We start from the raw sequence: 72,089 nt of genomic DNA, 5'->3' as shown, positions 1-72,089 counted from the left end.
CAGTTCAAATAATTATACAGTACCCCCTTGGGCATGGCCACCACCAAATATGTAAAGATAACAGAAATAAAAGGGCAACATTATTCCTTAGCCATATTTAAAGTATTCCAAGTCAGATGTTATAAACCGGTTGTTGCTTTTCAGAAAATCACAACAAAGAGTTTATTGTATAGCCATACGGTCAGTTGGTTAGTGCAGGGGTTCCCAAACTTTTCAGCCCGCGACCCCCAAAGTAGCAGTGCCAGATACTGGCAACCCCCTGTCGACGACGGGGGGTTGTTGGGGGTGCTAGTGAATTAATTTCAGAAAAAGAAAAAAAAAAGTTGGAGAAACACTGCGCTAGTGGATTGTCAAAGAAAAAAATGTCTATGCAAACGTTATTATGAATAATAATTAAAAAAAATTATTTAAAAAATGTATTAATTTTTTTTTATAATTTTTTTTTTTTTAATTTTAATTTTGTAATCATCTCACTCGAGATCTCGCGACCCCCACTTTGGGAACCCCTGGGTTAGTGCACCACTTGGTATACAATATCTCAACAATTATTGGAATTTAGTACAGATATTCGTGGTGTTCAGAGGATAAGGCCTTCTGACTATGATGATGCCCTGACTTTTCCTCTAAGATAGTCAAAACATTGACATTAAGGTTTTTGGATGAAAGGCCTCTGACATGGCCTCTGAAGTTGTCTTTCACACATAGACTGTGGGCTGAAAATGGACATGATGTCTTCCGTTTAGAGACTCAACGCTGACCTAGAGGAAGTCAAGCATTCTCTGTGTTGTTGACCACTAACCACCCCCACTCACCACACAGAGGCGTGAAATATTAGAGATAGTTGTGGCAGACAGATTTCCACACGGACACTGAGCTCCTCTGCAGCCGGCATTGCGTGAGAGACCGAGATGTAAACAGGGGAGATAGAGACACCTGTGTTTCGTTTATTCGTCGCTGTGAGGTTGAAGTCTGATGAAGTTGAAACTTATTTGAATTGACGTGTGTTATGGTGTAATTTGGCTAAAGCTCAGTGGCTTATATACGGGGATAATGAAAGTCAGGAATAACTCAGTAACCCACTTTGGTTGCAGCTTTTATCTCCTCTGTCGGGAGAAAAAAAACGACAGGCTTGATTTTCATGAAACTTGGTGAAAGGGTAAAGCATGTGCCAAGGAAGAATCCATTAAATCTTAGAGTGGATCAAAATCACAGGGAGACTACAGACAACATTGAAAGAAAGGGAATTTGGCTTTGCTTTGCCAGACGTCTGCAGAAAAGAGTTCCCCTTTTAGTTCGTGCTATATTTCAACGCTTTATGTCCTTTTATCCGCCTCCAGCTTCATGTACAAAATTATTATTATACTTTTATTTAGTTTCAATACGTGATGCTGTTCGATAGCTTTCTTTTCACAGAGAATAAAACTTCTTTCCAAGTAGATTTATATCACTTTTTGATGTGCATAAAGTATAAATCTTTACCCATGCCTGAAAAGCTGTGTTTTCAACAGTTTCGGCTCAAGTTTTTTTCTCTCTGCTGCTTTGGAAGCTGAGCCAGAGACACCTCCAGTCTCGAGTTACTGTCGATCTTACGACAGATTTTGCACAAGTGACTAATGTTGGTTACAGTGCCACGCTAGACCCCAAGTTTACACTCAGATTGAAAATGTGTCTCCTGTTACCCTGTGCCAGACTGTGTGACAGTTGGAAGTTGGAAAAGTGTTTGAGGAAAGACTCCCACCAAATGAGGCCAAGTGACAAGTGGGTGCCAATCTGTCAGTGGGCATCACAGAGGAAGAAACCCAGACCTGAGACATGCTTTCCTGGAGCCATCAAGCCATGGACTATCTAGGCAATTCAGAGAAAGAACCATGTTGGAAATGTAAGAATTTATTCTCAACATGAGTTTATTTGACCGGGTTTACATTAACACAGGACATAATACAGTATTTACTTGTTCACTAGAAGTTAACTGCCTTGCTCAAGGGATATTTTTGGGAGGTTACTCTAAGAGAAGATGGCACACAGATAAAAAAAGGTTTAGGTGGAAATGTTATCCTATCTTTTAAAGAGACTTTCATTACTAATGAATGGCAGTAATGCGAGGTTGAATGTGTTTGAAGCAACGTGGCATATTGACTGTGTATGAAGTAGAAAAGAAAGTATAATCCTTTGAGGTACCTTTTGGTACATAAAAAGTGATATGAATCTGCATTTTAAACCAGAGAATATAATAATCCTGATTAACAAGGATATATTCTGCCACATTTTACGATGGAACTTCAATAACAAAACACTTTGAGTCATGCTCACACACAAACATGAATCCTTTTAGCTTCCGGCATGTGATCTTGGACAGGTACTGTATCCCTTTGATGGTGAAGGTCACATTTGGTACCACACATATCTAATGGCAAATCTGTGTTTACCGGCAACATTCCTTCACCAAAAAGCTCCACTTACGAGCCTCCTTAGCGATTGGCCTGTGTAGTATTCAGAGGAAGGCATTCTGCTCACATTACTGGGTCAGTGGCATTGCTTTACTGGGCAGACCACCTGGGACAGATTCCAGTCTAAGCGGGAAATTCCTATTTAAAGGTTACGGGAAAATGGTAGCTCTAATATCAGGTGGTTGATGGATATTAAAGTTGCAAAAAGGTATGAAAATCAAGATTTGTAATACGCATAATGATTTTGTTTTTTTGAAAATTGCACATGTTTTAGTGTTGATGAATATACAGTAGCTCCCCGTTTTCTTCATTCCTGTGACTGTATCTGCCACAGTGGATGATGAGAAACGTGAGGGCGCAGTGTTGGGTTCCATCTAGACCCATTTTGTGTCCTCGATCGGTGGCGCGAGACAAAAGCACCACGGAAACCAGAGCTGGAGGTAGTGCTGCACTTTTTGCCGTGAGTCAGGAGGGGCAGAAGAATGGAGGCCATTCTCTGTCCGGCCTGCCTGGCAGTACTGTACACCTCGGAGAAGCACTCAGCGATGAGGGGAGATGGGCCGCCTGATATCTCTCTCTCTCACACACACACACACACACACACACACACACACACACACACACACACACACACACACACACACACACACACACACACACACACACACACACACACACACACACACACACACACACACACACACACACACACACACACACACACACACACACACACACACACACACACACACACACACACACACACACACACACACACACACACACACACACACACACACACACACACACACACACACACACACACACACTTCAGGATCCCCTTAGCTTGCCAGAGCCCCACAGAGAGAGGAGAGGGAGGGTTTGAGGCATTTTGTGTTGGTGTGAATTCACCCGCTTGCTGAGTCAGTCACATTTGTTTAATGGCAGCACTGATTGTGAGAGTGAGAAAAAGCACAGTCCTTGTCTTTTCTGACACAAACGTCTTTTGTGGAAAAAATCTGTTCATCACTATTTTTTTAGTGAGTGTCTTGACACGAACACAGCGCTCCAAGAGTCTCCTTTCTGTCCTGCCTTGTCAAACACACTTTCAATGAGAGCGCTGAAATGCTTTGACAGAGAAACTGGCACATGTATTGTGTTCAAAATCCAAGAAGATAGTTCTCCAAAACATCGTGGTGATCCCATGGGGGCTACGCACACTAAACAATGGCTACTGCATCAAAGAAGCTTGTAGTACAAATCAGTCAAAACAAAGATGAGATATTGCATTGCAAGTCCTCAGCCAGGTGGGCAAAAGCCAAGTGTTCAGGCATAAAGAAAAGCTGAGAATCCCCTTGAGGAGTCGCCTGAGAGAAGTGACTGCTAGACAGTGACTCAGGTCCTCAGGAGACACCAGAAGGCGGTTGATGGACATATCTCACTGCTTTTTCATAGCAAGGCTGTTGTAAAACTTTACATTTCAATCAAAACCACCTGCCCACATTCCTGTTTCGTCTGATGGACGTTAAAGGATCGCCTGGATGAGGAGATCCATATGTGAAGGGAACTGCTTACATAATTGGGAATGTGAGGAATGCTCAAACATCAGGCTAGATTTACGTCTACCTGTTGAAAGACAACACAAGTAAAGAACAGTGGAGTTCTTATCTAAACATCCTATACTTCTTTTACTACACCTGAGGGCTGTCCCAATATTAAGCAGTTGATCAAAATACCAGTGAAACTTGCTGATTCTTGATAACCAGTTGGATAACAAAGTAAAATCAAATCACTGATAGCTTATGTAGTAAGTTTAAAAGGTTCCCCAAAATCTAATCTAGTTATATTCCCGTGTTATATTTCTGTTCAAAGAAAAGTTGGCAAGAATTTGAACCTTTGGCTATTTCTCCGTTTTTAGAAAAGCGAGAATGACGATGCAACTCTATAAAAAGTCTGTAACGTGAGATGTTTACTTCATTATTTTATACATTTCAGAAACAAATTATCAAAATCTGCTATTTCCGAAGCTGAGATATAGCTTTCTCTTTGGTGACCATGAGGGCATCATCAAAAGATATTAACTCGACATAATTTAAGATCAATACAATCAGCTATTTGGTAAACGAGGTGTATTTTCAGGATGCTAATCTAAATGCACACAGGAGGTGATAACTCTTGTTCTGTACATGAACAGCTACAGTTTTTTTAATGGGTCTTTGGTTTCTGTGTGTGTTACTGAATCCAGTATAACAGTATTATGGTGTTAGAAGAGTTGTGTTTTATTGAAATTCCATTCAGTCATCTTGAAGACAGTTTATTTTTCATCTCAATAACACTTTAAATGAAATTAGAGACACAATTATGTTTGGAATGCTTTAAATTCTAACAGTTCCAGGCTTAGTATAATACACATAACATTTTAAGCATTTGGTTTCAACTTTAAATTACAGGAAACCCACATTTTATTGAAGAACTCAAATCCATTTTCTGCAGGACTTAAGTTAATAAAATAGGATATTTAAAAAGGGTGTGCAACCAGACTTTTTGTAGCAAGTTTATGTTGAAACTAAATGCTTAACCTTTGATTCAGCTTTTCTAATAAAACAACTCTCAAGAGCGTACAATGCTGTTCCTGCTCTGTAACCTTTTGATATGTCCTGATATGGTGTAACGTCACACTCAAATCGGCCTATTAGAAATCCTGCAGACAGAAGACTTTCACACAGCGATGAAGTCGGTTTTCCTGCAGATTTCCTAAAGCTTGTGATTACTGAGCTAATTACTAACATTCCTCGGAGAACTTACAGGCTACTGGTCCGAACGTGGCAGCTTACGAGAACAGTGGGCTCCTTATACAGTACTGAAGCCAGACATATGCACACAGACAATATGCTGGTCTGTCATATAAGACCTCCCTTAATGAACCATGTATGGTTTATAAAAGAAAGAATGTAGCAGGCAGAAACTAACTTCAGGGGTATCGAAAGCACTATAAAGCTGCATAATGCAAGATCTTTTTACGGTAAAATACGCCCGTCTACTGTAGTCCTGTGGGTGGGTGCGTGTGTGTGTGTGGGTTATGGGGGTGGGGAAAAGGAGGAAGGGGCGGGCTGATATATCTTGTGTGATTACATTCTGTTATATTATTAAGCCCTACGGCTGTTATGTTATAAAACCAATAAAAATAAGGCGGAAAATGCACCTGTTGTCACCAAAATCATAGCGTTCGGTTTTGTGGGCTTTCTGTCCTTACGTTGACTTCCAGTGTTGTGGATTAAGGCACAATATTGATGGCTAAAAATAAATGACTGTCAGAAAAATAAGACCACTGTCAATAACTTCCCAATTCTCTACATTTAATATGAATATATGGGGACCATTAGATTTTCCCAATTGATGCTTCCCCATCCAGATCACTGGCTTCTTTCCATTCACAGTGACAGACATTGTGACCTCATTCACTAGAGTCGGGCTGGCAGACTCTGCAAATGACAGGGAGACATCAGTCCAGACTTAATGGTACAATCCTGACCAGCCTCTTTCATCTACTGCACACTTTGGTGTTTGTGTCCTCCAGCAGGTTAGTCGCAGAGAAAAACAAATCCAACCCTCAAACTGCAGTGATAATCTGCTTGAGTTGGATTCTTCCTGATCAGATGGACACTTTGAGAGTTTCTCATAAAAGGATGGAGACCAGTTGGTGAGTTGAGTGTAAAGAGTTTAGTCTGAAGGCTAGGCGAAGAAGTGATACACATAAAGTTTAATTTAACACAGACTTTGGATCAAATGTGCAAACATTGACCACCTGTGCTTAAATTATCAAAGATGTACATTAAGGACATAAAACATCAACCTTCAAACAAAAACACAGGGGAGCGGTTTAACAAAGTAAAGTGTCATAAAAGTTCCAAGTGTGGCTATTGTTTAAAGCAGGGGTGTCAAACTCGAGGCCCGGGGGCCAAATCCGGCCCGCGACTTCATTTTATGTGGCCCCACAAGCGCTCGCAAAGAATATAATATGTTTATTATATGGTTACATGCTACTTTACAGAAGCACGTTGTCAATGTCCCACAATGCATCTCAAATTTGACTTTTTCTCAGAATGACTTTTTTTTGTCAAAATATACATTTGTTTCTTAAAATTCTCCTTTTTCTCAAAAATAACTTTTTTTTCAAAATGTCACTTCTTTTTTTTAGTTTTTCCAGAATTTGGCTTTTCTTTTTAAATCATTTTGTGACATTCTCACTCAAGAGACTTGCAATTATTTGACCTAGACTTGTTACGGTAGAGTGAAGCAAGCAGGACCCAAATGCAGATTAAACTGAAAATACCTTTATTTCAAGGAAAACTCGGATAAACAGAGCACTCCCCTGTGAACACAGTCAGACAAACGAGGAACCAAAAAAAACAGACAGCAAAAACAGAACTTAAATACACACAAGACTAATAAACTAAACAAGAGACAGGTGAGGAGGGAGGAGAAAACACAGGGGCACCAGGTGAACACAATCAAGTAAACAGGTAGGAGGGAACACACACAGACAGGAAACCAAGGACAGATCTAAACAAGACAAAACACAACGCAGACAGATCGTGACAAGACTTCTGCTTTCAGACGTAGTTCATTATGAAGTTATTACCCTATCCGATAATAATCCAATGCAGAGGCAATAATGTAATATATAATACATTATTTTATATATATTCAATATTTATATATGTTTTTTTTTTATATATTCTTAAAGTTACAACCCGACCTTTGAGTGCAACCGTAATACTGATGTGGCCCGTGATTAAATTGAGTTTGACACCCCTGGTTTAAAAAGGTATAAATATTGTTACTAGTTTGATCACAGAATGAGATTTGTCAGGATTTGGGTGGATTATCCCAAAAAAGATGCACAAAAAAACTTCCCAATAATTTCTCTTAGATTTTTACCTTTCTGCTCCTTGAAAAATAATCTTGCATAAGTCTAGCATCTGTTGAAATTACTTTGTCAGTGATAGCGTAAAGCTTTCCCTGACTGATGGAGTGGTGCACGACAATCCACAATGGAGGAACAGAACGCTAAATGCATCCACAGATTGATTTATAAAGAATATGTAGGCAATATAAATACAAATGGCTCACTCTTAAAACTGTGCTTTAAAAGCATTTGCATTATTTCTGCCCTCATTCCAATGACTATACCAAAAATAAGCGCCTACTTGCTATTTTTATCCCTAAAGCTCCTGTAATTACATCTTTTAATATTTAAAGCGTTCCGCTCACTTAGCAAACATGTATTTATGGTGTTATCTACATGGCAATTTAGGATTTAAAGAGTTTTAGGATGCCAACCACTAAAAAAGGCAAAGGATTACTCTAATTTTTCCATCACCTCAAAGTATGCGTTGCTTTAAAACAATGACCAGAGAGCGAACAGTGGGCTTAAATGTGCTGGCTATTTAGCATGCCCACTAATGAAGCCATTTAAAGAGCACTGCCTGGTGAGGGTTAAGCCCGGTGTAACCATCATGTCTGCAAACTTGTTCAAAGATATTAGACTCAAATGTGTCTCCAGTCTTAAAGAGGCCATGGAATTGGATCTAATATACCGCAGGGATCTTGGTTTGTGATTATCAGCGTGGAAATGATCCATTTAACGTTGAGCTGGGTTGTTGGTGTGAAGGATCATCGAGGGCTGAGCCATGACAGGATGGGAGGGAACCACAAATGAGATTGGTTTTTCGCTCTCACAAACCCAACCAAACAGCTGTCTGTCAGAAGGGTGTGGTCCAAGCATCAAGACAATACTTCATTGGTCTGTATGGAAATTAAATTGCTGTTTTACTTAAAGGTCCCATGTCATGGCAATTTCTACTGATCATAATTCCATTGTTAAGGTCTACTAAAATACATTTATATTGTGCAATTTTCCAAACTCACATTGGTTTCTCATACAGCACCTCTGTATAGTATGTGTATTCACTCTGTCCTAAACGGCTTGTTGGAGCTCCTGCCCCCCCCCCCCCCCTCCCCTCGCTGTGAGCCCAGTGGCCGTCTGCGAGACAGCGAGACACAGCTAAACCCAGCCCGAAACACACACACACCCCCGCAGCCTGGCTGGGAGTTTGTGTGTGCCCAGGCTGAGTTCCGCGGTGTCTCGCCGACGCCACACCAGTGAGCCAGCTCAGTGTCCCGCTCCTCGCAGCAGCGGGCCTAGCAACGTCCCGCCGAGTGTGTGTGTGTGTGTGTGTGTGTGTGTGTGTGTGTGTGTGTGTGTGTGTGTGTGTGTGTGTGTGTGTGTGTGTGTGTAAGTCCGCGGATTGGTCCAAACGTAACGGCTCCGCGGACGTAACGCAACAAAACAGATAAAATAGTACAAGTAAATACAATCAAATATAATATAATAGAAACTGTGCAGAATAGTCTATATACAGTTATTGGAATATTGATATATATGGAGTTGCGTGTTGAGTGTTAAAACAGCAGGTCATCCTGATACATGAATCTTTGTGTAATACCAGCGGCATCGGTAGGCTACACCCTTTACACCCATGGGAAGAGTTAAAGAGATATTCTCTTGTTTGACAATTCTGTCTGCACACGACACCGCTGTGCGTCAGTCAACGTGCCCTCGGAGCAGGGTCACCACGCTACATCAGCTCCGACTTATCTCCACTTCCACTGACATGCTCCGTTGTCGCCTTTCTGCGGGCTTCACTGGACAGAGACAAGGCCCCTGCAGAGGAGGACTGAAGTCTATTTCTTTTATCTTAACACAGATTAGGAATTTATCAGATGCCAGGGCTGTCATTAAATGCCACAGACTGTTTATAGTGGAAACAAGATGTGAATTAGTGTGTTCAGGAAGAAAGTATGACGAAATAGAGAAAGAAGAGACGGACAGTGGAGAGTAGGGAGGGGAGAAAGGAAGGACAGATAACTTGATGATGGTATACAGCTGAAGGAGAGAGATGATGTTTGAATTAACTAGGAAACAGGAAGGCTGTAAAGGAAAGGCAATTTGAGGAACAAAGCATTCAAATTATGGGAAAGAGTGGTTCAAGATGGAAAAACCAGGGAAGGAATGCGCAAAAAGCAAACATAAGACACATAAAAGCCAATATTTAAAGATATTTAGGATAAAACATCAACAAAAACTGCATTTTTAACATTTAAACAGATACTTCTTACTCTACTACAAATGAGAGATTGCATGCATCAGCTCTTAGAATACAGTACTGTAATCCTTCACGTGTTTGCACATAAATAATCATAATAATAATAATTCATTACATTTTAACTTTTCAAGGCACTTTACAATTACACACATATTAAACGTGTAACAGTTACTGTGGACAATATCCATAGGAGCAAATTAGGGTGAAGTGTCTATAAGCATAAATAACAACTGCTCAGTTCAGCAGGTTCCCCAAATAAAAGTGATGTTTAATCTAAAATAAAATATAAGATCAGAAATTAAAGTCCGATGTTAGAGTCATGCAGAGGGAAGTATTTTTGTTTTACTGCGAGCCGTAAAATGCGTTGCAAAGGAGAGTGAATAGAACTGTATGCATGATTGTGTCCGTGCGTAATCTAGCCTGTGTGTGTGTGTGTGTGTGTGTGTGTGTGTGTGTGTGTGTGTGTGTGTGTGTGTGTGTGTGTGTGTGTGTGTGTGTGTGTGTGTGTGTGTGTGTGTGTGTGTTTTTCCCTCTGCTGCTCACATTAGACGCAAGTGCTGCTGCTGGACGAGGAAAGCCCTCTCTCTCCGGCGGCTACTGGACGTTCTGGTTGCAATTAAATTCCAATATGAGGGAGAGAGCCGGCATGTGCCCAGTGTAACCAGGCTGCGGCAGCCAGATGTGATCCAGCTCCAGGTCTGGAACAAACCACTTTGCTAATAATGGGGGGTGGATGCCACAGCTCCGGGGTGTTCCAGGTGGTAAATGGGTGCTAATAGAAGTCAAAGAGAAAACATGCTTCCTCTACGCAAAGGTTAACCAGGTTGGTTTTACACCGCCAGCCCCAAATACAAACATTTCTTACATAACGCTGAGACTAAACTTGGGACTAAACATATAGCTTGTGAACATGTAGACTTCTATGTTTAAAAGCTGTGTACATACCAGGGTTAGGGTTCAACCCAAACCTTGGAATTCAATCTGAAAACAATGTTGTTTTTAATATTGTGTACTATTTTGTAAATCAGATACTTATTACATTTAAATCATATTTTTAGACTGTATGTGGGCAAAGTTCTTGTAGGCCTTCATTTGTGAAGCAGAGCCCAAAACCTGATAAAAAATTCAGCCAGATTATATAGTATCACCTAAATGTTATCTTTATTTTTACATTCAATTTAAATAATTTAACTAAAAGATTTATTCACCAATATTTTCAGTTACATTTTTTACTTTTTGTTGATTATAATATCCTTATCATAGTTGTTATAAACGTAACTTATTGATTAATACTTGCAAAAGGATTAAAATATTTAAAGGTTACCACATTTAAAATAATGTGCTGTTTGGTGAAATACAATTTTCAGAGACATGTTTGCAACATTTTTAAGACATGCTATAGATTTTAAACACAGAAGCTTTGTGATCATTTAGGTTAATGTTGAACACCATTCCATCCAATAAGTGCTTTCCTAGTGTGAATCCAAACCCCGGATCCGCTTCAGGAAATGAGGCAGGTATTGTTCGTCTGAAAAGTAACCCTCTTTGTAGGCAGATTAAGGCCTTTGTTTCAGGCTCTCCTCGCACAGGGCCCTCATTTACAAAAGCAACAAGCAAACACCTAATTGCCACTTGCACATGTCATATCAAAGGATCAGATCAAGGCTAGACTTTACTAAAAGTGGTTTACAACGCTTCATTGCGCAGACACACAATTCCCTGAGGTGATTACAGTCTGCGCTGCTTTAGCAGGAAGTCCCAAAACACTCAGGTCTACCATTAAAAAGGTCCTGTAGAGATTACCCACGGATCAACACGATTAGCTACTGTGGTAACACCAGCCAATCAGATTGGGTCCCTGGAGCATGAAAACAGACTCATTATTCTAAACAAAGGGTCATTTCAAAAAGGGCAAGTTTTCATTCTGTAAACAAGGATCTTAAGTTTTATTTAGAAGGAACAGGAGTGCCTTTTGGGCAGATTTTCATAACTTTGTTGGCATCTTAGACCCGTTACATAAGGCGATAAGCTGCTATTTAGAGCTTGACATGCATTTCCTACATATATCATGCAACTTATTCAATGGAGAAGAAAAACGGCTTAGCAAAACAGTTACAGGAAAGATTGTGTTGTGTTCTTCAGAGTAACTTTTAATAACTAGCTTTCTTTCAATGTACATGTTTTGTTCAAACAATTACAATTATACCATAGTAGCCTTCAGTTCGGTCCTTACGTTTGGATAGGGTCTTTTTTCTTTGATTGTCAATTTATGGTCGGTTTCAGTTGGTTTTCCATGGTTCCAATTTTGACAATAATAATTGATAATGTAATTCCTTAATGTCAAGATTTTTAATTTATCGTAATGAAAAAGAAAGCGCTGTACTATAAAAACAATGACACATTAAAAGGGTCAAGATGACAATTAAAGCAAATTGCTTCACTTGTTTTTTTCAGCACCCCTGATAATTTTCCCTAAAGCTTTAAAAGGTCAACTGAGTTTAGCAGAGGCAATCTTTCTTTTATTCTCTATAGAGACCCTGCATTCGGAGGCGCAAAAACAATTCGTAAATTAACTTTATTGTCTTGGATTGACAGCAAAGTCGCTAAACATTGTCACATAGGATTTTCAAAGTCACTTAGCTGTGAACACCAGCCTATAGGGAAAGAGAGCACTGATGCTGGATATCATCCACTCTAGTTTGTTAGATTGAGACAAAAAAATTCACATGTGTCTGCGTTTCAACAACATCCTTTGTGTGTTGTGTCTGAAAGAGGACCTTCAGGACCCTTTGTGGTATCGGACCAGCCTCAATGCAGAGAATTCCCATGCAACACATGAAAACTCACAAATGTCAGCATATGGAGAAATCAGGCCACTAATCGTCCTTTGTCACCCGGCGACATTCCTGATGTTCACCCCTGGCAACCAGGACTTAGGGAAGCGCAGAGATTGTGTTTGACAGCCGTGTCACTGAGCTTAGTGCTTCTCAGGCGGGGCTGACCGCCTCTCATGCGGGACCCCCGGACTGTGTTTGGGTGATGAAGGGGAGGCGGGGTGAGCTCATATCACAACACAATGTAGGCAAGACAAGGACTCAAAATGGCCTTTTTTGCAGAACATCAAAACAAGGTAACACATTTGATTAGTGAACCAGCCTTTTTATAAACTTGGAGACGGTGTTGACAGCTGAGTGACATATTTACGGAGTAGTGCATTAAAACAAAAACGGTATTATTTTCTTTATCAATTCACTCTTTTAAAGTCTTTAGATTCAAGTTCATGAATCATGAGTGTAAAGCAGCGTTTCACTTTCAGTCAACAACCGGGGGTCAGTGAGGTCATATTTAGATTCATCAGTTTTTTGCACGATAAAAATCAATGAGATTTATTCCAAATATTCTTGATTTTTTGGTGTATTACAGAAGAAACTAAAACATGTTTCTTAGGTAATTTACTGACATTTGACATACATTTAATTTGAAGTCATACACATCAATATATATTTTCTAAAAGTATAAATCTCACATGCAAATATAACTAATGGGAACAAGCACAGGGACTTCTGATTGGTGGTTATCAATGATGCAAACACGTCTAAAAAGTTTAAGATGTACGCATATGTTTAGGTTATTGGAAAGCCAGTCCTAGCTTAAACAAGATGTGCTGTGGTGAATTTAAAAATAAAATGGTGCAAAGAAACATGTAACCTGAGCTTTAAATCAAATGCAGATAATTACAATAATTTAAATTCCGAGAAAACAACCTCTAAATGTGTTCAAATTGAAATGTCAACCTTTGCCACTTGACTAAATATGAATAATAACTTCTTGTAAGCATGTTTTTCTAAAAACCAGCTGTGCTGAAAATCCCACTATATCAACAAGTCAGCAAAAACGAAACAGCTGAGGTCTTTGAAGCCATTTTTATGAAGTTGGTGCTGTAATTGCCCATTTTCAGAATAAAGCCGTTTTGATCGTGTGATTAGAGAGGGGGCCAGTTCGAAACGTTCTAAAATGAGCAGAGGTTCCCGACCCAAAATAGGCGAGTCTATCTCTAGCTGCACTCTGACCAGCAGAGGGCTGTTTCATGTTAAACTGCCTCTGCTATTTCTGTCACTTCTCCACACGTTCAGATAAACACTTCCATTCCACGATCCCAAAGACATAGTTAAGAGACCGTGATTATAGCTTTGGGAGTGTCGTAAAGAGAGCTGGTGTCCTGAGCCACAGTTTCTCTTCCCCGTTTCTTTTTAGCATGTTTCTAACAACTTTCCTGTCTCCGGCGTGTTGACCTGTAAGGTGAACCGCTCCTGCACGTGCCGAGAGTTTCCCTCCGTCTAAAAACAGGTTTCCTCAGACTCCCTGTCTGGGACACATTTTAAAGAGCGAAGCAGCCACATTCATGCTTTTTACTGAATGTGACCCTTATGCACAAACTCTAGCATTGCCACTTATACTATTGCATGAGACTGTTAGGCAAATGTATAGTTTCTGTACACACAGCATCAAGTATCAATGTAAACAGTATCTTTAACTACAAAAACATGTCAATTTGATATCCAACCATCGTCTCCACAATGTATGACCCCAACTGCATTCCTACATTCAATCTTGTCACATTAAAACTCACCCTGAGAACAGCAAACTAACATAACATGGTATAACAGGGGACAAATTGTGAGAAGAAATATGAGCGAACCCCTGGCTGCAGTTGCTAGGTCCAAGTGTGCAGCAGCGGTTGCCAGGTTCTGCAGGGAAAACAATGGGAAGCGGCTGGGTAGTGAATGTGGTGTCCTTTAATGTGGCTCTTAGCTGTCTTATTGGCTGCCAGCTCCATGCTGATTTACACCACAGCCGCAATTCACAACCCAAACAAACCCCAGACAAATAATTATGTCAGGTTGACTCTGTCAGCTTATCATGGAAGCTAAACAGAAAGAAAATGTCGACCACAAAAGGCCGACGTCTCTCCAGACTATGTGATGAAGGAGCCGTGGTGCCGTCTCTGTGGCCTGGTCGTGGATCTACTGTACTACGGTTCATACGCCCGGAGGTCTGGAAGGAGAAGGAAGGCCTACAGAATAATTTGTAACCAAAATGTAAGAGGTATGTTGTATTTTAAATCAACACAAATGCATATGTGCGCACAAATAAGCAGGACTCAAAGAATAAACAATCACAAGCTCTCAAGGGAGTGAAGCCCCTTGAATGTGTCTCTAATAAGAAAAATGATAAAACACACACACACACACACACACCATGTATACATCACTTCAGGGGACATTACATTGACTTACATGCATTTCCTGGAGACTTATCCTAACCTCAGCCATCACATGCCTAACCCTAACCCTTAACAAGTCTTCACCCTAAAATTAATGATTCCCCTCATGGGGACCTCCAATATGTCCCCATAAAGGTGGCGAGTCCCCACACATGACTGTGTAAACAGATTTAGGTTCCCACAAGTATAGTAATGCTAGGCCACACACACACGTATTTTTACAGCCAATTATTACAATACAAGTTAGACTATTGTCGAGATGTATATCAAATAATTGTTTTTAAAATGATGAATCTCGTAAGGCTTTTGTTTGCAGTAATTGCTCTGCAGGAACAACTGTATATTTGCCTGAAAATACATGAGGTCTTGGGGTATGCATGACCCTATGTTTGATTAAATGCCTTTAAAAAAACTAAAGAAGAAATAGTTTTGATTTCCTTTTGTTTTGCGTTCAGAAAGAACCCCAATCATGGTGTAAAATATCCTGCAAAATAGGAACAATCAGGTAAAAACAACAAGTCACACCAAGAAGTGACAACCTATCATCACCAAAGTCTAGACATGTTGAAACTACATATTAGTGGTTACAAATGTACATTGTAAAACTTGCAATAATTCAGCCATTCATCACCAAAATGATGCACTGACTACAAAAAGGAATGCAGTCTGCGGATGGGCCTCGACATTCAGCATTCCTTACTTAACTCAAGCCACACAAGAACTGTTCATAATGTAGCATAAGTACTCTTCCTTTTATATTGAATATACATCAAAGAGAGCTGCAACCTTTATTATCAAGTAGGGTCTAATAGAGGAAACTTATTTTCGATATTGAACCGAGTAAAGTGAGGTGCTTTCTGCGGACTCACTTAACAAGTCAGGTTATTTTTTTTCTCTGAGAAACCCATTTTTCAGAAAGCATCCAATCTGCTATAGACTGCAGATGGATGCATAAAGCCTGCTGGCGCTTTGTCCTCGCTGCATCAGTTTGGCCCTCGTTCAATCCACCTCCAAATGTCATAAAGGATACTTTCCCTGCATCTCATAGTCTCTATGGCACCACTGCAGCATTTTGGGATGCTCTTAAAATGGTTCAAAATGAGAATAAGAAAAACGCATGAAGGAAGATTTTGACCAGATCTGAATATAGCTGTTTTTACTTCTTAGGAAAGCCCCCGCCTGTTTATCATTATATCTTCAAAATAGAAGAATACCTCATGCTGATCACCTCAACATGTTCCTATTCAAATAAAATCGGAAACGCAGATCGAGCACTGCAGCTTACAGATGCTCAACTACAAAGGGCACACAAGGGAGTTAATATGATGCAGATCTCCTCTGCCCATCTGAAAAGGATGGGAGCAGTCAGGCATGGCTCTGAAGGGAACTCTGGGTATTTCCTTTCATCTTCGCTCTCTTGGAGGCAGAAATAATAACATCTTCTCTCTTCAGTTTGTCCAACAACTAGAACAAAGATTGATGGTTTAAAGGTGGTCTTTTATTATCATATACAACAGACAGAAGAATTGCTCACCAGGATAGACTAATTATTTTATTTTTTTTAAGTTAAAGGGCAGCAAGGAGAGATGCTAAGACAGATGCACAATTACCCAACATTAAGGCTATTGACGGAGAGAACTAACCAGCCCAGGTTGTCAAGAAATTCATTCAAACAGTTGTTTTGTTTTTGAAAGAAATATTCTGATCACAAGCTTAAACATATGTGCAAACAATGCAGTATTTCTATCTGTGTGCAACATGTTGATTGTTCAAAAACTTTACAAATGTAATGATGCTTAACACCCATCTACATCTGGGGCGGTGGTGGAGAAGACCATAGGGACTTGGCTTGGCAACTGGAAGGTCACAAGTTCAAGTCCCGGAAAGACCAAGTGCTACCGAGGTGTCCCTGAGCAAGGCACCATTCCCTACACTGCTCCCCGGGCGCTGTACATAATAATGGCAGCCCACTGCTCCTAACACTAGGATGGGTCAAATGCAGAGAAACCGTTTCGTTACATAGTACCTGTACTACGTAATGACAATAAGTTGAATTTATTTTGTATAGGCCTATGGGGGTTCTACTGGAGCATATTTCAGCGTAAATCACAAAACAAAATATTCAAAGGTTTCCCCTTACTTTGTTCTCTAAAATATGAACTGGAAATGCATTTCTTGAATGTTTTCAGTGGAAGCCTGAACTTAAATTCAACATTTTCTTTGCTGAGAACAAACATCAGAGCGGTATCCTGACACAAAGAACTTTAAAGAAAGAGCTTTAATCTTGCACTGGGGCCAAAACAGAAGTTTTACCAAGACAGATTAATGTAAAGCTCTTAAACAAATGCGAACCAAAGGCGTGCCTGGGGGAATATATTTCCTCTGTGTTAGGACTCAGAAGCACAGACGATAAACATCACTTTCAGAAACTTGAGAACACGCCATGTTGGTTTCTTCAAGTCCTAAACAACTGACACAAACACTATCTCTCAAAGTCTTTTGTTTAGGCTACAGGCTCTGACATGTCTTCACAATCTAGCGGACATTAAAAAGAGATGTTTGCAATGTTTCAGTTTTTTTATGTTGATATCCATGCCTTTGCTTAAAACAAACGGAGGACTTGTGTTTGTGTGCTGGACAGTTTTTTTCATAGCAACCTCACTGTGATGAGACAAAAAGAAAACAGTGTGTGATGAGAATAACAATGAAAGTGAAACAGTCAAATAGAAATATTGCAAAAATAATGTTATGCAAAATGTGGCATGAAATTACACTTTTATAGATACTGTTTCTTTGTTTACAAGCAGGGAAATAACTCTTAAATGTTTGCAAATGTGTTAGTTCAGTGAAAATGTTTATGGCTGACCTGGCCAAATTTGCAAAACAGTTCCTCTCTTTAAATAACGTCATGATCATAAATTCCTGAAGCAACTAATTCAAGTTATTCATTCTCCGTATTTGGGTCTCACACTCTAAATATACCTGCTCTGTAAACATCTGACTGTCCTGTTAAAAGTCGATGGTAAGACTGTATATCTACATACAGTAAAAAGGTGGACACGTGTGTAAATCTGTGGCTCCCCTTTGCCTCTGAATGGGGCTCAGTGTTCCTGTAACACCTGCTCACCTTTCCCAGCCTGCAGCTCTGGGACACGGGTGAGCTGAGGCTGAGAGGCTAGGGGGGGGGGGGGGCAATGACCCTGCATACCCGAGGAGTCACGACGACGACTCTGTGCTGTGTGAAATGCTGCTTGTGGTTTTAGGTCATGTGCGAGGGCGTTGTCACATGCTTAGGAAAGATTCATGACCGGTGGATTTCAGAGCAGGGAACACACTTCCAACAGAACAAGCCACACATCATGCGCTGCGCAAAGGCTTGAATAAACACACGTATATTCTCAAGTGGCCTTGCAGGTCCCTAAATGAATACTGCCATGTGACGGGGATGTCACTTTCCAAGGCAGGGGGAACAAATGAGTGCCTTGTGTACTGACTCATTTTTCAAACCTCTAACATACTCCTTTACTGTGGAGCTATATGTAAACAGGATATGCTGTATTAGCCAAAGCACGTCTAACATCAGCAAGCAAGGATTTTACAGAAAATATAACAAGCAAAATATAGCTTTTAAAGTCTTTTTTAGGCACATCCAAGCATATCATTCTCTGTCATTTCTGCCCTGTCTATGTTCCAGTCCTATTGTGAACCCAGAAATGTTGAGTATCTCAAAGTTTTACGTTGTACAGCACGGGTACCCAGCACATAGAAACTGCAGGATGCTAACTTGCATATGTTGGGCAATTTGAATTTGTTACATGAATTAGCATAGCATAAACAGACAATAGTTAAAGAAATTGACAATTTGGAAAATGTTGTGGGTTATTTAATCAATGTTCAGACTTTTTCAGGATGAAAATTGAAGTTTTAGCCAGAAACTGGCCATATCTGTACTCCTGGTGAGCTGATTTTGATCAATTTTGGGTCGATTTGAGAGTTTTAGGGAATTTTTTATCCTAAAAATATATGAAATGTATGAAAATTATAATATTATATTGCCAATACTGAAAGAAGCAACATGATTGAATGTTCAAAAGCATGCTCAGACTGGGAGTGAATGTCAGAACGATTAGAAGTACAGATGATTGGCTTAACTAATGCTCAGCAGGCGCAGTGAGCGGTAGGCAGACTTCTGCTTTGCATTAGCACCAGCTTGCTATCTGGCAAGTGCAGCCTGTCAGTCCTTCCAGATGTTCCTGTCCTTGTATGATCCTCAGGTTTGCTCTGAGATCCCACCTCGGGGCTGGAAACCGAGACAAGGAAGCGCACACAGCGAGGGAGTGCTCTCCGCCAGCCAGCCTCACAAAGAGTCGTATGTATGCAGGAAGCTGCTCAGACTGAGGGAAGGTGCTCTGCAGAGGGTATGCCACGTTAACACCACATCTCTGCAGGCAGTGACTGGCAGCGCGGCTTCAAACAGGCCAGCCTTGTTTATTCACTTTGCATTCTAATACCACATGCTGTTGTTGTACTTTCAAGTGGTGGGAAAAGAATAGGAGAAGACACAGGAGGTGTTTTTCAGCTCTAAAAAACTTTGGTTTGAGGATTGTGAAACATTGATGACAAATCTGTATGCCATTTCAGACATATTCCAAACAATAATTAAACCGATTGAATATCTCATCAGCTGGAGGTTGGGTGGCCTGGATGTTAAAAAGATCTCCTCATAATGAACTCTGTCAGGACTTGATGTTCATCTCGGGGATCGAGGTGATTGATTCCAGTGTAATCCTCTGTTGCTCTGCAGCTCACCAAATCAAACACTGCACAACAATGCAAAAGCACAAGAGAAATTACATTCAGGCGTTTCACTCTCCTTACAACAGTGTTTGCAATTACAGGCTGACAACAATCTGCAAAAGTTGCGAAAGGACTGATCCCCAACACACAGACAGCAGCTGTTAGCAGAGCTGCTCTGAAGCCTAGTGACACACACGTAGGATATCAATTTTGAGCTTGAATTAAATCAACTTAAACAAAATACTTCAATAAATAACCAACATAAAACCAAGTTGACTTTTAGTACTACTCGTAAACTTATAACTAAATCAATATTTGTTATAAAACCTACTCAGCCATAAAACACGACATGCTCAAAGATAATTGGCATTTGGAAAATATCTTTACTCGTTGTGTTCTCTTGAAAAAAACGAATAACACATTTATCTGCCAGGGAAAGATGAACACTGACTCTTCATAACCAACGTTTTATGTTTGCCCAAATTGCATACACCCCGTATTAATGCCATACGTCCAGCTTCTCGCTAGGACAAACAGGAATTAGACTGTCCCAAACTGTCCCATATATCGGCCTGCACCGCTGAACCACTTTCCTCACGCTTCGTATCGAATATAAAGTGGGTCAGGACAAAGTGAAATGATATGTGGGCAGAGGAAGAGAGGAGAAATGTTGCTCTGCACATTAGGCCAATGAGAGGGCATTACGTGATGGGAACACTTCAACAGAAGCTATTAAAGCATGTGTTTATGTGAAAATATGAGACCAGTTCTGTGAGGAGATTATTAATAACACTATTTTGTGAAAACGATGAAAGAAAGACTTGTGTAATTTCAATGCGATGAGTGCAATGCATGAATGTGACGGATGGACAATTAAAGTGACGGATGGACAATTAAAGTAAGTGGTTCCAGATTCAGGCTGCCCTTTAAAAAGACGATGATTTGAGGCAAAGACCTTTAGTTGACTCGCATGTTGTCAGACGAATAACTGCACTGTTTTTAGCTGCGTCATTGTGTCTCAGAGAAATGGAGCAGGCTTTAAACTTTATATTCACAGTCCTGCCTCAAAATGACTTAACCACAAAAAACAGAGGAGAGAAGGGTAATGGAAATGGAGGGCGGTGTGACGCCTGGCAGCGCGAGGTATGGTGAACTTTCTCTGACTGTTTGCATACAGATGAACAGAGGCATGAAAACGTGAGGTTACAATTGGAGAATAATATAGTCTGATACAGGAGGTATGTGTTGCAGCTCTGCAGGTGCACATAACGGACAATTAATGCTCTGGAGTGAATAGGTTTCTCATATTTGTAGGTAAAAAAAAAAAGTCAAATCAAAGCATGAACCATTTTGAAAATGAAAATATTGAACTACGACTTCCATAGGCATTTTGGTAAGAAATATCCCTTCACAAAGCTTGAAATGTGATTGGTTGGTTTCAAGAGGTTAATTAACAACTGACACAATCTGTAGTTCTGGGTCAATCTAGGATAAATTAAGCAACAAGGAAAAATCTAAGCAATTTGAATATATTGATCTATGACTTTTCACAGCATCTTCCTAAGAAATATGCTTGAAAATGTGGTTTCAAGGGCCAGTAACAACTGGTGGAAGTGAAAGATTAGACATTTGAGTAACTGTTTTGTTCCCAACCGCACAGAACACATCTTTTAAATGTCTGACTGCTCTAATGTGTTTTGTGTGTCTCACTGGCTTCCATACCAACACTTGCAGATAGGGATGTCCCGATCACCTTTTTTTGCTCCCGATCCGATTCCGATCATTTGATTTTGACAATTTGCCGATACCGATTTTTCCCGATCCGATCTTTATGCAATGCTTTAAGAGAAAAAAAAGCATTCAAGTTGTCCCTTAAGGTTATTTTTTTATTTAAATTGGATATTCTATCGAACATGGATATAGCTTCTTTCTTTCACAGCAGCATTGGATCAGTTCAGTTGTGCAGCATTGGATCAAAACAAAATAAAGCTTTCAGTACTCGTTAGCTTACTGCTACAATTAGACACTGCGCCCTGCCCACTCTGTTGCCAGATTTGAGAGAAATAAGCAACCAGGTCTATGAAAACAAACCCCAAAGAAGCAACACATACATGATGTTCTGTAATTTGAAACCAAAACTAGGGCCTAAGGATGACTTTAAGACTTGAACAGTCATTTTTGTTTTGTAACATTGAATACATAATTTAAAAAAAAGTATTTAAAAAAAAAAAAAAAAATCCCGATCCCCGATTTTTTTTCTCCCGATTCCGATCTTTTGAAAATCACGTGATTGGCTCCGATCCCCGATAACGTGATCGGATCGGGACATCTCTACTTGCAGAGGTTCATGGGTATATTGTAGTATTTAGAGTCATATCATGTTGATGGAAGATCAACATTCCCTAGAAGGAAAGGATTTATTTATTGAAACCAGTGGCCTAAAAATCCTATTTGTTTGTGTTGAGGAGCATTACGGATATAATTAAAAAATAAAAAACAGACTAAAAAGAGATTCTTAGTTAAGAAAACACTTCATGAATCAGCCTGTTTCACAACTCTATTAGATGCAGATTTAGTTTCCTGTCAGCATGTAATATGTACATGTACATGTAATACTCAAAACCCAAATTGTTTTTGTTTGTCACCTGTCGTTGCTTTGTATTGTCTGGAGAATGCAAAAGGCAAAAAGGGTTTCTCTTTTTACACCAGTAAAAATAGACTTGAAAGAAACAAGTCAGTAGAAATGCAATGAACTTTTCTCAGCCCCTGAGGTATACATAATGCTTATAAAGCCTAGTGATTTTAAAGCCATCCACATAAAGGAGTATAATTTAGGCTGCTAGCTTGATCCTCACCCTAATTGTGGCTGCACATATACACCAATTGGAAAAAGTGAGGGAATATAAAAGGAACAGATTAGCATGTTAAGTTTCTCGTTTGACCTCAGTCCAGCTTTGGCACTTCATAAAGTGACGGTTTCCTTCCCCACAGAGATTCTGAGCTACACCAGACACAGATGTTGTTGTCATGCACATAGCCATTTCTATTTAGGACTACACAAACCAACCAGCCATTATAATACAATGTCTCCATGAAAATCATATGCTGCTCAGACTCCTGGTGTGATTCGGTGGGGTGATCCTACCATGTATTGCGCAGAGCATAACCACGTACATTACAATTTCAAAACCCGAATGTCTGAAAGTCTCTCGCTGATCCGTGATGGTGTCATGACTGCCAGCGACACAGACAAACTGTGTTCATGAAGAGACCACACAAACACAAACTGTAATGGATTCATTTAAATCTGAAGGGCGAAGCCAGAGTCATAGTGGAAGCAGATGCATACTGATATCATGTTGAAAACAGTTACAACAGCACCTCATAAATATAGCGAGGTCAAAAACATTGCATTGACTATAATACAAATTCAAAATCTGAGTTTGGGCTAATTTGCACACGTTTTCTATAATGCCTTTGTGTGCTGTTTGAATGCAAGCTGAATTATGAAATGAATACCACACACTGAAAAACTGTTCTATCTCTCTCGTTTAATTTATTGATTTAACAACGGTTTTCCTGTCCCTAAATAAGGATTGACCGAGCTGTTGACACAAGCGATTAATCAGAATGACAGCTAAACAAATGGAATAAATTGGGATAAACTGGAACAGATGCAGAAACACAAAGAGACAAGTTAGGACTTCAGTGCTTCAACATAGGTGTTTTTTCTACATAAAAAGCAACTATTTGGACACATGATGAAAGTAACTGAAAAAACACTAATCACTTGTGAATGTATGAACTCTTATTGGTTTCTACAAGAAGTAAATGTACCAAACAGTCGGGGAAATTCCAAGTTCCCTTCCTTTCTACCCTGCTTCTGGATCTAAAAATGCATCTTCAAATATTTGTTTTATTGCATCCAAGTTACATTGCATTATATTCACGCTACTGAAAGGAATAACTTGGTGTGTAGGTTGTGTGTATAATGGTAGCAACTAGCAAGTGTGGTTGAAAGAAATAGAAAAAGGGTGCGTCTTTACAAGAATGAAATCAGTTAAATAATAAAAGAATCATTATTTAACAAATGAACTGTCATATATGAGAGTATACTTGCAGATAAATTGGATGTTAGGACTGATGGTGGTATATGCAACGAAGCAAGAATGGGAATTACTCCCTTGGCAATTCCCTTACATTCTATAAACGAAAATTATTAAATGACTTATCACAAAAAAAAAATTCTAAATCAAGAGACCTGTTTATGCTACCAGCCAACAGAGGGTAATCTTTAGTTATATATAGGTTAAGTTCTTCAAAACCATATAGCATGGGTGTCCAAACTGCGGCCCGCGGACCATTTTGGCCCTCACTCAGCAAATTCAAAAAGTATAATGACTTAATTATAATAAACTTCTGCTTGTCTTACTTCTTAAATATATATGTTCAAATATATTACACAGTATTCATGTGTTAATAATAGGCCCAATTTTCAAATAAATAAAGTCAATTAAAGTTGGAAATATGTTCTAACAAATCTAAGTTGATAAGAAAAAAGCCCAATAACAAATGTACATAACAACGTTGAAATATACCCTGCATATTTCCCCTTATGATAAGCAATCTGAGGCTTCTGTTTAAGGGATGAGCTGCTAACACAATAAATGAAACCCTATGGAGAGCTGTAGGCTGTTTTTTTCTTTCTTAAAGCATTTTCAAGTATCAAGAATAATTTACCTACATTGGATTTACTTTTCCCAATTTAACTTATGAGGCAAAATACATCTAGTGAGTGGCCCAGCCCTTCGTATATTTTTCTCTGTGTGGCCCTCGGTGAAAAAAGTTTGGACACCCCGGCCATATAGGATGTGAATGTATCCAAAAATAAATATGGGCATATTTTTAATGATCACTTGGTTCCTTATACATTTAAGCCAAATGAGAGCTCTGCTGCTTCTGATTAAACATCACACCCGACACTTTGATGTTGAGTGGAATTACTCTGAGGGTGGCGAATAACAGGGCTTTCAGTCTGTGTGGGTCACTGTGGGGTTTGACAGAGGGAACGTGAGTGAATGAGTGGAAGCAGAGGGTGATGTCGTCCGTCAGCCAAACCACAGCTGGCCAGATTACAAGAGTCTGGATTAGAGGCCAGGGGTTGGGGTAGGGATGTGGATCCCATTGATGTAGGAACACACACACACACACGGAGAACACACAAAGCATCAATATCACCAGTAAGACACACACTGGCTCCAAACTGCAAAGGCATAGACATTGTTTTCAGCTACGAAGCAATCTGTTCACTTTAAGCAACACGTTATTTATTTGAGCTGGGTTTTTATGTGGCCAATTTGTTGGGAAATCATCATCCATTTATGGCTTTTCAAGCAGGTTTCCTCATTTCAACTGTCAGGTCAATATAACGTTTAATTTGTGCCAAGTCTACACATTTCATCTTCACATAATAGACCTCAGACACAGAGAAGGCAAGAAAATAACGGAATATAACCTTGGCCTAACATCAATATCATTGTTTCAAAACTGCATATTTAAATGCATTTGGCTCACCATTGTTTTCGAACAGATAAAATGTCACTCATAAAGCATTTCCAGTATGATTGGGAGAATGAAAACAATCTGCAGCGCACACTGAGGTCCGGCCACTGCTGGCAGGGCATGAAAGCTGCATTACACAAAACAAGATGAGCTTCACAATTGTATTTTGCATCTTGATTTTGTGAAATAACTTCATTAGGAAAACAGCTTATCCATTGTGCAGCCACATAACAAAACAGGACAAATGTGTTTTTCTTAGCATGTTTAACATCAAAAACAATATGGACATCCAAAGCACCAAGAGTTGGCATAAGTGGGAAACCCTTCAAAACAGCATTAACAAGAGACTCAGACATTAAGAAATTAATTCACAACCACAAAAAAACAAATAATGCACATGAGTGAATGTAAGCTACCAGAAATAAGCTAATAATGAATCATGCAGCTGTCAACCAACAAGCTAATCTAGACAGTGGCTAACAGCTTCATTAGCATGTGTGGCAGCAAAACCAAACACTTAAAAAACACATTTCTTGTACAAGCAGCAAAACACGTACCTTTTTTAAATGAAGCATTGGTCCCCGTGTCTTAGCAAGAAAAAGTTAAATCCCCTGTAAATAAGAAAGCTCAGACTTTTGAGTTGAAAGTTGCGCCAGGTGCGCAAACCGGAATTACGCAATTGACGTTATCTTAAGCCGCGCCCTCTTCAATCAAGACGTTACCATCACTGTTGCTAGGAGCTGTGGAACGTTCCATTCTAAAACGCATTTGAGGTACTTGAACTTTACCTGAGTATTTTTATACTACCTTGTACTTCTATTCTACTACATTTTGGAAGAAAATGTTGTACTTTTTACTCCACTAGATTTATTTTACAGATGTATTCAGTTAGTTACTTCATACATTCAGATTTTGACACACTACTTAGGAAACGCTTTTCAAATATGATTATTTTTGTATAGATTTAACCGTCCTACATTATATTAAAGTGACTGAAACCATGAGTTGGTTAGCAGAAAATGTATTGGAATTAAGATGTTTTTGGTTCAAAAATATTTCACAGTTACAGCTTCTTAAATGTGAAGATTTGCTGCTTTAAAATATTTAAACACTTTTAAAAAATGTTTTTAAATACTTTGAATCCATACATTATACTTTAAGTAAGTTTTGGTACTCACACTTAAATACTTTTACCATTCTTGATGCAGTACTTTTACTTGAAATTGATATGTTTACAGTGTGGTGTTAGTACTTTTACTCAAGTAAAGAATCTGACAACTTTGTACACCGCTGGCCTCAGTTTTATCTATGGTTTTTGATCTGTCCTTCGTTCTTACCAAGTCTCCTTTGTGTGACCTAAATAGAGGTTTTTTTGCACATCAGCAAAAGCCACCATCTCTTTTTTCCCACTGGGTTCATCCAGTACATTTAGTAGCAGGTTTCAGTTACAGCAAATGATTCTGAGCAGACGCTGCCTTCACATAGGCTCCTCCAAGAATCTGACACAGAAAATTAATTCAGTCCTTTCAACAGCTAATCAATTTGCAGTTGACCAGGAGTGCAGAGATATCACATTTTTTAAAATCCAGATTGACACAGTACTGACAAAGAAATTTTTTAATTTCAATAAAAAGAAATGCAGTGTGGAAAAATAACTGCCAACCCAAATACGGTTGCAAAGCCTGGTCAGTATGGGCCCTCTGATGGGGGGTGAAGGATGCCAATCAGACAGGAAAAAACACAGTTGAGCATCAATAACTTCTCTTCATCCTCCAGTCAAAAAAATCGACCAGATATTTTTCGCGTTCCAATACACAGACACTATTTGATACTTTGTGCTGACAAAACTCTTCACAGTGCAAAATGGACGGATTGTGAATACCAGTAAGTTAACCAAACTTAATAAATGTCAAGGTAATCCCACTGTCAATACATTTCTTGTTTGTTGTGTTTCCATGATTTCGGACCCATCATTATGGTCAGCTGGAGTCTGAACCGTTAATTCGATGCTGCCACGCCGCGGCCTTTCCACACAACCCATACAGTCAGAGTGGAGCTGTGACTTCATAACCACATGTATAAATGCATTCGGCTATAAAAAAAAAAACATCAACAAATCATCCCACATGAATGCCTAATTGTTTGTAGGGAGTTCCCAAAAGCCAGTGCTGGGTCATGATGCAGTTTATAAATTAAAAGGTAAACACATGGGACTCACATCAGCCACTTGTGTGTGTTTTTATGACACGTGACATTTTCACTCTTTAATACGCTGCCCGGGGTGACATAGAACTTTGAAGCTCTGCTAGTCATGGGGTTTATGTGAAAGTGCACCTATTATATGTGCTGAATTTATAACGTTTAATTGCAGTATACTGTAGAAGAGCATTATTTTGCAAACTCCACCACGAGTCTAACTCAATCAATCAATCAATGTTTATTTATATAGCCCAATATCACAAATGTTACATTTGTCTCAGTGGACTTCACAGTTTGTACAGAATATCAGTATGACAATACGTATGAATAACTGTATGAATAGTCATATTGTGGTTCTCAATGTAAAGGGAATTAGTGCAAAATGGTGCTCTACGTCAGCGTGTGAAACTGTAACTCCATTTAAGTAAGTATATAGCATTATATACATTTATGTGCCTTACTTGGGAGATTGATACCAGTATAAAAAAGAGAAAGTCAGCACTGACTTAATAAAAGTTAAAAACATCATCAAAGTTCTTTCATCCTGATCTTGGCTTTTAATGTACACCACATCAGCCTTACTCTTTATAGTGTCACTTTATTGTCCTGTATAGTTCTATTCGTGGCTGAAGCCACCATGATAACAACACAAACTCTATCGGTTACTTCTTCTTGCCTGGGAAGTTCCCATATGGGCACTTCCAAGCTTTCCAAAATAGAAGTGTAAAAGTAGTCGCGCACCACCCAAAACCAGCCGCCGTCTCCGTGTCCTTTCCCAGCGTTTACAGATTTTGTCCCCTGGCTTGATGTGGCCCCTGACAAGAGGTTGGAGGCCTTGCACACCTAGACCTTTCCTGACGCTGTGCATGTTTTTCAACCATTAGACAACAGCGCTTACTGTTGGTTAATGGGAGTAGGGCCTTCAATTGAATGAAAATACCTTACGATAATTGTCGCAAATCATATCAAATAAGATCTTCAAATATTTCTGACGCAGTGATGCGTTAAAAAAAGAGTCTCAGTTTTACTTTTTAGAACTGTGGAAATGCCTTCCTAAGGGAGCATTACCCGCCATCAATATCCAAAGACCTTGATTAAAGCAACATGATTTGATTATGAATATGATTATGGAGGAACACATGTGGTTTCACTGGGTTGCAGCATCGTAACTCTCATATACCCTCGGCCTCAGATACCTCTCTCTGTCTGGCTGCATACTGTACGACCATGAATCCCTCTCCATATATGTTCCAGCTCCCTCAAAGTAACGAGCGCATTGACAAAGACATATGAAAAATGTATCATGACATGAAGCTGATCCTCTGGATTTCTTCAAAACATCCTTATCTTATTATTTTATGTCATATAACTTTTTGTGATAGAGCTAGTACTACTACTACTATGGGCCAAGATATTTAAATATACAAACATAGGGAAAAGGTATGTTAGGACAAGTGAAAGATAATTCAATTATATTGAAGTGCTTTATTTGTCAAATGATTGAGAGAAAAGAAGGGGGTTTCAGATATATTCAGACATCTTCACATCTTTTAAAAACAAGAAAGAAAAACAATTAAGAAAATGTTTCTTAAAATTCTGATAAAAAAAACAATGAAATCGATAATTATAATAAATGTAGAAAATGTGATCAAATTGATGGGGCGAAAAAATATACTTCATGATAAAAAATAAATGTAATATAGATTTAAAAGCATTTTCATTAATACTGCTTCCATCATTGCACACTCCCTTCACGCAGCATCCCATTAGCTCTCCATCAGGTGTGATATAGGCTTTGACAAGGCTGTCGTTCTTCAGAGGTCAAAGGTCACTGATGAGTCTTTCAGGAGACGGCAGCTCATCATTACGCCTCACAGACAGCAGGGTGCATGTCGCTAATCAACAGCTGATGAATGCTAGCCTGGGGTCACTCTTCAGGCTGCCTAATAACGCCTGTCTGCTGCCGAGTTGCCCTCACAGATGAAAGGGCTGAGGTCAGTGTTCTCCTAAAAGTCTCCCTGATCCCCTGTGGATCTCGAGAGGAGACTGTCATCAGGGTAGAAAATGTGTTCTTTAATATAGTCTCGTGTCACATTTCATTAATTGATAGCACCGTCACAGATCTAAAAGTAGCTTTTGTCCATGTTCAAGATGTACTGTGGCTTATTTTAGTCCGTGGTGAGATTGTATCCACATTATTCTATTTACTTTGTGACAATAGTGCATGTACCTTTTTTCTATTCTACACATTTTGTCATTTTTATTTATTTTTGTAAGCTTTCCGTGCAAAACATGTTTGTGTTATCCTGTTCCAACTTCCTTTATAAACATTTAAGTAGTTGTATTGTACAGATAGCAATTATTAATACAACCTTCAAGGTAGATACATAATTACAATTAACTGGGTCAGTCAGAGAATGTAGATATGCAAGTGGACCGCCAAATAATTTGCAAAACATTATGATTTATGTGGAAACAATTCATTATTGAGATTTCTTTTTCTTTTTTTATCTCTTTGATCCTCCTTAGCAACGGTCATTACAGTCCTTGGCTGCCACTGCGTCAGGCCGTTGTGTCCTTGGGCAAGACACTTCACCCTAATTTGCTCCTGTGGGTATTGTCCACAGTAATGACTGTTACATGTCTAATATGTGTAATTGTAAAGCACTTGGAGCACCTGGAAAAGCGGTCTAATAAAAATGTAATGCATTATTATTACTATTATTGACAGCGGTCTGTACTACTGGATTACAAACTTGAACTTTATTGTTCTCACTGCATGTGATAATACATATTCGTATCTCAAATCTGTAAAAAATAGGTTACTACCATTCAATTCAATGTAGTAAGACTTTCTATAAAATCTGAGTTTTTACTCCTTAAATTGTCAGGTGCGTTCATGTTTGTGTGGTAGTTTTGAGTGAGCTTCCGATTATGGCGAGCACCACTTCCCTCCATAAACTCGTATTTGCAACCAGAGCAGAAATGGCAGCCGTTCACCTTGCTTGAACATCGCAGCAGATCCATGGTTAGAAGGTTCCAGCAGGTCTGAAAGCCCCCCGCCCCCCACCCACAGGCTCCTGCAGAGCGAGAGGGCACATGGCGCAGCGTGTTGTTACTGCAGACGGTTCCTGGACGTCCTGCACATGTTGTGGAAAAACACATCACTGTCCGCTTCCAACATGAAATCCATTGACCAATCTGCAAAGCCCTGTGAGTGACGCATAAGAATCACATATAACAGACAGACATACCTGAAAATGAATGGAAAAGCAATAAAATAGGGATAATCCGTATATGTTTTCTATTTTGAAGGTTAATCACATTATGAGCATTATGGAAAAAAATGAATTTGTGTTGTTCCTTTATTATTCTATTACCGTGATGTGTTTTGAATGTCCTTGGTCTGGTAAATGTTTGATAAATGAGTGTTTCCAAAGCCCAGGATCACATCCTCAAATGTCTATTCATCTAAAGCCATTATGCTTTTCAAGGCAACCAGACTCTTTTAACAAAAACAAAAATGTTACCGTGCAAAACAAAGCATTTGCCTGTCTACCAGTGATCGGCCGCAAGGTTTGTTTATTGTGTGATTTTGAATAGTTTGGATTTAACATTGTATATTCACTTCCCAAATTGAAAGGGCTTTCTCACAGCAAGGCAACATTTTCTGAATATAGTGAATTGTATTGATTTGCTGTGAGGTAAAGTTACTGTTTTGTCAATGGAGTCTGGAGGCTTTAAAGAGAGCAAAGTTATCAAGTTTAGAGAAAGAGGCTCGGTAAAGTGGTCAACCTATTTTAAATACAGCTTACTCTTAGCGTGATAACATTTGTCTCAAGTGGCTAAAATGGATTTTGCTGCCATGCTGGTACTCCCGTCTTACTGTAGATCAACACCGACTAAAGTTAAGAACCTCAAACAACCCCACTTCAGACAATCCAAACTATCACTTTAACATCTGTCAGCTTGGCTCAATCTATTGATTCAATGTAGAGCTGCCATTTAATAAAAAAACATTGGCCAAGCAACAGGTGAAGTTAGCCCAGCGTTGGCTCCTTGCAGGCACAACCTAATGTACCCCATCCCCTGTTTTTGAAGGCTGTCCCAAAAAAACGTTCTGACCTTGAAGATACATATTTAAACAGTTTCTGCACTGCGAGATATTTTCCTGAAACATGACCTCAGAGAGCCTGGTGCACTGTGAGGCACGAGGTATAAATGACCCTTTGTGTTGCTTTGTGGGCCTGACATCATCTCCAGACTGCAGGACCGACTGCTCTGAGACTTTTGTGGTACACCTGGCCTTAAACTGAACCCCTCAGATTGTTACCTTCCTCATAGAAGCTGCCTCACACCCTCTTATTGTTCCAAAGCAGGGTTGTTCAGGTTCTGACTGGCCTTTTGGCTGTACTCTCACCTCGAAGCTGCTCTGGATCAGGAGCTGCAGGGAGTGCTATCTGGCAGCTCAATGGCCTCAGTGTTGCTGCATAACAGTATGGCTGCTTCTGCATCTCACCCTGCCTACACTCAGCTTTTCCAGCCTGAATTAATTCCCGCTAACGAGGACAGGCTCCGCGAGGGAACCGCTTGCATATCGGAAGCCCTTCATTTTGTTTCCACCCCATAGACGAGAAAAATCCTTCAGCTCTTCCTTTAGGTCATCTTCACTTGGCAAAAAGAAATCCCTCATTGGAGCTCTGCTAAGCCAAATTCTAAAAACATAAACAATCCGTGGAAACACTTACAGTATGAGCGGCTCGTCCTCCATCCTATGCACATGATCTAGTTTGACACAGCAAAAATCCTATGTGAATTATTTTCCTAAACCACAGCAGCTTCAAAACAAGGTTCTATTGATTGAGAACCAAACGTGCTGCAACTCGCTGACATGCTGGCTGTGATATTAATGACTCAGCGCTTCCAAATGAGTTTGTTGTTACCGTATGGTAAAATGGCTGTGGTAAGAAGTGGTTCTGGGTAAGGGTTAGGCGTTCAGGTCATTTCTACTTGTGCTCGTGTGTAAAACAAGTCAAATGAGCGTCCATTACTGCATGATTTACTTTATCTTTTAGGAATACAATTAAAACACAGATAGTTTGGATGTTTTGAAGTGGTGTTGTATGATGTTCTTATCCATAGTCAGTGTTTCACCTACACAAGATGCCATATTTAGAATAGTTTCACCACTTTACCTTCCCATCAGAAAGCCATTTTCTATGTGTTCTTGGGAGCCTCCATACTCCATTGATAAACAGTTATTTTAACTTGCAAAAGACTGGAGTTGCTGGTGTACCGCTGCCTTGATCGGTGAGTTTGTTTGTGTTATTGTATGAGTTTTGTAAATGTGAACTGCTTTTAAAACTGTGACTATATGACATATATTTGCTTTGTATCTATATATGTGGGGAAAATGATCTTAGAAGGGTTTGGGAAAATATAATTTGATGCTAAAACACACAAAGGCCTTCTACGATCTCTTTATGTTCATATTTGGATACATAAGGAACAGGACTGGAGATCTACAGAGTGAAATAAAAATAATAATAATATTAATAATGGACCTTCCCTTTGAGATCACATAATAAACCGATCCATAGAGGTTTTATAGTATTTTTAAAGAAATATGTAAGGCATGAACATTTGCTTAACCTTTTTAGTATTTTATGCAAATGCATTAAATGCCTGCATGTGATCCTTCTGAGAATATCACTCATTCATCGATGTGCAGCTTTGATCGAATGTTTTATGTGACCACTGGGTAATGCCAGCAACAACAGGACTGTAACTCTGCAGGCTTCTCCTCTCTTTTCTTTTATAACACGCCACTGAGTGTGTGAGCTTTCCAGCTGATAAAACTGTAACTTGGTAGTAACAACACTCAGCCCCGGGAACGAGACTCTGAGAGCCTTTGTGCATGTTTTATATGAGACTCAGTAAAGTTGGTATGTGGCACAGAGTCAGGTGCCAGGATTGGTAAAAACAAAACCAACACCGAGCCTGAGCCTGAGCCACGGTGGGGAACCAGGAATGCTTGTGGAAAATCTCCCATTTAAAACACAAGAGGCCAAAAGAACAAGAGGTAAAGATGGGAGACAGGAACAGAAAGAGAAGGACTTGGTGCAACTGAAAGAGGTCATAAAAACTTGGAAATACCCTAAAAACATCCACACAACAGACGGCACAAGTATCAGTAGTGAATGCTTTTAATTACTGTTGGACATATAAATTGGTCTGCAGGCTCCACAAGGTTTGAATAGAGCTTACAGGGTTATACTCGTACCTGTCAAAATAGCACATCCTAAATGGTTGTGTAAAAAAAAGAAAAAAGAAGAAGGAATTTGAGATTTAAAGACCCTCAGAATACAAATGTCTGGGTTGCTCTTTCTACGAATAAACTAAACGCCTGTCAGAAGTCTTGTTTCGTGGGACTTCTTTCCTGAAAAAAAGACCTTTTGGCACCCAGGAGGTGTTTCTGGCACCAGGGTGAGACTCCGATCCACGCTAGCTGCAAGTGTCCTCTCCCCTCTGGGCCCCAGTATAACACATTTTCTAAAAACAGACTTCTCTCGAAAGCAAAGCAGTAGTAAATCTTTCAACAGTCTCATGCAACACACACGTAAATCATGCAGCATGCAGCTACTGAGCCAGGGCTGAAACAACATGACATTGTTTTATTTTCTTTACCCGCATTCACGTTTGTCCTTTTCTCCACACATATTCAGTTTCTTATCATCACATGTGGCCGCTGGACTCTGTCGTATTTGGCATGTGTCATCTGGCCACACAGTCGACATGTATTTGATAGTCCAGATACGAAAAAAAACTATCTATAGAAAGGGATTTACCCTCTTTTATCCAGCAGATGGGGTAAGAACTCCAACTAAATTGAAGGTCTTGATTAGGGATAATTATGACTTTTATTCTGTCTGGGTTTTGTATTTATTACAGACCTTTCAGAGCTTGGTAATTTGTGGATTCCTATGTCATGTAGTCAAATTAATATATGACTTTGACTCTGAAGAGGCTTGAAATATTGACATAAATGGCATGCAATACATAAAATCCTAATAAAAATATGAAGATACATTCCTTTATCAAACACAAAATGTATTCATTTTCCCTAAAAAGGTCTGGTTTTATTGGACTCAGATTGAATCAAGCCAGGCGCTTAAAGAAGAGATTAACCCTCCTGTTGTCTTCGTGTCAAATCTGACAGATTTTCTACTTTAATCAATCATAACCTTTTTATTTTACATTTGATTGCGTTAAGGCTTTATAATATCCTTCACAGTAGACATTTGAACATAACATGGCTGATCACCACTTTCATTGAATTTTGGATGATTTAGTCAACTTTGTAAAACCCATGGTGTTCCCGGTCAAAAATGACCGCCATGAAGAAAAGGAATTAGTAACCATCAGGATTAGATAAAACACACACACAAACACCCACCCACACACACACACACACACACACACACACACACACACACACACACACACACACACACACACACACACACACACACACACACACACACACACACACACACACACACACACACACACACACACACACACACACACACACACACACACACACACACACACACACACACACACACACACACACACTCTAAATGTGTTCCTCCCCTTATGTGCCCAATCCCCCCATGTGAATCACCCCTGGCACACACAAACAAACAAACAAACAAACAAACACACACACACACACACACACACACACACACACACACACACACACACAGAACAATTTGATACATTTCCTGCTCTTATGTGCCCATCCCCCCACATGGATCAAACCTGGCACACGCAATACATGTTCAGTGTCTATTCTATATTTACTGCAGTTTTTACCAGTAGTGTGATACAATATTTACAGTTTGAAAGGGTGTTAAATGAAATGTCGTGATGATGAATGTTTTTTGTGTTAATGTTAGCAGTTAAAACAAGACCGGTCAAATTTGACCGAGAACACCAAAGTAAGGGGGTAAACGAAGACTATAGAAGTTAAGTTGTGTGTTATGAGTTATGCTGTGCATGTTGGCGTATCGTTAATAATGTCCAATTCATGTTTGAACATTTCAATTTCTCAAAGTATTTCTATTGTAATTGTATTAAAAATGTATATTATGGATGAAAATATGGTTAACAAATTATCATGTTGTGTTTATGCATGGTTTATAATCTTTCAAATGCAGATTTTGTTGCTATTAATGTCACTTCGGCGTGTTATATCTTAACCTGCTACTTTGTTAATTTGATACATCTTGCAAAATGACATGTAAAAAGGTAGCCAGGACTAACACTCATATATTTACATTGAAATCTTGATTAATGTGCATATTGTCATGATAAAACATGTTTGATTTGCTTTTATTTGTATTGGATTTATAGAATAAATTGGGATTTGAAGAGTTTTAACTGGTCTATTCTGTACTTAAGTGCACATCGTTTATCACATATCTGAATTCACAGATTCATTCACCTATTCAAATGTAGCCAAGAGCTGAAACTCAAGCTGACACGCTTCTACATAAACTGATCCTCCAACCTGTTCAACATTGCAATTCGAACAGCTGATAAATATTCATAATGTGATATCATGAATATGCAATACTTGGTGTTGCACTCAACCATTAAATGACCAACAGAGCCGTCCATCAGCCGCCTGCTGGGTGCCTCTGATCATCTGACTGTGTACAGAGATGGATGTGCGTCTGTCAGCTGGACCGCCTCCTGCTACACACATTCCTTGTGTGAATCTGCTTTAAATCCTGCACAACACTGAGGCTTTGATGGTTCACATGAAAACGTGAAGAAGGTGGAAATGTGCCAGTCTGGTGAGTGAAAGCTGTTCAGTAATGTGTGTTTAATTGTCAGGAATGGAGAAAGTGCCCGGAGGATGGGACAGGCTCTTTTCCTCATGACTCATCACAGCCAGCGCCTGTCACTCCAAAACCATGACCTGGACAAAACATCTGACACAGTTCACATTCATCATCACCAAACTGTGATTTATTTCCAACAAACAGCACCAACTTATTTAGGAAATCTTAATTATCTGTCCTTTTATTTTCACTTTGATGCATATCTGATTATGGTGCAAAAACGATTTATTGTGGGGCAATACCGCCCCCTTATGGCATAGGCATTGCTTCAATTATTTTATTTTGCCTTCAACTGGTTGTGCAGCTTCCTTTTGGTAAGATTTCACTGACAAAAAAAACTATAATCTCATTTAAAATTCTTAAATGTAGGCTTTCATTTAAATAGTTTAGTTTAAGAACTGCAGCGAATGTTCTCACTAGACTATAATATAATATATTTTGTATTGTCTTTTTTTACTTCACTTTTGTTCAAATGTTACTCTGTGCTTTGTATGAGCTATTCAAATAAAGGTCAGGTCAATTAAATGTCTAAATTACAACTCTCAAACGTGTCACCTAATGGTTTCTACTCAAGTAGATACATTCAGAAAAATGAAATGTCATACTAGATAAAAGCGGCTAAATGACTGAGGAACAGGCTCGAAGCAGAATTATAATTACAGTCATGCTGGGGACAAAATGTCAGCAGTCTGGCTCAGTGCACGCTGAGAAAGAGAAATGTTAAGCCTTTTAAATCACTTTCAAATATGAAACATGTGAACTCTGAAACAAAGTGATGTCATTGAAAACCATTTCACAGGCTTGTTCTGAACTCTAAATGCTGTCATGCATTAACAGTCTCTGAATTAAGCAGCATGTGTAGCATGGATAACCACAGGGCCGTCCCTGGCCAGCTTGAGGCCCCATGCAAAGTTATATGCGACCCGGTATCACGGCAAGACGTGAACATGTGATGATTTACCATGCTGGGAGACGTGAAGATGTCACAATTTCGTCCCTTCAAACGTGACAGTTACACGGTATTGTTAACATGGCCCAACCAGTGGAGAAATACCCGGAAATGCCAAGCAAATGCTACCCCGACGGTCGGTTGTTATTGTCAATATTAATATAATAATGATTTATTTGGAAATAGTCACACTCGATTTCGCCGATTTTCTTTTGTCCCAGCTGGTCGACACCTCTTTTAGCAGAAACAAAGGCTACATTAATGTATTAAATCAATGTTAATCCATGCGTGTGGATGTGGAATTAACGGACGTGACGTTGTGCGATTGCGTTGCCGGGCAACAGCTTCGGTTCATGTTAATTTACAAACTCTTCAACGAGAACCGTAGTTATATTTAAAAACATTTTAGAAGGCCTCACGAAATACTTTAATGTAAATTAAAATGTAAATGTGAAGGAATGTGTGTATAACAAAAATAAATCCGCATAGGTGCGACGCATTTGCGGCTCAGTTGAGGCTCCATTCGCAAGATGAGGCCCCCTCCGCAAGGTGAGGCCCCACGCAGTCTGCATGATCTGGCTGTAGAGAGGGACAGCCCTGGATAACCAGCATGCTTTTTGTGAGAGCAGCACTTGTGATTTTTAGAAATAAACTGCAAGTGTTACTCTCAAAATGAAGGGGTTTGCAAAAATGTATTTGATGTCCATCCTATGGCATGACAGTAAGACTTTATCCAAGCCTTTACATTAGCTAATATGGAAAACAATAAAGCTGTTGTTTCCAGATTTAACTATTCTGGAAATCCATCCATCCATCCATCTTCTCCCGCTTATCCGTGGTCGGGTCGCGGAGGTAGCAGTTCCAGCAGAGAGCCCCAAACTTTCTTTTCCCTGGCCACATCAACCAGCTCTGACTGGGGGATCCCAAGGCGCTCCCAGGCCAGAGAAGAGATATAATCCCTCCATCTGGTTCTAGGTCTACCCCTTGGTCTCTTCCCAGCTGGACGTGCCTGGAACACCTCCCTAGGGAGGCGCCCAGGTGGCATCCTAACTAGGTGCCCGAACCACCTCAACTGGCTCCTTTCGACGCGAAGGAGGAGCGGTTCAACTCCGAGTCCCTCCCGGATGACCGAACTTCTCACCTTATCCCTAAGGGAGACACCAGCCACCCTGCGGAGAAAACCCATCTCGGCCGCTTGTACCCGTATTCTGTATTGTATTCTGGAAATGTCTTTTGAAAAGCTCATATAGTAGAGACAAAAACAAGTGTACGAACATATCTTTATGAACATGTCTTGAAAACCCTAATGTGGATGCATGTTGCTTTTGAACATTAACATTGTTGTTTGTGTGTGGGCGCTGAGTCACACTGAGGTTTTGAGGGGATAATGTCAAGCCGCTGCAGGCTGTGTAGTAGTGAAGTTTATCACACAGAGCGTTACATTGGCCACTTGGGAGCAGCAGAAACAAGCTGTGAACACAACGTTGACATATTTTGTGTCTTAGCAAACAGATTTACTGTTGACACATCCAGCATTGGGAGGTCTTTAGGTGTGGTTGTGTTGGCCACTTGATAAACACATCTCAATTGATATTCACTCTCCTTTCAGCTCTGTGAATGTGTTCACCAGCTCATCACTTACTTTGACCTTCTGCTGGTCATACGGGACAGAACCTGTACAGTGATGTGTTTAAGAAAACAGCTGACTACAGCAAAAGATTACAACATGAGGGCAGCGAGTGTGAAAAAACAATGAGCTAAAATGTACAACAATTTGCTATAATGCTGTTGAGAGTCCATTTTACACTTCCTTTAGATTAATCAAAGTCACCTATAATTAGTTGTGTATCCGTTATCCATGCAAATAAATTGATAAAAGCAGCTTTAAGAAATACTTCAGAAGGATATGTTGAGTTCACTTCTAATTATGTAGATTATTTTTGAAAGAATTTGAGATAAAGATTGCTCCTGATCAACAAGGGATCTTGAGGAACTGCAGTGCAGATACTATACATGTTGATCAAATATCAGCATCACCTGACATTATTCTACAGACACTTGTTCTAATGTATGAATTCATGACATGTCACAGTTAATTGTAGTGCAGTGAGACATCTAGACCTCCTATAGTGCAGTGAGACCTCCTGTAGTGCACTGAGACCCCCTGTAGTGCACTGAGACCCCCTGTAGTGCAGTGAGACCTCCAGTAGTGCACTGAGACCTCCAGACTTCCTGTAGTGAGGATGCTCTGTCTTCCCTCCTCCGGACAAACCCTGCAGAGCACTGGAGAGCAGGAGAGACTGAGCCTCGGCCAACGACCGGACCCCCACAGGGATGATGGTCTGACTCCTAAACACCGCTGACAGGTGAGGAAGAGTTCAGGTTAGGTGCTGCAAACGGTACCTGCTTTAACTGTGATCGCCTCAACGACAAGGTAACAGGGATCAGGATTCCCTTGCAAATCCTATTCACGAATGAATCAAATCAATAAACTTAAAAACCTGAGAGTCAAATGATAATCCCTTTTTAGATTGCTTTCATTTGATCCAAAGTGATTTCTTAATATGGAATTGTGTGCCTCTACTGTGACATGTTTGCATGCTTAAATGTTCATGCTGCAGCACCTCTTTTCACCCTCTGTCTGAAACCAGAGCCCAGTCTGCTCTGATTGGTTAGCTGGTCGGCTATGTTGTGATTGGTCAACTGCATAGAGATGTCCCGCCCCTTAGTCTATCACGTACAATGTGTCGGAGCTCTATCCAATAGAAATACAAGTGTTACATTGTGATGTCACTATGTTACGGAAGTAAATAAAGGAGTCCAATGGAGGTGTTTCAGGCAGGGGGAGGGAGAGTGGGAAAGAAACTCCCTCTGGGAACTTTGCAGACCATTTACATGCACACAATCCTAGAACACACTACAGGAAAGGGGAAACCCCAAAAAGCGTAATCGGGCCTCTGTAAATAAAACATTTCCCGAGACATGAGGGGGAAAAGATTCCAGGAAAAAGCGTATTTTCTTCCAATGCAATTCTTATTGTCCTGATTGTACAGATTATATAACGGTTATCCTGTCTGTTCCTGCTTTCAGTAACATCACCACTATTCTGAGAATTGGGGGGTGGGTTGGGGGGGGGTTGCCATGGGGATATCTGCCGGTTGCCATTCACCAGCACATGTAATTGTTCCTCTTCACTGTCTCTCTTTCCCTTTCTCCCCGTCTCCCCGTGCTCCTCATGCAGCACTTCACACACAGTCGAGGGCGTTATTGAAAAACAGACAATAAAGGGGACAGTGTGTTTATGTGTGTGTGGGTATATGCTTATGAATTATTGTGGGTTTTGTAAACCTCATACTGAAGTTGAGAGAGACACAAAGAAATGATGTATGTACAAATAAAACCCTATGAATGTGTCCTTTATTAAAAAGGTACTTATGACAGCTCGGATGTCAGAGTTTTCCTTTAATACATGAATGTTCCAGCAAGGAAGAATGTTCTCAAAGAAGCCCCTGCCTATATATCCACTAATAGAAATTACATAGTATAGCCTTGACAGAAAGTGATATATAATGGTGTGGCCATTCAAAGCACACGTAAAAACTCCGGATGTAGACTGTGTTCAATGGGAAATATATATATAGCACCATTATACTGAGCTGGGAGCTTTTCAATAACTCACACACACACAAACTCACGTACTTATTGAATATGTTTGGACGTGCATCTTTCACAAAGAAATGTCACAATGCTGTTATGCCAAAGATATTGAAGTGAATGTTATTTACATTGATTGTTGTGCTTTTATGTATGTCTTAATGTGTGCATATGTATAAATGTGTCAGTTGATTGTGTATATATAGGATATACATATGTTTATACATATTTTTATATATTTGTATTTTTGTATTCGGGATTGTGGGAAGTGGTATTTCGATCTCTCTGTCTGTACACACAAACTGAAAGATTGTCAATAAAGTTGACTTTGACTTTGATAGGTTTCAAAATGGTTACTGCTCACATTGTAGTCACATCAAAAATTGTCCAAATCATCTATTTCTTAACAACTATAAAGACCAATTGTATAGAATATTTGTAATAAGCAAGTAAGTAAGAGATTTGATTTTGATGTATCTACCAATGGGGGTTTTGCAGCCGTGTTGCAAGCACTCACCTCCGCAATTCTGTGTAGAGTTGATCTAAAGTCAACTGGAGCACGGTTGACTGAAAGGGTAACGTTTCCCATCACAGTGCAGAGACTCAGCTTGCCTTCAATAACCTCCCCTAATGAGGAACTAATTCAGCCAGGCTGGAAAACAGGGAGGAGACAAAAGGATGCATGTAGGCAGGCAGGGTTCACAATTATATAATCACAAGAGAAAGGGAAACTGTTATTTATGATAATTACTCCTATTCTTTTCATTTGAAAGGACGCAGTTACTTGCGTCATGTCATAAAAAGCTCTATGTATTTTCTTTTGTATTTTCGGTTTTTATTATTGTATAATTGTGAAGGTTTTGTCCCTTTCTATCCGACTGTATCCTGCATGTACAGTCATCAACGTAACAGGAGTTTGTCTCCATGGAAATGCATAAAGTAAATGGGGTGTGGCGGTTATACAGTAAGAAAAAGTGCTTGACTCACCCTATCTCAGATCTATAGTCTGCGATAGAGTGAGTCTGCAGGTCAACTGTGACTCACCACGCTTTCTCCTCCGAGCTGTCAGAAGCTCTGGCTCGAGTTCAGAAGAAAAGCCGTGTCTCTCTGCCCTCAGGCTCTCAAAACGCTTCTTTCCACCTGTCATGACTGTGCTCATTTATCAGGGCCACAACAAAATCTATTCAGACAGATTTCTTAAACCTTCAGCTTCATATACAAAGATAAAGGTGTCTGTTTTTGGACAAAGGGGTTTGAAATGGCATTTAAAGAGGTCCAACTTATTATAGTGTTTCACAAAGGACAAAAAGTAATTAACTGTACATTAAAAAAAAAAAAGTGATATGGTGGAGCAAGAGGAGATATTTATAGCTCAAAATGGGTTTTATCTAATATATTGTATTTATTATTTGTAGATTACTTATTTTTGGACTGGTTAGAAAAGAAGGAAAATCAAACTACACTTAGGGGTCATGATATTCCCGATTATATATTGTTGGCCTTTAAACATTTATTGATTTTCAGCATACCAGGGGGGGAAATGCTGTGAAGAATAAATACATTTAAGTAAGTTCTAGAGAACATATTAACTGAAATGACCTCTGAAAGTTCACATAACAATCAGGGAGAGATTGTTTCTCAGAAGCTGAACTGAGTCACAAGAGAACAGAGGAAATTAAAAACCTGAGAGGAGTGACATTTTGTTTGTGTAATTTTCCTTTTCTGTGGGGGGCTCTTGAACTACACCCAGAGGACTTCTCTTCCTCTGAGTCACGCCACATTGTCCTCCTGTCTCACGTCTTTCTCCTCACACCCTGTCTGAAGCCCTCGGAGAAACACTGAAGCTGCACTGGAGCATCTGGGTCTAACTGTTGCCTAGCAACCACGTCAAATAAATTCAGTCTTTGCTTCCAGTTATTATGCCTATTGTTGTTACAAGTAAAACAACATTTCAAGCAGTTACAATCTCTTCACTGCTGGATCTATTATCTAGTAAGTGGACTTTTTTGTTTTAGTTTTTGAAGATGTTGTTAAAGGGGCCCTCTAATGCTCATTTTCAGGAGCTTATTACTATGTAGTGTCTCTACTATGACGTTTCCATACTTTAATGTTCAAAAAGGTCATTATTTTTCTCATACTGCCTGTGATGCAGTACCTATTTTCTCCCTCTGTCTGAAACCAGAGCCCAGTCTGCTCTGATTGGTTGGCCAGCTCTGTTGTGATTTGTCAACATCTTAGAGATGTCCTGCCCTTTAGCCTAACACTTAGAATGTGTTGGATAACAAATAGTATAGAATGAAATGAAAAGCAAAACTTAAACACTTAGTCGATTGAAAGAAAAACTATTGGATTTTATTTATCATTCAGTCATTTCTCCTGCAAAAACATCTAATAGTGTCAGCTTCAAAATTCTGAGGATTTGCTTCCCTTCCTTTTTGTTGTTTTAAAGAAACAGCATTTGGTTTGGTGTCTTGGTGACAGATTAAACTGTGTTTCTGAGTAAGAACAACTGACTTCATTATGTTGATTTGAATTTCAATCCACATTAAACTGGACCCTAAGTGGCAGAGAGCATAAACAGCATCTGTTTTAATTCAACATACAGAATGAAGTCCTTTCAGTTAATGCAGACTGGATGGATTTGCATAAGGCGTTAACATAAAAAACCCAATTAGGAACAAAGCCACTGTGCTGCATTTCCACAAGTTATTCTGAAAGCATTAAACAAATGAAAATGTAATGTGTGCATAACTCTTTAATTTAGAAGCTCAGTGAAAAGAACGTGTTCATGAAATGTATTTTCAAAAAACCAATCCTATTATACAAGCCCTTTGTAGTGTTTTTGAGCTTCGTATTGGTATTTAAGTAGTAATAAAATCTGCCTTGTATATCCACCTCTTACCTACTTGTTTTCCATAACACTGCACCAGTTACACAAGACTATTTTCCACAGCAGACTTTCCATGAGATCTGCGAGGGGAGAAATCAACAATGACGACAATTCCTGCTTAGATTACAATAAACCAAAGCTGACAACAAACAGAGAGTTTGTTCTCCTGCTTCTGCTACACAAAAAGCTCCTTGTGCTCCTTCTTAAACAGACTGCAAAGAAGATTAAACTCTACTTCTACAGTCTGGATTGCAGCTGCTAGAAATTGTTTTAATTTAAAATGAAAAACCGTGATTTATAGTGAAATGAAGCTGAGTGTTGTTTGTTGACATGGTTCTGGATGTCCAAACCTCGGGGTTGTTCTGCTGAGAGAATACATTACAGATTTTGCTTAGTCAGTAAGCCTCTGATCTCTTATTAATGAGTCTAGACTCTAGACGTTCAATACCCCTTCAGTAAAAAAAACATGTGAAAGCACGATGAAAAACATTGCCTTTTATGAAGCCATTGGAGAAAAACAAAAAAGATGGTTAGCTTCACACAGTTTGTACAGTAAGCAAGTGTTTTACTAATGATGCATCGTGACACATTAGATGTGGCTGTAAATGTGGAGAGTATGCACAAAAAGGCAACGAAATGTACTAATTTCTTTCTTCAACTTTAAAGTAATACATTTGCATGAAAATATACAAGAAAAATACTTACTTTGAGAAACCACAAGGACAGATTAGTGGCAGTCCTGCCTGGAGCTTTCAGTCATGCTGCCTGGGCTTCATCAGCTCAGATAGAGTTTTCCCAGTTGTCATTGAACTGTAGATGTATACATTTACATTTCTTCTCGCACTTTGATGACTTCTCGTACAATACAAACCCGATGATGAGGAAGATCATGATTACAGCTGGTAATAATGAGAATACAAGTAAAGAATATGGAATCAATTGTTTGTTTCATCATCGGACACCAGCCTTCCTCACTGGAAAGACCACGTTGAATCTGTCTGTAAAACGATCAAATGAAATATTTACTTTCTCTGCACTCTCTGTTTTTTTTAGGATAAGTACATACATTCTTCTTCTTGTGTGACTAATTATAAGTTCAACTGTAATATTATATCCTCCTGGGACCCGAGGAAAAAAAGTGTCTTCCAATTTCCTTTTTCTTGTGATTTCCTACCTTTTTAGTGTGCAAAAGACATCTTGCCATTTAGACTTTTTTTAAATGTTACAGTATGTCCACTGTAGAGGACGCCGGGACCATATTAGTTTGAAAAGACAGCCAAAATGAACAGATAGACTATGTAACGTGTTATGGTTATAGAGTGATATTAATACAATAATACATTCACCTTTATTTAAAACATGAATAAGTAATTGATCTGAACATTGCTGTTTATTTGGTCAATAAAAAACTAGTTTGGTTTTTGGTGAATCTTTCCAGATCTTCAAAGACTTTGTAGTCAATGTAGTGGAAAAGTACCTCATTGACTCCAGTCGGCACGGGCTGTAGGGTCATCTTGACTAGTTGTATGGATGTGGTCCCCATTTGACCATGCTCATAGAAACAAAGCTTGCATTCCTGAGGCAATTCTCATTTTTCATGGCTCCACTTAAAATAAAAACATCAATAAGACATACGTGCTACTCTTGGCCCACAGAGGGCCATGTCTTTCCAGCTCGTCCCTATCTGTCTCTCTGTCTGTATCTGTGCGCTCATGGAGCCTCCTGCATCTTTCCCCCCCTTTCTTCTTGACCCTCTTCTATCCCAGGTGTGAAATCCTCATCTCTCTCATCATCTGAGAGCTCAAAATCTGAATCTCCCTGAACTATCTGGTGCAGAAAATGTCTGCTTCAGTTCCGTCCCCTGCAACAATATTGAGTCATTAAGTCCATGAAGATGTTCCTGACGTCCATAGAATGGACATTTATAAAAGGGCTGTTATTTGAAAACTTGAATTATTGAATTGCTTTCAGAACTAATTATATAGTTCCTCACATGTTAATAAACAAGAACATATATGATTTTCATGGTAAAAATTACAATTATTCAACAATATTTGACTTCTCTTCCTGCTTCTATAACATATAGTTTTGGTATGCCAGCCATTTTGGATGAAAAGAAAGAGGAACTTCCCAGCATGCAATTTTAACCAATGACATATCACTGGAAAGACCAGGATGTCCTCTGTACAGTACATCAGGGATTGATAGAGTAGCTCAAAAGAGTAAAAGGAGATGCATGTTAACAAAATGTCCTACAGTGGACATTTTCAATGGGCTGGGTCCCAGGAGGATATGGCACATTGTGTCTATGTAGGATGCAATCTGTCGTAAGAACCAGATGTGGAAAATGGGCTTTATATTCATTTGAAATGTCAAGCCTTTTGTGCAAATCAGGTTCCAAGACTCACCTCATGTTAAACCCTTTCTGTATAATATCACTGCTCTGAACCTCTGTCGTCAAGCTCATAATGGTCTCAGTAAAAGGTTGTTTGAATAAGACTGGAATTAAATCATGTGGAAAAAATGAGTGAAGGCCAGAGTATTCTTAAACACACCAAAGAAATCAATGGTTTTCCTGTTGCACTGTGACGCATTGAATTACGCGCAGCATTTAAGACTCAAAACTGTATCTCCACCATGGCAGCTACTGTTTTCTGCCATAACAGTCTCTAAAAAGTCAACAACAGAGCAGCACACGTGGAAGAATAATCACTATACATCCTGCTTTTAAGTAGTAGCAATGTATACTGTTTCCATTCAAGTGTGAGTGCACAATTCCACCTGATAACAGCACAGGTAGGATGCAGCATATGGATCCAGGTTTTTGTGGACACAGCAGGGGATTGTGGGTAGCCCAGAAGGGAGTTACAGCTTGACAAATATTTGAAGTGCAGCCCGGCTCTGTTTGCCTCGGCCAAAGCTTCAGGTTGAGGCTGCTACTATTGAATTATGCCTCACACGGAAGACACAGCCAACAGGGTGAGAGTCTGAGAAATTGAAAACCATTTCACAGCTTCTGATGATGTAAAAAGCCGCGCTTGTACTACGGCTTTTTTTTCCGCTTAATTTTTTTCACAGTCGTTCGATTGAGGAATTGATTTTCAGGAAAACCAGGGAGAAATCCATAAAATTGATTTTTCGTGGATACTTGGAGCTGGATTTTCTTTTCTGTGTATTTTTGTATTAAAACATACTGGTAACATTCTTCCATTTTTTCTGTTTATGTAATGTTCCAGAAAAAAAGTTTAAAAACACAGATAAACCCTGAACATTTCACATTTTTATAACAGGTATTTGCATACATTACATCTGCATTTTTTATCTTTATCAAATCCACTTACATTTGAAGTACAAATGACAACAACATCTAACACATTAGAGGATATGTAAATATTTCTCAAAAGCAACGTGAAAAAAAAAAAGGCCAGCGAGGGACGAGTTAATCCCAAAAAATGAAGTAAACATTGTTACAAAAAACATTCCCACAAAGGGTTAAGAGAAAGGACTGACACTGAGATGTGTTAATTTACAGAGTGCAATCACAGCATAACCATTTTACAAAATGTGTTGATAGTAGTTTCAATATCCTCACTTCATAATGTGCTATGGAAATATATTATTCTGTATCAGTGCATCTCTCGGGATAATTGGATTTGTACAGTGTGTCCTGTTCAACTACCGATGCCAGCTCTAATCAAAACAGATTCAAAAACAGAGATCTGTTGTCCCAATAATCATGCAGTTGTTATAGAAGTCCTTAATCAAGTAATTGGATCTGTCCGAGTCGCAAGGGAAGTTGGACACATTTCACCCAGCGTGGTAAATATTTGATATCAAACTGATTCTTGTCCAATAAGAAAACTGCAGTAGTCGAGCTGAAAAACCTTCTACAAAGTGTCGGAGAAAATCGAAAATATTTTTGAATTGACAAAGAGAAACCAAGCGGCGTCTCACCGAGCAGCTTTACACATCAATATCCTGCCGAAGCCCCCCCCCCCACCCCCTGTAATGAGTGGGGTCCAGAGCTGCGGATCAGAGGCAGTTCACAGGTCCACGGTGGCGATGGTGCTCACCTTGTTGTTCCGGCTGATCCGCCTCTCGGGCCGCGGCCGGGGCAGCTTGGTCTGGATCAGCTCCTCGGGGGTGTTCCCCAGCGGCGGCAGCAGCCTCTTCTTGCTGTTCCTCGTCTCTGGTAACCACTGGGGGGGCAGCTCGAAGGGTCCGAACCCAAACTGTGGGGAGTCCTCCGCCTCGGTAGCGGTCGCTGGGGCCACCTGAGATGAAGAGGCGTAAGCACACGTGTGGACCGGAGAAGTCCGCGGCGCTGTGACTAAAGGAGGGCCGTCCTTAGTGATGATCAGACCCCCCCCTGACCCCTGCAGAGGGTCCTTTGTGGTGATCACCTCCCCTCTAAAGCTCCCCAGTCTCGACCTGCCCTTGAGGTCGTCTTTAGGCCCAGAGCAGCCCCCTGATAGTTGAGGAGGGACCTCGTTCTCCACGTCCTCCTCCTCCTCAGAGGGCCTGTAGATCTGCTGCTGGCCGATGTTAAACATCTCCAGGAGCTGGCTCCCGGAGCGGCCGGCGGTCTCCAGCCCCACCGGCTCCCCGATCACCCCCTCCGCTCCCAAAGAGTCCAGTGCCCCGGTGCTGACCACGTTACGGCGGCTGTAGCGTCTGTGGATCCGGGCCAGCAGGTCCAGCCAGCTGTGGCGCGCCGAGCGGTTCACAGTCAGAAACAGAAGAGGGTTTGTGAGCAGGGACACCTTGGGGAGCCAGAGCGCCGTCAGGTACAAGGAGGCGGGGAGCTCTTTAGTGTCCGCCAAGATGGTGCGATACACCACCAGAGCTCCGTAGGGGGCGCTGCAGGCGGAGAAGGCCAATACCACTGCCAGCAGCGTGGCGTGCAGCTCGGCTTCTCTCTGGGACACGTACGGGATGGAGATGCTGCTCTGGGGAGTCCGCAGCGCCGCGATGATCACCTTCTTCTTCTGGCTGCTGCTGAGTGCTCTGCGGATCAGCAGCATGAAGAAGAAGACCAGCGCGAGAGGCATGATCAACGTGGTGACGTTGTAGACCAACACGTACACCATGTGGCCCAGCGAGCGGGCGTGGTCGTCGGAGCAGGACGAGGTGACGTACACATCCGTCACATTGGTCACGGCGAACGCGGGGAGGCTGACCACCGTGGCGTGGACCCAGATGTAGATGACCAGATCTCGGGATCTCGCATCGGAGATTTTCCTCTCCAACGGGTACAGCACAGAGTAATATCTAGACCCAGAAAGACAAATAATTTCAGCATTAAGGCCTTTCTCAGTGAACGTGTCAGTTTCACAGTAGGAAAAGCACAGGTTTTAAAGAAAGGAAATGTTTAATAAATGTTTCTTCAAAATACCTTCACAGGAAATTCTCAGGAAATGAAAAGATATATGTAGAGAAAACCCAAATGAACCAAACCCTTTAACCTGTTAAACCCCAAGCCTGTTTTTCAGGTCTCAGGCTCGAAAAATGACATTTCCAGAACAAATGACCATAACTACACTTCTAAAAGGGGAAAATTAATAATCTTTTTTCTCTAGGTAATGGTAAACCTGTGAGTTGGATGTAGAAAAGTCAGAATCAATATAGATGTTTTTTATTTTAAAGAAAATTCCGATTGAACATAAATTAAAGGGTTCGTCCAAATATTATTTTTTTCTTATAGTGAAAACTACCCTTGGATGATGGTATGGTAGACTAAAAGCTTTAGGAATACAAAGTACAACATATAATAAGTACCCTGTATCAAGATTGATGCAAAACAAGTGACATTTTACCTTTTTAGAGAGGTTTAGCAAAAGAAACTCCACCTCTGAGGTGATTTGGGTGGAAATGGGCGTTTTTTACGTTTCTCTGGAACCCATTGGTCGATTTTGGTGATTGACATCTCTTTTTGACCGTTAGAGCCAATAGAATCGAAGGGGAATTTCCACATACACACCACACGTTAACAAAAAAAAGTTGGGGCTTCGCGCATGCAGTCTTTCCCGGAGCAAACCTATCTCATGCTCTGACATCTGAACATTGGATTAACCTATGGATTAACCTTCAGCAGCAATTTTATCGTTTGAATGCCATTGAAGACCACTTTTGACCAGACAACAATGAAGGTAAGAGATATTGCCGTTGTTGCTACCTAGCACCAAGAGTTATGATGTCTGTTTTTGTTTATTATGTTGCGAGTTCTTATCATAGAGTGATGATGTAGGTACTTATCGATTCTGTGTCTTCTCACAATCTAATCGATGGGTTGGATTTTCAGTTACGATAAGTAATAAGGGTGTTATGAGTGAGTTTCTGTGCACACGCCGTTAGCATTTTTTCGCTCGTGGCTAATTCAGAGGTTGAGCGTTAGCTTTGTGGGGTTTTTAAAAAAAAAAAAGTTTCTGAGTTTCTTCCCGTTACATGGATATAAAACATTCATAGTTTATTGAATATTAAGAAGCCCTCAGAAGCTGTTTCCTGCAGGGGGCGGGTCGATGGGGTTCAACAGGTTAATCATTATAAAAACCTATAATGTAAATGTGCTTCTAACAACTTATCATCAAAAAAAGAATAACCAAGGTAACTTCATCAATATAGTCTTAGTTGAATAAATTGGACTCCTTAATAATCCAATAACCAAGAAAAGACTGCAGCATGACAGTGTGTAAACTGCTTATAAAATAGGGGTAAAAAGGAAAAGTATGCATATTTAACATAATTTTACTGGAATGAGATTAAAGGATTTTCTCTCCAGTTATCCGGGGGATGTAACTAACTTATACACAATAATTTGATATCATGTAACACCAATAACACACCAATAACAAATTAAATGTGTTAATGTAACAAACTGTCATCCTGTTTTATTCCCCAAAACAAATTAAGAAAAAAACATTAATTGCTTGAAGGACTTGCCCATTTCCCTGGATTATCTCTTCATCATCACCACGTACTAGAGTATGAAAGTGTATGTGTGTGTGTGTGTGTGTGTGTGTGTGTGTGTGTGTGTGTGTGTGTGTGTGTGTGTGTGTGTGTGTGTGTGTGTGTGTGTGTGTGTGTGTGTGTGTGTGTGTGTGTGTGTGTGTGTGAGTCGATAGCTGGTGCAGTCCCAGCCCGTCTGTACACACAGCCTCGTTTGCCCTCCTTGAGAATAAATTATTCATCCGTTCGTTTGATAGCGTTCTGATTGTATTTTGTTGCTATGGAGGCACTGTAATCTTTATAGCAGTGAAACCAAGGCTGAGGCGCGGCTGCAACAACACACGATGTGACTGCAATCACCATAAAGCATCAAACCACACTTTGTATGTTATTCTGCTTTTAATTTCATAATGAACTCATGCATTGTTTTTGAATTATAATTAATGAGGCCACTGCAGTCATCCAATATTAATGTTTTGCACATGGCTTTAATACATGATGGGGTTATGAGTAAGCAGAGATTTAATATGGTTGTTACCCTTTCTAAGGAGATTATGTTTTATTGTTTGGATTGAACGGAAAAAAAACTCAATTTTCATACAACTATATATATATATTAATTAACTGCTCCACAAGAAAGGAATGGTGACAGAGAGAAATCAGACAGGAGTCCATCAGTGTTGCTAGTTTTTCTCCAATAAAAGTAGCTTGCACTAAGAGGGTTTAAATGTCGGTTTATTTAGTGAAAATTGCCTCTTTTGGCCGTGGGTTTTATCACTGCAGGGAGGCCGGGGACATGTATGCTCAGCGTGACGTTCACATGCTCCATCCATTGGCGAAACTAAAGCCTTCTTGTTTAGAGAAAAGGGTTATAGACGGAAAAATATTTTGTCTAAAGTAGATTTTTTTTCTATGCTCACCTGGTAAATGGTTTCAAGAATCATTGAGGTACGACCCATCGACCTTCTTGTCTCATTTAGTTCTTGTTCACAATTTATGTTATAACTTGTTCAGTGAATCTTTACATGCCGCCCTCCGTATTGACCACACAATCTGTGATGCAGTGTTGTGTGCTATGATTGTAAAATACAGAAGGCTGAAAGAGAATATTGATCTGTATTATCAATGATTGTATGGATCTGAAAATAATAAATACATTTTCCCTCTCGTACAACAAAACAGTTGGATGTGTGTCTACTAGTGTAGCGTCGATTTTTACTACCAGGAAGAGAATTACAATGCAGAGCGATGTGCTGATAAACTCATCCGAGTATTTGAATCATCCATTTCTATCGAGTGGCACTTCCAGAAAAAGTTAGTGGGAGGTACGCGCCTGCTTTTTTCAAACACATCTCTCAGATGTTCTGGATGCAGGGCTGAAGCATAAAACATCTCTTTTATCCTACTCAGGGACACGGCGTTATTAGTAAGAGGTGGGATTTCATTTCAGTTACTAGCCACAGTTTTCTATCTATAACTTATGTAGGTGCCAAATGATACTTAGCGAGTCCATTGAGTTCATTATTTGTATTATTATTATTATTATTATTTGTTTACGTCACTTTTATTTATTTGTTGAGCACTTCCGGTAATTGCCACATGGGTGTGGTTTGTGTGTATTGTATAGATCAGGGGTTCCCAACCTTTTTTCCCAAGAGCCCACCGATATGTTTATGTGGATTCAAAAGTCGTAAATAATCTACAAAATGGAGGAGACCGATCTGATTGGAGCAACTGTGACAAATAATCCAACTGAAACCGGCATGGACAATGACTATGTTTTAAAAATGCGCTTATACAGACAAGCCTGGTTTGGACACTTTACGGGCAGAAGAAACATTTCTATTAAAGAAAGAATTATACATTTCTGTCTTTTTATGCCTTTAATAGCTACTAACTTGAATTTTTATTCAAATTAATTAATCAATTATTTTTTATATTTTATTGTAATGTAGAGACAAGGCTTTTAGTGACAATCATGTATTGCTTTACAATTATAAGTAAAAAAAAAAAATCTAAATATGATATTTGGCCTCAAATCATCTGAGGCCTGGCGCCCCCACCCCCTGCGATTTTTGGCGCCCCCCAGGTTGGGAACCACTGGTATAGATCACCTGTTTAATGTCGAGTGCGGATGACAGAGGGTGAGTTTATGCTGTCATTTTATCTGTTGACCGTTTTTGTCCCTATAGTTATTATGTTTGGATTTTGTTTATTAAATATCGTCAAACTACCTGACTTCAGTACAGACTTTCTCTTTGAAAACGTGTCGCAGAATATAGCCAAGCCTCTCGGCGACTCAAACTGAACTGGAAATTGAGCCGCCACAACTTATATATAGCCTACTACACGTGTGGAAACAAGTGTGTTTTCCTGGGCTGACCTGTCGAGGGCGATGGCGCTGAAGCTGAGCACCGTGACGGAGCAGAAGAGCTTGTGGAGGAACTTGATGGCCTTGCAGAGAAGCAGCGTGTGGAGCCACCAGCAGCAGCGAGGACTCGCTCCCAGCGCCACGTCGAAGGGAACGCAAGCCAGCCCGGCGCAGATCCCAGAGCACGCCAGGTTCTTGATGAATCGGTTGGTCACAGATTTGAAGACGTTCGTGCAGCAGGTGCACCACAACACAGTGGCATTTCCTGTGGGGACGAAGTGTAGGGATTTAGAAACTAACACTTCATTTCCAAACCTGTGTAGAAAAGTTTATTTTCTGCACATATTGCTTGGCTAGTTTTGTTTCTTTTTAAAACTCCCTTTTTACTACTAAAACGCTTACCAAAAAAAGGCCTTTGAACAATTGGACAGATTCTTAGGAACAAGGAGGGATGGCACGTGAATAAAGGAATTTTCTTGGCAGAGCAGAAAAGACTTCTGGTCGCCCTTAGTTTATTTTGAGCGTGCCAACATTAAGTGAGTGATAGCTGTTAACATGTATCATTTAAAGTCAAATACTATATGTATTACTATAAAGTGTGATGTATTTTGATTCTTTTCTTTTAACATGTCTTTCACAGGACATAAATATATCTTTGTGCTATTATTTTTGCCACTTGCCATGTGCCCTGATGTAACCTGTCCATCTGGATGTAACCAAAGCAAGAAACCGTTTGAACATTACTGGGCATTTATAAAGGCTAATTCCCTGGATCATTATGTTTCCTCTTGTAAGTTTCTCATATAATGTCATTTCCCTCTCACTGTCAAGAAAGACAAAATGTGGGTTGCCTGGATATTCTAAATTGCCCATCGGTATGAAAGAAGGGGGACAGTATAATTTAAGTGTGTGAGCCACATAGAAGGATTAGCACAGAGACTGTATAGAAAAATAAAGGAGTATTGCATGCACTGAGAATAAAGCTTTATTCATATAACATAGATATCTGATTAGTTGCAGGCTCCTCATTTTACACCATCATTGAATTTTCCTATGAACTGATTCCTTTTTAAGGCCAAAACTGATACCTTGAACTGATGACTAAATCAAATGGTGTGCCACAATACAGTCAGTTGGTTTTATCAATATACATTACAAACGTTCAGGAAAAGTCACATTTTTCATTTGTAAATGCAAACACAGATTTCTTTCTGCTTGTTGCACTATATTTTGGATATACGGAGACATGAATATACAAATTGCAGTCCGTTTGAACAGATTTGCTCTTTTACAAATGATATATCTGTATTAATTTGGAGGAAAACTGGCAACTGGCAAAGGTGTGATGGCACACAGACCTTTCAGGTAATTCTGTAGAAGCCTTTCACTCAGCTTCACAAAATCCCATCTGAAGGTGTTTTCAAAAAGGACCAATAAGGATTATTCTGTGAAAGAAGAACAACGATCAAATAATGTTTCTAAAACAAATTTAGAGCTTTTTGCAGGGTGAAAAAATCTATTAAATCTAAACTGAGAGTGACAGCACTTGATAAGGTACAAGCGGGGAAACTGACATTTCTACGTTAAGATCCCTCTAACATTTGGAGCAACAGGACAGCAATGGTTGTTAATTAGGTTTTGAAAATAATTCGGGGCATACGGGGACACGTGTGGCATCAGCCTCTCCAAATGTAATTACCCGCCGAGTGTGAGCTGTGCTCTCATTGTGAGAGACGGAGCAAGATGTTCCCTGCTGAGGAAAAAAACATGTCATTTCTTCCTGCAGGTTATTTGTTCCCCTGTCTGTAAATGTTCAGTACACAGTCTGAAAAACAAGCACTCAACATCAATTGCCAGGAAAACAAATCTGTTTACAGCTTACAAAGATATTAAAGCTATCAAATCAAGGTTATATATCAAAATAATTACGAGTGGATGGGGAAGTTGAATTGTAGCCGGAGATGATATAGATATAGCTGTTTTTAAGGGAACATTGTGTGCTTTGCTGCTGGTTTCCAACTGAAAAGGGTTTCATAGCAGCACACAGGAGTAGTATTTCAGGGGAACCCTAATGAAGCTGTAATTAATGCTCTAAAAGCGGAATCACATGGGATAATGACACGAGCTCAGATACTCATCGTTTCAAAAAAAGAAGGTATTTTGTTATTGCCTTACGAGACATCCCATTAGCGTTTTCTGACAAGCACCGCTGTTGTCAACATTGCTTGTCTGGGCTTTTTCAAAACAGGTGAGAAGACAATGTTACAAATACTTGACTAAGAAATGATATTGTCATGGTTATAAAAAAGGATGTTGACTGCTGATAGGAAACAGGGGTCCTTTGTGTCAAACAAATTCTTTATCCACCTGGTTTTATGGTTTTTAATTAAACACCACAGCAATTCCTTCTTGGATTCGAAGCACCAAGAGTCATCACTTCCATCGTCAGTTTAGTTCCTGTTTGTAAAAAACTATCATTTCTGATCTATTGCCAGACTGGAAACTCAATGTAAAATGATTCTGCAGGACCCAGATTAAGTTCAATGTTTGTAAACTTCTTGCGTTCTGCAATTTTAATGAACTTAAGGTCCAAGTTATGGAAAATCGTGTCTATGGCAAAAACATTTTGAAGTATAATTAGAACGAAACAAAGACTGCAGTTGATTGTAATCTCATTAGTATTTCGTCATTGAACAAAATAAACATTTTACACAGACATGGCCGTAGATGTAATGTGAGGGAATCACAAAAGCTACAATTGATCATGCAGAAGAACATAAATGGGTGTAAGGCAAGGCAAGTTTATTTATATAGCACCTTTCAACACAAGGCAATTCAAAGTGCTTTACAAAAATGAGACATTGAGAAAATGGCATTTAAAAACAGTCATTAAAAAGCAAAGATAATAAAATAAACAATAAAAGTTACAGTGCAGTTTAAGATATGAATAGTTCAATAAAAAGCAGCGGCAAAAATACAAGTATTTAGCCTGGATTTAAAAGTAGTCAGAGTTGCAGCGGACCGGCAGATTTCTTGGAGTTTGTTCCAGATATTTGGAGCATAATAACTGAACGCTGCTTCTCCATGTTTAGTTCTGACTCTGGGGACAGAAAGCTGACCAGTCCCAGAAGACCGGAGAGATATGGATGGTTCATAATTTAGCAGGAGGTCAGACATTTATTTTGGGCCTAAACCATTCAAAGCTTTATAAACCAGCAGCAGTAATTTAAAATCAATTATTTGACACACAGGAAGCCAGTGTAAAGACTTCAGAACAGGAGTGATGTGATCCACTTTCTTAATGTTAGTGAGGAATCGAGCAGCAGCGTTCTGAATTAGCTGCAGCTTTCTAATAGATTTTTTTGTGAGACCTGTGAAGACATCATTACAGTAGTCGAGTCTACTGAAGATTAAAGCATGGACAAGTTTTTCCAAATCCTGCTGTGACATTAGTCTTTTAATCCTAGATATGTTCTTTAGGTGATAGTAGGCTGATTTAGTAATTGTTTTAATTGTGACTGTTGAAACTCAGGTCAGAGTCCATGAGTACACCTAGATTTCTGGCTTTATCTGTTCGTTTGAACATTGCAGACTGAAGCTCAGCGCTAACTTTTATACGTTCTGCCTTGGCTCCAAAAACCATTACCTCAGTTTTATCTTTGATTAATTGGAGAAAGTTCTGACACATCCAGTCATTGATTTGTTCAATGGACTTTCTCAGTGTTTGAATTGGAGCATAGTCTCCTGGTGAAATGGTTCCGTAAATGTGTGTGTCATCCGCATAGCTATGGTAACTTATTTTGTTGTTTTTCAATATCTGAGCCAGTGGTAGCATGTCGATGTTAAAGAGAAGAGGCCCCAATATGGAGCCTTGAGGAACCCCACATGTCATATTTGTTTAAAGTGGACCTATTATGCTATATTGGAAACATATATTGTAGGGCCATACCTATACAAAACATGTCTGTGAAGTTGTATGCATAAAATACCAGACAGATCACCCATTGTAGCCATGCCTCATACTGCTCATACCCCTCTTTTGCAGCCCTGTTAGAGAAACGCAGATTTTGGGTCCTTAGCTTAAAAAAAAAAAAAGAGGAGGCGGAACTAATGCCTGATCAGAATTCTACCGGAGATAAAGTTAAATTCTGCTGTGATAAAACGCCATCCTGTTCTAAACCACATCAAGGTTTATTTCTGAAACAGTATGGAGCTCAAATGCTTTTCTCTTGCAGGTTTATCACAAGGTGAGTTCCTTTTTTTTTTATTTCCTGCTTTTTAAAAACACATGTGCTCTACACAGTACAGGTTAGCTCTGAATGTTCTCGAGGCTTGCTCATGTAAACAAAGATGTCCAAAACACGTCAGGCATTGTTTCTGATAGCAACTTTCTATAGGTCCGCCGCCGTTTTTGACGTCATATCGGCAGCAAATCTGGATTAGCTCCATTGTACCCCCGTTTTTAAAAGATTTGGGTACGGAGGAAAAGATAAAGGGTTTTATTTTCAGACGCTGCGTGAGTTCCCCGACACACCGAGGACACATATTTATGTATAAAAGACATCAAAAAGTGCATTTTGCATGATAGGTCCCCTTTAAGTAGGATTCAAACCCATTTAGAACCGTTGCTGAAATGTGTACTACATTTCATGCCTCGCATTCAACAGCTGCTAAGATATTTCACTGGATAATAAAAGTAAGTGATCATTTTCAACACTTTACATATCATGGTTAAAAAATACAAAAGGCTCTTGGGAGAAGCAGAGTGAGAATCAAATGTTAGTAGAAATACAATGGTGTGATATTACACCCTGACAGTGGTTGCAAAGCAAGTGATTTACTGAAGGTGGGATCACAGGGCCAACACAGCACTTCATTTTAGAAAAAACAGCTGTTACTTTTAAACTATTTCAAACCTGAACAAACGTACATGAACACAGTTTTTAAATTCAGTGTTACAAAGTGCTTCACACAATCAAATATGTCCTTGTTAGAGCATCATGGAGACAGTATTTAGACCTGTACTCCTTTATAATCAGAGCCTTCATTGTCATTGTCCTTTAGCGCCTGAAATACTCACCTGACACTCGAGGAGCTCCTTGGCAACTATACTAACAGCAGCCAATGTAAAGAGAGAGCACTCACTACACATGATGGATTTGTTCCACTTAATAAATGAGTCAAACTACAAGAATAACTCAAAATACTTCTAAAACATATTTTCTGCTTCACACACATGAAGCTTAATTTTTTCTTCTCTAGAAAGGTGTTAATAAGCTGCTGTTATGTGTGGAACAAGACTCATCCAGGTGTCTACACATATTATCATTAGCTGTTGAAACTCAAATTGTGAAAAATAATTAACACACATTTCTTTTGTTGCAACCCTGGGATGTTATAATTGCTTTTGTTTCAATGAGCAACTTCTGTATGAATGGTAATGAGCAGAGGAATAAAGAGCCAGATATCCACATTCTGTAATTCCTCACAGACGTGATTACGATCCGTAAGGGTGCCGTGCACACAGTGGCACATTAATCCGCTTTAGTCAAAAATCTGATCTTTGCTTTAATGGAATAAACTACAATTTTCTGCTGATAAATAGGAATGATATAACCTCGAAATGCATTTTTGGGAATTGCACGTTTGCTTTCTTTCATAGTGTTAGATGAGAAGATCAATATAACTCCCATCTCTGAGTTTAAGGGGTGCCAGATATGCAGTTTTTAACTTTAACAAGTGACAATGTGTTCTCTTTTTGTTTAAACTAAAAAGCACCTCTTTTTAAACATCTAACAAATTGTTTTAATGCCCTAGCGTGGTGTACCAACGATGTATGAACCTGATAAACTGATGTGTGTTCATGTATCATGATGTGCACAAATATTTTCTTCTATTTTTCAGTCACTCAGACAGATTTTCTCTAGAAAATGGAAAGATATTAAATCACACCCACAACGGGACAATAAAAGTGCCTACATGATGGAACCAACATCATCGCTGACAGTAAGTGCCATCTGATGATTTACTGAAGCTTTTGTCATACAATGAAAAGCTTATTGTGTTGTAAAAGTGGCTGGAGAGTCACGAACACACTTTTTTCAGCCTCAAAGACAGTTCTTTCCAGGTTCTTTATTTGTCATACGAACAAAGCTACAGAGTAATTATGTCGATGAAAATCTTAGGTCACAGGCTTCTCCAACAGTACAACACAATAAAACTGAAAAATATAGTGCAAGTAAATATTAAAAAGTAAATACAAAGAGAAAAATAGTTTAAAAAAAGGAAATAGTGAAATAAGAGTCTATATGCAAGCTATTGGAATGATGTATTAGATAAGATAAATAATTACAAAGTAGCAGATTAATGTTAAGGATGTTGTTTCAACAGTTCAGGTGTTTAACAGTCTTATGGCCTGTGGGATGAAACTGTCCCTGAGTCTGCTTGTTTTAGTCCGGATGCTGCGGTACCGCCTGCCAGACGGCAGCAGACTGAACAGTTTGTGGCTGGGGTGATCGGGTCTTTTATAATCCTGAGGGCTTTCTTCCTGAGCCGCTGGGAGTATAGGTCCTCCATGGATGGCAGCTCCGTCCTGGTGATATTCTGTGCAGTTTTCACCGCTCTCTGGATCATCATCAGTTGTATTATTCATTGTTCTACTCTCTGGGTTATTTATGGTTTCATAGCCAGGCTGAATATTGGCTGCTAATAAAATATTTGTCCTCTTTTTTTTGTACATTATATTCATTTGTAGGTGGAATGAAACAGTTCTCCAATCAACCTTACAATGGGCGTTTGAATAGGGACTGCTCGCAAAATGTATTCATTTTGTTATGTAATGATAATGGCTTTTATATTAAAACTTTAATGCCACTAAAACCTTGAATCATAATTACTATAACTGTGTTGCTATTAGCACTGAGTGTGAGTGTTATAGCAATGAGGCTCATTTGCAAAGAAAGGGGCCACTTTTGCGCTATATTTCTGCATGTTTCCTTTTTTAAATATGTGCAAACGGTAGGAAAGAGATAGTGTTTGGGGTGCAGATTCCATGTCAACCTTTGCAGGTGCTTTGACATTTACATGTTTTCTTTTTGCCTAATTTGAGCAGGTTTATCGGCCGCACAATCCTTTTTAAAAGTATGCCCTGGATTCACTGTTTCACTGTCAATCTCCTTTCACTATAATGTTTGAGGGTCGTGTCGGTTTCTTTTAACATACTCTATTTAAATCCTATGTCACTTGTTGTGCTCCATTGGTGCATCCATGCCTCCAAACCTCTGGCTTAAGGTTCAGATTCTCATATGTGCTGTATTTTTTACTTATTTACATTTTAGGCTCATATAAAGAAGGTTGTTTGAAAAGGAAAATATATGTTTTATACGTATCCAAGCCAACAAACAGATAAAAAGGAGGATTTTAAGCTGTGTTGCTAAAAGGCAGATTTCTGCAGCCATTGATGTCATGCTTCCCTGACCCTGCCACATTGCACCGCACAGCAGGAGGTGGTAATGAGTCAGAGCAATAGTCATTTTGCCATTTTTGACAGTTTTGATTTCGTCCTATTTCCTCATGGTGGACTGTTTGAGCGGCCTGTGATTGAGTCCACACTTTTCCCAAACAGCACAAGCAATGTAGCCGTGTGTGTTTAATGCAGCGAGGAGACAGGATGTGACAAATAACACGTTCATATGCTGTGCTTATTTTTGGCGGGAGGATTATATTTTTTGGCTGGTATTAAGATGAAATGGATGTCAAACGTGGTGACACTGATATGCTGCTGCGCTCCGTCAATTCTCAAGGCTCAATCCTCACTTCCATCATCATCAGCAGCAGCCTGAGCTTCTCCTGGCACAAGCAGGAATATTTGTCTCAGAGCCAGCAGAGATTCAGCTTGAAAGAGGCTTAAATTGTGTACGATGAGTTATTGCAACCAATTTCTGCCAATTTCATGGTAAAATAGGTCACCAACACATGTCATGTTTACCACCATAGACTACTGTCTCTTTGAGTTGCAGACCTTTGTTTGTTGCAGACGCTGTTTGACACTCAATGTAAAAATTACCATCAAACTAACATAAGAAGGAAAAACACACCGACAATCAGATATCTTCAAACAAGATTAAATGGGGTGCAAACCGTATTTTACTTCTTTGTGCATCCATGTGGACAGCTGTAGTGCAGAAACAATGCTGCTGTCAGTTCAATGTTCAATGACCAAATAACTGTTACATGTCTTGACCTCCGTTTCAACAGAAGGGAGTGGTCTTTATTATGATGAAAATGTGGAAGATGTGCACAAGGAGTCAGTCTGAGTGCACCATGCTCTGCATCTTCCCAAAAAAAAAAACTGCATCCTTCACCATTATGTGCAGTCAGGGCTGAATATTGTAGGGATGTCTGACACTGATATGTTAGGAGTTTGGAGAGAGGGCATCTTGCGGGGTTTTTTTTTGTGGCTGTTGGGTTACAAACCCTCTAATTTTATAAGGAATAATTATATAAACACCAAGATTCTATAAATAAACTATGGTTTGGCTGAAAGAGGTTAATTGTCTGACCAGTTTAAATGGGAAATTATATCACATTTGATTAAAAAACAGACCTCTTTTTTGTATGTATTACCTTATCATTCTATAAAATAGATTGCCTGTTGATGGTCATGGTATGGTCAAGTATGTACAATAGGAGTTGGAATAGCTAAATATCCCATTACCGTGACCATATGTTAAATATTGGTACAGAATACACCAATTATATTCATTTCATTAAGGCATTTATGATATGTTAGGATTACTTGTTTTTGCAGATGTCCTCAGATATTCTAATTAATCTTGCATACATTGTGTGGAAAAATGTACCAACATTTAATAACCAAATAGTTGAAGCTCATGGAAAACATGCAGTATCCAAATGTTTCAATGGAGTGATACCACAACATATAAGGTTTAAATGTCTGCAGGTGTAATGGGGGCCTTTTCTGTCAATATTGCACATGTGTTCGAACTAGAAGCGACTTACCGAGCAGCGACCCTATGAGGATGAACACCTGGATGGCGGTGGTGAAGTCCCGGTAGGCTTGCTCCCGGAGGAGGCGCTGCCCGGTGCCCTCCGCAGCCCCGCCGCGGTCCCACCGGAGCGGCGGGGGACTGGAGGCGTTCAGCGGCTCCAGCCAGAGGTGGGCTGCCGCGGAGAAATTGGCTGCCCCGTCTCCCACCGTCACAGCCCGGATCCCACTGTCCATGTCGCTCACCCCGCGATGTTTAAGACGTCTGGCGGGATGTGAGCAGCCAGCATTGGAGAGGCATCTCAGTGTGGATGATAGCGATGCCTTGCAACCAAAAACAATCTACAAGCTTGCAAGCAGAGATGTCAGTGAGGCGGACACACAGGTAGGCAATGCGTTCAGCTGCCTGAAATAACAGGTTCTTCTGTCAGGAAATGTATCTGAAACATCAGGAAAAAACATGATGCAATGATCAAGCATCAAAGCGCAGGGAAATATCATTCATAGACAGCATGCCCCATAATCCTCCAATGCGGATGCATGGCAGAAAGCAGTCACTGAAATCCGTGCGCAGTGATGCTACTCTGACACCGAGTGCACCTCAAAAACACACCGGGTTGCAAGTGTCTTTTCCGACGAAGCAGCTGGCAGCACCGAGAACACGCCACCATCCCCTCTGGCCGTGCAGCTAAAATATCGTGTCCGTCTGTGAAGCTGATTCTCCGGCTGCGGTCGCACTGTCAGAGGCTGGTCATTGGTAGCCTGAGAGGTTTGGAGCAGTGTAACGGAATATCTCACAGCGTGAGGTGCCACACTGAGAGGAAGAGCCCCTCCTCTTCTTTTATGGCACCGAGGAACTCCACTGAGTCTTATGAATGACAAGTGTGGCCGAATTACACACTGATGGTCAGTAATGGAAAGTAACTAAGGTCACTAACTGAACTTTAGCACCAATTAAAAAGAAGTATTTCCATTCAAGCTATTCCATTGTAGATACATATTGTTATATATTGTTTCACTTCTCTGACAGCATAGTTACATTATATTATATACATTTCCTTCCTGTCCAGTTAAAACCATGCATCTCCAAATGTGATGATCTTTTTGTCTGATAAACTGAAAGATGAAATGTTCCTTTAAGTGTTAAGTAAGTAAAGTCTACTTCTTAAACTGGACACATTATTTACATTTTTGCAGAGCTAAAAACAGGCCTTTTTTTTTTTAAGAAACTCACAAAAAGTCCCCCTTTTTTTTAGAGATACTTGTTTCTAAAAGAACAGCAATGCTACAAACATGGAATTATAATTGAATATGACGCATTGCTATAGGCTAAACTACCCAACAGCTTATATAAGTTAACAGTTGTAAACATCTACAGCAGTAAAATGCAACATACACAATAATGCAGCAGAAATAATATAATCAAAGAAAGTTGTGAAAGTTATCCTGAGACCCATATAAATGAGGTGACATTTTACAATAATTAAGCTTTATATAATTTGTTGTTTTTTCCAGCCACAGAAGGTGCTTATATACTAATGTAACCAGACATGACTTTACCCTGAACACAAACCCTGCTGTTGTGCTCAGGCTGTTCTCTCACAGGAACGTGTGACATTCCCCTTTGGTTTGCAGGAAATACCTAAATAGGAGAGGACATACCTCCGTAAAACAGAACAGAATTTCTAATTTACTTCATGTTATTATTCATCACAGTGTAAGTCTATTTCTAGCCAAACAGGGACACCCCGAGGAGATGCTTAAATGGACCATCATGGAGAAACGACAGGAGATCAAAGATCTTAACTAATCATATGCTAATAATGCTAATTGTAATGCTAAATATATGAACTGTGCTTGAATATCAAGCATTAATCAGCACAGTGCTGATTCATGTCTGACATTCATGAAGTCACATTCTGTATCATGTGATTTAGAAACATGTCATGCATGTCTGCACCAGCTTCTGTTAAAAACTGTGTGCATAAAGGTGGACGTACTGAGAGAGATATCAGTGTCCCCAACAGAATGAGACTATTTAATGCAGGCTACATTATTAATAAAATCCCTAAGAGAAAAGCTTACATCATCAAAGTAAATCCACTTCCATTTGAAACAGACCCTACATGTGAAATTCCAAGGTTTTCCACATAAACAATGGGATAAATAGCAACAGTGGGATCAAATTACACGAAGAATATAGGCTTTTGTTGCACAATCTTTGATAATGATGCGTTTCATCTCAAGTTGAATGTGACAACACTTACATTATGTGTAAAAGACATCAAGAAAAATGTAGGAAGGCTGAGCTGCCACTAGAGGCCAAACTTAATCAAATTATGAGTCATATTCATGGCGTCTTTGTCTGGGAGGCTAACTAATGTCTCTGCTGTTCTTCACTGTCTCATAAAGCCACTGATTGGTGTAAGCGAGTGCGTTATAACAAGGATGATGAAACTAAATGATGCAATTGCTTATTTGCTTGGTGTAAGACTGCAATCCTAAATCATTTTTGGAACAACAAATGTTCTCTATGATTACTTTGTTTCCAGTTAATGTCCTTTATTTTAAAACATAGTTTATGTACATATCAAGCATAATGACCCAATCCAGTTTTATATATTGGATATTGTTGTATTACAATGATGGATTCATTAGTGTTTTTTGCTGGTAAGAGATACAGATTATTTCGACTATTTGATATGCTGCTGTGAACATTAACCTATAATAAATTACAATCTATTAGGCTAATTCAATATTATAAAAATAAAAATGGAAATACTTACACTTCACTACTGAGCTAATGTAAGCAGATGAAATGTAACACAATCATATAAATGGTCAATGCAAAACAATAAGAACACATTGTCACACTGATGCCACTAAAAGAACACAATATTAAACTACTTTTCCCTTTTCTAATCAAACACTGAATTAACAAACTTGTATCAGAAACACAAGGAATTTAAGATGATAAAACTGCAATTGTGTGGAGTGTTATGTAACAAGATACTGGAGGTACTTTTCCCAGCATGCCTCAGGTCACAGTCCTGGTATTATGCATCCACTCACTGCCCTTGCCTTTAAATGGAACTGAGGCATCGTCATGTTTGGTGTTAGCTTCACCTGTGATATCCTGCAAAGACCTGTCAACATATCTGCTGTGAAAGAGAAATATATGTGAATACATGACCTTGTGTTGGATCCAAAGCGTGTTGAGTTTGTTCCGGCCCTACAAAAGTCAATAAAGGAATCAAATTCAGATTGGTTTGGCTGTTTTGGAGCAGGGTTATATGAGGTTCTTCTCCATTGTCAGTGTATCACATACAGTAGATGGCAGTTGGCACTCCCCTGGTTTGTAGAAACTACATGAATACAAGCCAGTAGAAAAACAATGTACTGCTTTGGATGGGGGCATCAGCAACACATTACTTTAGGCACCTAAAAAAAAAAGCAGTGTCAAGTCATATTAAGATAATGTTCACTGCCCTTCCTTGACTCCAGTCCTTTTCAATGGAAAACTGAAGCCTATGTGCTTTTTAGGACCATGACTCAATCGACAACAGTTATTTTACCTTGCAGGACATGCAGGACAGTGGAGTTGCTGGTTTATCGCTGCCTTGATTTCGATGAATGTGTTAATTAGATTGTGTGACTTTGGTGAATCCAAACTTACCCTTTAAAATACCAACAAGGTAAAATTACTTGTCAAGGTCAGATGGCTTTAAAGAAACTATAGATTATTATTATTATTATTATTATTATTATTATTATTATTATCATCAAAGATGGATATAGAGGCTTTACTTCCTTGTAGCGGAGGGCTGTTGTGAAAATATTCTAAATATAGTATACACTGAAAATCATAATACATCTTTTGGTGGGTAATTCTTTTAGGTATAATAAAATGTGTTTTGCTGCTGCCGCTGGCCAATGCATTACATTGCTTACCTTCCGTGCTGGTACTCGTTAAGTATCATTAAGTGCACCTTTGAAAATGTCATTCATTAGAAACTGAAGGCAGTGTTAAGTGTTACTAACGACAGCCCTTCTGGCATTCTGATACACTTGATTCAGCATTGCTAGCTAACAAGTAGGCCTACTCTTGTTGTCCAAGTGGCTCTTGAAGAACTGCTGGACTCGTTCCCACAGATCGAGCTGAGCCTCAGAGTGGGCTTTTGGCTCCCCACCAAACGCCACCTCGCTCCCTACGACTGCATGAAACCCAGAGGGACAATGAGGCATGTAAGGGACTTCCAAAAAGTGTCCAGCTTTAGGGTATGTAACAACCTGAAAAGACTCTTTGCCATGACTTCTTAGCGTAGCAGCAGCCTGGTTGGCAAAGAAAACACTGTTCCAGTTGTGGTCGTCTTCAGAAACAGCAAACAGGAAGTGGCAGCTGGCACGTTCAATTGGGAACTGTGACGCCCTGTTCTTTTCCAAAGAAGGGTCAGGTAAGCCATTACGTACATATAAAAGCCCAGAGTCTGTGAATTTAATATTCTTCAGGACAGGGGTAAGTGGTGGTATAATGAGGTCTTTGTAGTGTAAAGGAATCGCAGTATTTGCGTTGCAGCCATTAATGCAGACGGTGGCTGAGATCCCAGAGAGGAAAGAGGACATGCACAGAGCCAAACCGCCACTGTGAGAGATCGATATGATGCCGATCCCCGGACCTTTAACCTGCATAGAGATTGTTTGTATTAATAATCAACTTAAAAATATAGTTTCCCTGCTAATATGTCCTAATTCATAAAAAGCAATAAAAGAAAAACAATGTCTTAATCACATCAAAAACCGAATTAAATACACTACGGTTGCAACTGACAATTGTTTTCATTACTTCTTGTTCTACATATTATTTCGCCATTTTTTTTTTTAATTAGTTGTTTTAATTTTTAAACAATGTCAGAAAAAACTGAAACATTTTAACAATTCCTAAAGCCCGAGGTGATATTGTCTTTACTTTGTTTTATTTATTTGCCTGTACAGCACTTTGGTCTGGAGGTTTAAAGTGCTTTATAAATAAAGTTGTATTGTATTGTCTTGCTTTGCCTGACAAACAATCCAAAATGTAAGCTGAAACTATAAAAAGATTCTGTCCGACTCATCAAATAAAGAGAATTATCCTAAATGATGCTTTATATTCCTCAGTTTCTGTCCCAGGCTTAGACGTGTGCCTTCAGAAAGTAGCCAGCAGGTGGCAACATTGACACAGTTCATTCTAATATGGGCCAATATATCTAATACATTCTCAGTTTGAATGTTATTCATCAGAATTTTTTTCCCCAAAAGGTGCAAAACAAAGACAGAAGAAATGGAAGGGATAACATTGAGATTCTAATAATATAATTGTGATTGTCTTTACTGTTTGAGTCTCAGACACTAACCTCTGGCTGTCTCCTCAGATATGTCACAGCCTCGTCAAAGTACTCCAAATCCAACTTTTTAGGGTTTTTTGGTAAATCCTCATAGCCCATATAGGCCAGCGCAAGAACGACAAACCCTTTATTTGCCAACAGGCTGGCTCTGGGCTCTGTGAGACGTCCACCAAATGTGTACAAATCCACTATTCCTGGGAATGGACCCTCACCTGGAGAAAATCAAAAATGTGTGAGTAAAAGTTAAGCAGAACACTCTCCAGTCGCTTAAAACACAACTAACCTGGTGGTATGAAGAGGACTCCTCGTATCCTTCCCTCTCGCACAGGTATTCTCTTCATCCCCTCTGTCATGTATCCTCTCTCGTTGGTTTCAGAGGCTAACAGCTCACCAGTCTCTGCACTCATCACCTCGATCTCCACAAGTGTTGGGCTGAGCACATTCTTCTTCAGGAGTTTACTGTGTGGAGTCTCCGGTGCCATGGCCCAAAACAAGCCCATGGGCTCCACTCCGGTGTAACTTCCTCCCAGAGAGGGTGCATGGCTGACATCCACTTGGCCCGTTTCATTTGCTTTGTACAGGGCAGAAGCCTTGAAAACCTGCCCTCTGTCATCAACTAGTCTGGACCTCAGTTGGACTTGTTTGTGAGGAGTGAGTCCCTCTACTCGTACCTGCACCAGTTTATCAAAGAGACATCGAACACTGGGGAGAATTTTCAGTCGGATCTGCGAGTAAGCCATTACAGCACTCTCTCTGTAATGGCCTGGGTTTATGTATCCCTTTTAATCAGGCTTTATTGGTACAGCTTTGTAGTCACCACTTCTGTGAAAGAAAAGAAAACATGTAATAAATGTCATCGCTTTCACAAAAATAAACCACCCCTGTGTGGCTTGCTCATTTTCACAAAACTTCTTTTTTAAATATGTATTTGATATCTCTCACACACACACACACACACACACACACACACACACACACACACACACACACACACACACACACACACACACACACACACACACACACACACACACACACACACACACACACACACACACACACACACACACACACACACACACATTCTTTGCCATTCCATATATCGTTTTTTTTGATGATTGCGTTTATCTTGGGACCCACAATGTATATTTTTTGTTAAGAATTGCCATAGACAAAATACTCTTCCATCTGTTTTGTTTAGTGACTGTGTAATTTTACATTAAGAATGCATTTTCTATATTGTGTCAGGGCCATCGCTAAACTTAAACAGTAGTCAAGTCATGATCAACAACTTTTCAAGGTCATTATATATTATGGCCCCTGCACAGACATTAAGGGGGAGGTAAAATACAATCATGTGGTGAAGCCAAGGCCAAAAGTAATCTGCAATAAGATACTTGCCCCCCTTCACCAACAACACTTGCACAGACATTTTCAGTAGACACAGTTGGAAAAGCACACTGGTGTAAAACTGAAATTAATGATGGCTGACTTACATTTACCTGCTTTGATTTCAAGTCATGATACTTTGGATGCCTGCTCACTCTAACTGATTCCAGTTAGAGTGAGAAGGCATCCAAAGTATCCTTGAATAGAACAGAGCCATTAATGTTATTAGTAACACTTTTTCCTGTTATGACAAGTCAACAATATCTACAGTGAAAGAGTAACATGTGCAGCACCTGGGTGTTTAGATAAATAACACGCAGTAGCCTGTCCTCAGTTGATAGAGTAGAGTTCATTCATGTTTAACTGGGGGAAAGGTCAATATAATTATATTAGAGTGTTGTTTGTCTTGTAATAATGGACCAAGAGTCTCTTTAAACGGATAAATGAACCGACGACATGTAGTTAGCAACTAAAACAAATAAAACAAACTACGTTATGGATAAAGCCGGTTGGCTAGCGTACACATGAGCTAATATTAGTTAGCAGTGAAAGTAACTATGTAGGTTTGAGCATTGAGCAATGGTTTGTTCAACTTTACCGCCTTTGTTTTGTACAAACTACTTACTGGTTTAGGCATACTGTAAGTATCTATCAAAAGGTATTTCCAACAAGCCAGAAAATTACTGATTTGCATACCTGTACAACTACGAAGCATCGATGTAAACAGAAGGCATGCAACGTCCACCATTGAAGCAAGTGGGAGAAACCACTTTGCTAAGAAGGGGGAGATCCGTTTTTGCATCAGCTTCTTCTGGGTTTTGTTTATTGAGTGAGTGCACTGATTTGAGTAGTCATGATATAACGATATGGTCACTTAAATTATATGTATAAGAAATAAAATAAAAGGAGAAGTCTGTAGCAGTACGACACCAAAATCAGGGGTTCATCCCTCTTGTGAAATGTAACCCTTCCATATATTTGACAGTGTTTCCTGGGCAACCATTAAGAGATGTTAACTACTCAAACACGAGATAAAAATGTAATAACTACTTATTTTCAATTAGTAATAATGAATTGCCACATACATATAATCGACTTCAGGATCATAAACATGTTTGTAGGAAGGTGAAACAGCCACTAGATGTAGCATTGGCACAGTGTATGTATATTTGGGAAAGCAGGAAAGGTTAAGACACCCTTCCTGTACAAGCAACATTACATTTTGATCTCCTTATAGTGTATGTGTTATTTGGAGAATGCCATATAGTGTTATCACCATGAATCGGCCTACAATAGGACAAGGACAGGACATGATAGGAAACTAATTTACACCACATGTTCCTGCTGTGGAATATCTGATTAGATGTTGGACCACCTTGCTGCATATATTTTCATATTAATGAGCTAAATAGCAAAACACTAGGCTCAGCTGCCTCTTGTTTATCTCTAGGGTACCTGTGTGGGTCTTGTCAGAGATTGTTTACTTCACTCAAGGACATGTCAAGGGGTTTTTCAGGAGATGTATTCAAGTAATCATTATTTGGCCACTGCCAGGGTTTCCAAACCTCTGGCATCATCAAGGGATAGGAATCCTTTAGAGACAAAGCGGGGAAATTAAGGCAGGAGGGGGATATGCTGTAAGTAGAGACCAGGGAGGGAGCCAAAATTAACAGGAATCGTAGAAAGGGAAAGTAAAAGTGTATTTAATAGCTATTCAGTCGAAAACATCCGATTTATTGTTAGTGAATTTCCTTCCTCTGCTTTTAGATGTTGATCATTAGCAACCTTTGCACCATTTGCTCCATGCAATAACATCATAACAAATAAAGTGAGACATTATTATAGACCATATGGACAATACAAGACATACAGTATCAAAAACTTCACAAAACACTATAATCCTTTTAAATAAATGTGTTTAAAGTGTCTAAAAAAGAGTGTCTTATTGTGCTAAATAGTAATACTTGTAATTTAAAGAAACCTTAAAATGGAATTGAAAAACAAGATAAAGGATTGATTAATGTATGATATGGATGAATTTATCCTCATATTAAATCTGTTTTATATTTTCCCAGTCAACATTTCTCTGTAACAAACATTATGTGGATTTACTATAGCTGCCATGCATATTTAATGGTTCCAGAAAAACCAATAACGCAATTCATGTTCATTCAGTATTTTCTAACGCATCCATAAGCCCAAGATGTTTGCAAATACTTTATGAATTATTGCAGGCTAAGATGATGATTTCAAAAATAAGCAACTTCCTCTTTTGATGCTTGCAGTGACGCATTATGTTTTGCAGGTTATAGTAGAGAGTGAGCTGCGGTTAGGTATGACGAGAGATCTCACTTTCTATCCCTTCTGAGTAAATGAAAGTAACAATCCCACCCACTCGTGTAACTCTTTTATCTGCAAGCACATTATGTAGTGCAGTACTTAGTATCAAATAATGGAATATACGAATACTGTTTAGGCACATTAGGACCACACGTATTGTATATTTACTCATACACTGGTGAGTTTAACAACTACTGCATCTATTCATATGCATGCCATGATGATGTTAAGAGCCTTTCAAATTGTATAGCTATAGAGGAAGACAGAGGTAGACAAAACCCAACATAAAAGATACCTGTTCTATAGACCTAAAGTACATAATAGGTAAATATAGGTTGGCATACACTTTCCTTTTCATTTCTCACAATAGTTTGGACAAAATAGCTGTACATTTCTACAAGAAAAGTATCAATAATGATTCCTTTGGTTTTCTTATATTTTACTCAGTTCCTTACATAATTATATTTTGTGTATTTTGTCTTTATTTTTCTTATTTGTTTCAATAGTCTTAACATTATTATAATTGTTTTATTCATATTCTTCTTTCTGTGTCTTTGTATGAACCATATACTGTACAATGGCACATTTTTCCCATGTGTAAACCTGGTAATAAAAAAAATTCTGAGGTCCGGCAGTGGCTCAGTCAGTAGGGTGAGCCATAGGGTCGCTGGTTCAAGTCCCCGACCAGACCTAAATATGGAGTGTGGACTGCTACTTGGAGAGGTCCCAGGTCACCTCCTGCCCTGCTGTGCTGCCCTTGAGCAAGGCACCAGACATCCCCCTCCCCCCC

The 72,089-nt window shown here is 39.6% G+C and overlaps 2 protein-coding genes across 2 annotated transcripts; both read right to left on the bottom strand.

Moving 5' to 3' along the window:
- Positions 1 to 47,114: 47,114 nt before the first annotated feature.
- Positions 47,115 to 64,086, bottom strand: gpr176 (G protein-coupled receptor 176). The gene is made up of 3 exons (XM_079645050.1): positions 62,204 to 64,086; positions 53,195 to 53,447; positions 47,115 to 49,137 (listed from the first exon to the last, which is right to left on the bottom strand). Exons 1-3 carry the CDS (start codon positions 62,424 to 62,426, stop codon positions 47,910 to 47,912), a joined length of 1,704 nt encoding a protein of 567 aa, XP_079501176.1. The 5' UTR covers positions 62,427 to 64,086; the 3' UTR covers positions 47,115 to 47,909.
- A 644-nt stretch (positions 64,087 to 64,730) lies between these two features.
- Positions 64,731 to 69,756, bottom strand: LOC307016007 (acyl-coenzyme A thioesterase 1-like). Its single transcript, XM_079645052.1, has 4 exons — positions 69,656 to 69,756; positions 67,854 to 68,392; positions 67,580 to 67,782; positions 64,731 to 66,872 (listed from the first exon to the last, which is right to left on the bottom strand). Exons 2-4 carry the CDS (start codon positions 68,308 to 68,310, stop codon positions 66,276 to 66,278), a joined length of 1,257 nt encoding a protein of 418 aa, XP_079501178.1. The 5' UTR covers positions 68,311 to 68,392; positions 69,656 to 69,756; the 3' UTR covers positions 64,731 to 66,275.
- Positions 69,757 to 72,089: the final 2,333 nt, after the last annotated feature.

Source organism: Notothenia rossii, assembly GCF_949606895.1.
Source record: "Notothenia rossii genome assembly, chromosome: 8".
NCBI lineage: Eukaryota > Metazoa > Chordata > Actinopteri > Perciformes > Nototheniidae > Notothenia > Notothenia rossii.
Note: the sequence above shows the minus strand (reverse complement) of the source record. Positions and strands in the feature narration are given on the sequence as shown.

Excerpts from the sequence above, each read along its gene's own strand:
- gpr176 (XM_079645050.1), bottom strand. The coding sequence starts at position 62,426 with ATGGACAGTGGGATCCGGGCTGTGACGGTGGGAGACGGGGCAGCCAAT. Across the intron at positions 53,448-62,203 it reads CCTCATAGGGTCGCTGCTCG|GAAATGCCACTGTGTTGTGG; the intron begins GTAAGTCGCTTC and ends TCGTCCCCACAG. Across the intron at positions 49,138-53,194 it reads AGCGCCATCGCCCTCGACAG|ATATTACTCTGTGCTGTACC; the intron begins GTCAGCCCAGGA and ends TTCTGGGTCTAG.
- LOC307016007 (XM_079645052.1), bottom strand. The coding sequence starts at position 68,310 with ATGGCTTACTCGCAGATCCGACTGAAAATTCTCCCCAGTGTTCGATGT. Across the intron at positions 67,783-67,853 it reads AGTCCTCTTCATACCACCAG|GTGAGGGTCCATTCCCAGGA; the intron begins GTTAGTTGTGTT and ends GATTTTCTCCAG. Across the intron at positions 66,873-67,579 it reads ATCTGAGGAGACAGCCAGAG|GTTAAAGGTCCGGGGATCGG; the intron begins GTTAGTGTCTGA and ends ATCTCTATGCAG.